Genomic DNA, 72,089 nt, shown 5'->3' on the forward strand with positions numbered 1-72,089 from the left:
TGCCTAAGTATTTATTGGATTATTGAGTAAATCTAAATAAAAAATTTAAGTATTAATTGTGTAGTATTTATTTGGTTTTAAAGCTCACATTCATAAATATATATCCATATATCGCATGCATTACGTAATCATTATTATATTCCATCTTCATAGATATTTTTTCAAAATTCGAAAAATATCTACTTCTCAATTATATATATATTAATCATGCATTTTTTTCTTGTTTTGAATGAATTAAAAATAATAAGAAATTAACAAAAAAAAAAAATATATCACCTCGATGAATTATTGCTCCCAAAGTCATTATGAGTGGCTCCATGATGTGCTCTTACTCTTTGCGTGCTTGGATTAATTTCCGGCAAATTGTCATCGCATATTTCTCCATTGAACCCGTTCTCAAATCCATCAGATTGCCCTACAATTAATTTATACAATAAAAAATAAAATCAAATAAAAGAATTAATTAAAGCAAAACACAAAGAAGACAATGTGGATATCTAATTAACACTTGGAGAGAGAAAAGAACAGAAACTCTCTCTCTAGATATATATATTTTTTTACATTAATCTTAAAGTACCTGAAGAAACTATTGTCGTGTCAGTGTTCTTCACAGTTCGATACATCTACAAATTTACAGAAATGCATGATTAATTAATTTCTATAAACAATACGATAAACAACTATTAATGTTTAATTACCTGCAAGTGAGATTTGACATGAGCCAAGGTGAGATCCTTCACATCCATGAGCTCCAACACTGATTTGGGCGTCGCTCCTATGATTATCATTATTATTCATGCAAAAAGAAATTTATTAATATTTTTTTATCTCATAAAATAAAATGACTTTTAAATATAATTATTTCATAATAATCGAATACAGTATATTGGTAGACATACTAGTATTATATACAAGTATAAAAACAAAAGACGAGTATATGAATGATAATCGTACGTACTCTCGTGGCCTCCGAGCAACTCGACCGCGTGCGCGAACCGTGCGTGGAGGTTCGTCGTCCACCGCATCCTCGGTGCCCTAGCGCCGCCTCGCCTGGTAATCATGAGGGGCATTCTCATCGCCGATGATCTCTGGGCGAACCCTAATTGCGAGGCGGCGAAGGGGAAGGCGAAGTTGCTGGAGGACGAGGAGGCCTTGCACAATGGTCGGCGTTGGAGAGCCAGGAGAGAAAAGGAAGATGGAGGGTTGTGGTAGATAGGGATCCCCTTTATGGGCTTAGTATCTTCATAACCTCCTCCTTCACCACCGCCGCCGCAGCCGCCTCCGCCACCGTCCACTCCTCCTCTTCGGTGGGGAAATAGGTGAGAATAGGGGTGAAGGCGGAGATTGTGGTGCTTACAATTACTACTAGCAGTACTATTCGAGCTTGGCGAGGAGAGATCTAAATCAATAGTTGCATCTCGGCGGTCGGAGGCGGCGGTGGGCAGTGGCCTTCTCCAAAACTCTAGCTCAAAGCTCTGATCGATGAGATTAGGGTTCTTCCGAGTTGAAGGTCGAGAGGTGGAGCTTGGAGGGCTGATTTGGAGAGATAAGTCAGGGAAAAGCTCCATTTTGTAGTCGTCGTCGCCGATGACGGATCTCAAACCTCTGTTCTGACCTCTGTCTTTTAGGTCTTGAATTTGGGGCTCTAGGGTTTGCGATGTGGTGGTGGAGAATTAATCGGAGTAAGAGGAGAAGGAGGAAATGATGTGGTTGGTTGAGGAGGAAGAAGGTAAAGAAAAGGAGAGGGGGGAAGAAGAGGATAAAATATATAAGAGGAGGAGGAGGAGAATGTGGAGTGAGAAATAATTAATGTGGAATTTAATATTTTTTGAGGAAGAAAACGACACTTCAGTGAGAGGTGTAATAATTGACTATTAATGGTATTAATTTGAAAAACAAGTAAAAAAAAAAATAATTGATTATTTTTTTTCAAAAAGGAAGAAAATCAAGGACAGTAAATAGGGGAATATTATTGTTGGTTTGGTTTTGCAGTTGACTCTGGTGCAGTTTGGCAAACTGCAGCAGTACTGATGGCAATGTGAGGTCTAGATCACAATAGTCCATCTCAATAGATTTAAAAAAAAAAAAAACTCAGCCACAACAAGGGTTTGATTACATTTGAGGGTCATCTTCAGAATTAATTAATTTTAAAAAATTAAACATCTAAATTATTAAAAAAATATATAAATCTTATTATTATTATTATTTTTTGAGTGTGTGTATTTATTAGGTTTAGGAACTATTTTGGTCCGTGTCGGTTGGCACGGGCAGAATTTATTATTTTGTCTGTTGATGAGTGTGTAGTGTGTTAAATGAGGTTTTGAGCCAAGTATACAAGACGAAACTTCCACGGATGGGCAATTAATTGTGATTGAGCTGCTGAAAGAGCAATATTCAAAGATTGATACGTGGACAGTTGATTGTACTAACTATCTGTTGAACTTACCGTGTTGTATTTGTGGACGTCGACCAACTGTATCACTCAACTATTAACTTATTATCTGGTGTATCAGTCCAACAGTCGGCTGACCCTAACGAGTTACGATTTCGCTATTACATTGGTTCGGAGAGAAGAGTTTTCATTGTTTAGCAATGAGAGTTCTACTAGAGTAAAGGCTATTCATTTCTCTTTTCAATCAAATGTTTATGTTTATTTTTCTACGTCTCGTTGGAACCTCCTTTGCACGGTCCCAAGAATTAAAATTTCTAAACATTAATAAATAGTTTTAAAGAATTAATTAAGTTTTGAAAAGTGAATTATTGTTTTAAAGGCATGTCGGCAATTGACAGGAGCTCACTGATTATGATAGACGAATAAACAGAATGGAATTCCCCACTCTCCCAAATAATAATAATAATAATAATAATAATAATAATAATAATAATAATAATAATAATAATCCTGTCCGAGCGTTGAGTGGATGAACGCTGGGGACGTGGCACTCTCCCCTATCTCCGACCAGCTGCATGAATCTTCGGCGAACCTGCAAGGAAGTCGAGCCGGGAAGGGGTTCCCGGCGACGACCCTCCGACGCTCAAGTCAAGCAAGAGGAAAACGATGAAGTGGCTCCAAAGCTCATGGATTACATACCTCCGGCGAAGTCTGAGGGCTCTTATATAGAGCTGTGGGGAGGCTTATGCATACCTACCGAGGCATACACGTGTCCTTTACCATATCTTAGTATGGGCTTACCAGAGGAGCATGCCTAACACCATACTGCTACAGTCCGAGCACCTCCCTGATGGGACAGCAGAACCTTCCGTCGTAGGATTTTGCGTATGGCTTGGTCGTCGAACATGCCTGTTGTCAGAAGATGTTCCCCAATGTCGCTTTGTCCTTGTCTCTTTTTTCCCCGAGCCGAGCATCCATCCGCTCGGCAGGCATCGGTCCGACCGGGCGCAGGTATCGGTCCGACCGGGAAGATTTCACTCCATCGCGTGCTCGGCTGAGACTGTTCCTTCAAAGCATTGATGTTTTACGCCTCGGCCGAGCGGGCTACCTGCTCGGCCCGACGACCCTGTTCACCATGAGCGTCGGAAACCCGACTTCCCGTCGGGTTGTCTTTGATTCTGCTCGGACCCGTTCAGCCGGTCGACCCAATCCTTCTCCGATCGACCGGACCTCATGCTGATCCTTTTGCCTTTTGACCTCCACATGACGTTGACTCCCCTCAAAGGGGGTCACCCGTCCTTACTGCCGGATCAAATAATAATAATAATAATAATAATAATTTAACTTATTAATTCATTAACAAAATGCTTTCTGTGAAAACAAATTATGACATCAGAATACACTCTCAATAATCGGAAAATATGGATTTCCAGACTATGTAGAAATTAATATTTCAATCCCTCCATATAAGATATATTAAAATAGACATAGTAATGTGTCTATCCTAGTAAATAAACGTTTATCATGAAAATAATACTCAAATACTTGTAACATTTTTCTGTAAGTCAACATTTTCTGTTTCATATGTAGTTAATTTTTGATCCTTCTATATAGGGCCGCAGCTGGGGAACATATAAAATAAAAAAAAAAAAAAAAAAAAAAAAAAAATGTTCTGATGTTTCTATTGTCTGTCTAAAAAAGAACGGTTCTTGTCCTCTAAATAGTCATGCTTATCCTTGGTGGAAAGACATTTCTATGTCAACATTCAGAATGTAACTATATATATATCTAAATCTTATGAGTTCCTCTAAATTAATTTATCAATTCAATTAGGATTAGATGAATTAGATACAAGGACCATCCGATATAAAATTTTCATCAAAATGAGATTATGAGAAAGGAACTATTATATACAGTCTTATCCTATATTACAAAAAATTATTTTTACAACATGAATTCATAACAATCAGATTAACAATTTTACTATCATATTAGGACGAATTGAATAAAATTTCATGCACAAGCAAAATGCACATACATTTACATTTAAGAGGGTGTTGCCTAGGGAATTTGGAAAAGGAAAAGTATATATGAACATTTAATTGTTTTCTAAGCGACTAATTGGCCTTATTCCTACGTGCACTTAATTATAGGGCTGTGAGATCATGTGAGGTAGGCCCCTTCGAATAATTATTAGCCAAAAGTTAAGGGTTTAAAATTAGTATTAGACTAGTCAAAGAATTAATTTTAATAATTTTTAAGGATAATATAATATTATTTTGTAATGTGCATTGATGCATGGAAAAGATAGGTAGAGACTTTTCAACCAATGGCCCATGTCAATTAATGTCAAGTCAACATGAAATTAATTAAGTTGACGGATTAATTTCTCTTTCGCCCTTGCAAGTATGATATTTCTTGTAATGTAAATCATAGGGGGAAAAGTAAAATTTTAAACCTAATTTTATTACACAATGATGACCTTGGTTGGGGCCATAAAATTATTAATTTATATATTGCAAGTGACATTTGACTAACCTTGATAAAATTCGATATCATTTAATGAGTTACATTTTTTTTTTTAGTTTCAGTAGGACTCGAGTTTGGTTTTGACTAATCTAACCATGTATTTTGATTTTTGACGATAAGGATGACAAGCACAAACCGAGAAGCAAATAAAAATACCATCCCAAGTAGACAAGAAGAAATTTTCCCATACCATGAGAGAATCGATTAGTACAAGACTTGATTCCTGCCTGATTTAGCGCTAAGCGTTGGGTTAGGTCCATCGAGATCGGCACATCAAGGAGTCCTTGATGACAAGAGACATACGACCAAATGCCCGATTCGCTATCTAAGTGGTTTTCATGTCACTTAAAGCTTGTCGTCGACCTCTCCAATTTGTTTTTGTTTGTGTGGATGAGGAGCATTTCATTCACTCAAATCATTCAAACAGTGCTTGTGTAATCTGTCCACGTCAGCAAATTAAGGAATATTAGAATAGTTTATAATATTAAAAAGAGGAATAACTATTTAATTATAGACTAATTGTCTAATTGGAATGTATGTATGTATTCTTATTGTAATTTCTGATTATTTCATAAGCATTATAAATTTAAAATTGTAATAATTTTTATTATTATTTTATATTTGGTTCAAACAGTAAAAAATTATTTCGATAATATTTCAATTTAGTTTAATTTTTTTTCTTAATAAACTAACGAATGCTTGAAATTTTATCAAATTTGCAACTTATTCACATGCTATATTTTCGTGTAAAAATGGTACTAAAGTACGATAAGGTATAATCATACTTGGGTCGAATGATAACATCAGTTTTCAAATGATTCATAATTATATTTTTTTTTCCATTTTTTTCTTAAAAGGTAATTTAGAAACAAAATTTAAGATTATATATATAAACACACGTTGCACACCCATATGTGAGCAGCCCGTATTTTTTCTAAAAAAAAAATTAGCTTAGAGTTTATAGTTTAAGATATAGTATTTAAGTTAAAAGGAATGATTTTTTTAAAAAAAAATTAATACTAAGTGCTCACGGATGAATGTATAACATATCACCTTGCATATTGACACCCCTCCGTGGATACCCTACTTTTCTTATGGTGCTTATCTTGTGAGCATCATATATATTTTTTATTTTTTTATTTCTTTAACTTTAATAGTATAACATAAATTTTAAATCATAAAGTCTAAACTCTATGTTTTAAAAAAATAAAGAAAATTATATATAGAGAGAGAGGTGTTTGGTATATTGCACACCTCACTTGCGCGATTGAGTGAGGCGGGGCTCCAAAAGCCATTCGAGCGCCCCGAGTGTGACTCACTCAGGGCACCTAAATGACTTTTAGGTGCCCCACATCACTTAGTCATGCACAGTCGTCCATAGCATAAGAAAATTCAATATATATACTAGAATCTAACCTATATTTTGATTTTATCAAAGGTTCAAAGTTAAGTCATGTTGTAATCTAATATGTTTACTAAGTGTACAGAGTAAAAGACTTGACGAGTCTAGAGGAACAAACACTAGGCTGAAGTTTAGTTAGGTCAAGAGAACCAAATTACTGTTGGACCCTGTGGGTGTTTTGATGTGATCAACCAAGTTGGTTAGGTCATGCTTTGTGTTTAATCCCTGTGTCTGAGTGTGCAGGAGCTTAGGAGCGCAGGAAGGTGAGCGGAAGACGCAGCTAGCGAGAAGGACGGCACGAGAAGGGAGCCGACGGGCTCGATGCATTCGAAGGACGAAAGAGCTGCGGAAGAGTACACCGGTGGACGAGAAGAACGTGTGCGGCGTTCGAGGGATGTTAAGCCAGGGAGAAAGGCTGTTCGAGGAGAAGACCGAAAATTGGGTTCGGGTGAGCCCTATTTCGATTGGTCGTAATCACCCAAACAAACGGAGCCTCGGAAGTCAAAGCAAAGAAGAAACAGAGCTGAGAAGACTGCTCGAGGCGCCTCGAGCCTCAATCTGAGGCGCCTCAAGAACTTAGGCGCCTCAGACTTGCTTTGAGGTGCCTTCAGCCTGGTCAAATTTGACCGTTCGCAGAGGATAGAGTTTTATCCGCTACACTGAGTTTGAGGCGCCTTGGATCTCGGGATAAACTTTACAGGAGCTATATAAAGGCCCCTGGAGCTAGGAAATAACCAACAACTCAAGCAATCAACCGTGTAGTCTTTCCTAGCAATAGTTCTAAGCTTCCAAAGTGTAAAAGGCTTCTCCGCCTTCAGAGAAGGAGATTCTTCAGTGCGTTTTTTCTTACTGCCTTGGATTAACAACCTTCTTGGTTGTAACCAAGTAAATAGTTGAGTCCCTGTTTCGTTTCTGTTAATTTATCTATTATTATTTTACTATTGCATTTTTTAGTTGAAAGCACGAGGGTATACTTTATTGTTTCAAGCAATTCACCCCCCCCTCTTGCCGGCCTCCGCTGCACCAACAATTGGTATCAGAGTCAGACCGCCTCAGAAGGAGTAACCGCCGACTAAAGCACAATGATCAAGACGATGGTCGGAGCAAATATTCATCCCCCGAAGTTCGACGGAGACTTCGCGACGTGGAAACGTCGGATGGAGGTATTTTTCAAGACAGAATTTGACATTTGCTTAATTATGAAATATGACTATGCACCAACAATTGGTATCAGAGTCAGACCGTCTCAGAAGGAGTAACCGCCGACTAAAGCACAACGATCAAGACGATGGTCGGAGCAAATATTCATCCCCCGAAGTTCGACGGAGACTTCGCGACGTGGAAACGTCAGATGGAGGTATTTTTCAAGACAGAATTTGACATTTGCTTAATTATGAAATATGACTATGCAGTTCCAAAAGATAAAGAAGAAAACACGTGGAGTAAGAAGGAGCAAGCCGATTTTGTCGCCAACGGAAAGGCAGAGTTCCACCTGCTTAGCGTGCTGCCACCACAAGAGGTAAGTCGAATAGGAAGATACGACTCCGCGAAAGACCTTTGGGAAAAATTCCTAGAGCTTCACGAAGGTATCTCGGAAGCTAAGCTAGCAAGGTGCGACATCCTCCGGACCCAGTTAACGAACCTTCGGATGAACAACGGCGAGAAGGTAGCGCAACTCCAAGCAAGGATTAAGGAGTTAATAACTCAACTAAGCAACCTTGGAGAAGAAGTAACAAACCGGGGCTCGATCCGATACGCGCTCAATGCCTTCCCCAGAATTCTAGAGTGGGCCTCCTTAGTAGATGTGTACTACATCTCTAAGGACTTCGAGGTAAATACTTTAGAAAATTTGTTTTCTACATTTAAAATTCACGAATCTCAGATTGCAGAGCCCAATAAAGTGGAGAAATCAAGTCAGAACATTACCTTAAAGGCAAGAACAAACGATTCTGACTCCGAAGCCTCGATCGACCAATCGGAAGCGGCACTACTAGTAAAGCGTTTCAATAAGTTTTTTAATTCTAATAAGTTTAGATCGCAAACAAAGAGACATCAGCAAAGAAAAAGAACGGTTCGTTGTTACAACTGCAATGAAGAAGGGCACATCAAAGATGACTGCCCAAAATTAAAGAAAAAGGAGAAAGAGAAGGTAAAGACAATATACAAAGTAAAGACAATATACAAGAAACCAAAATCTTCCAAGCATAAGAATCTGAAGGCGACTTGGTCAGATTCATCTTCTTCCAAATCAGACATCGAAGCCTTCTCTGGATTAGCGCTAATGGCCAACCATCTTCACGTAGATGACTCAAGCTAAGAGATGAGCATAGATGAAGGGGGAGGATCATCAGAAGAAGAAAGCGACGATGAAAGGGAAGAATCACCGAGTCAGGTAAGTAAGGTACGTAATCTAACCCCGATTCAATCCTTTCAATTTATTAAGTCTCTTTCTAAAGACTTATTCAAATTAGAAAAAGAAAATGCTGAATTGAAATTAAACCTAGCAAAAGCATGTCCACTAGAAATGTATGATAATCTAAAACTAGAAAATGAAAAATTAAAAGTTGAAATTGAGAAATTGAAAAACAATGATGCATGCTTAAATAAATTTCCAAAATCAAAATTAAGAATTTATGGAAAATTAAATTGGTATATTAGAAAACATCAGGGACAACTTAGAAAAGTCTCCAGAAATTATGTACCCCTTAAATTTTTGAATAACCCAGGAGAAAGGAATCTATACTGGATTCCAAAATCCTTGCTAAATTAAAAAATTTTTAAGCTTTCAGAAGAAAAATTAAACGTTAAAATTTCTTTATGAAGCTTTATCTAAGGAAGTGGTTGTTGCTCCAATAATCAAGAAGGCCTAGTGCCTCGCCACGATGAAATATTGAAATAAAATATTTAATTAACTTTCTGAGAAAATATTAAACTAGAATTAAATAATGCTTTGAAAGTTTTTCAAACATTTATGGAAAATTATAAAAATTTTAACTTAGAAATTATTTTGAAAAATTCTAAAAATTCGGTTTACTTAGATTTTTTTAAAAAAATTCTAAAAATTAATTATTTTGAAAAATTCTAAAAATTCAGTTTACATAGAAATTTTTTTTGGAAAATTTTAAAAATTAATTTTGACTTGAAAATTATTTTGAAAGATTCTAAAAATTCAGTTTACTTAGAATTTTTTTTTAGAAAATTCTAAAAATTAATTTTGACTTAGAAATTATTTTGAAAAATTCTAAAAATTTGGTTTACTTAGAAATTTTTTTTGGAAAATTCTAAAAATTAATTTTTGCTTAGATATTTTTTGAAAAATTCATCTTGCTCAGAAATTTTTCTAACTTAAAATTTGTTAAATAAATTTTTTACCCCGTTTTTGCTGTGATCAAAGGGGGAGAGAAAAGTACAAGTTTAGGGGGAGAGAATTTTTTTAAAAAAAATATTTTTGAAAAATTCTGTTTTAACTCTTAATTAAATAGTTGCAATTTTACTTATTGCAAATTTATGCTTAACATGCTAGTTTAGTAATTTTCTTTTAAAATTACTTTTCTGTCTGTTTTTACCCTAACTTGAACTTGGGTTGATGCACATCATAAAGGGGGAGATTGTTGGACCCCGTGGGTGTTTTGATGTGATCAACCAAGTTGGTTAGGTCCTTCTTTGTGTTTAATCCCTGTGTCTGAGTGTGCAGGAGCTTAGGAGCGCATGAAGTCGAGCGGAAGACGCAGCTAGTGAGAAGGATGGCACGCGAAGGGAGCCGACGGGCTCGGTGCGTTCGAAGGACAAGAGAGCTGCGGAAGAGTACACCGGTGGGCGAGAAGAATGTGCGCGGCGTTCGAGGGGCGTTAAGCCGGGGAGGAAGGCTGCTCGAGGAGAAGGTCGAAAATTAGGTTCGGGTGAGCCCTATTTCAGTTGGCCGCAATCACCCAAACAAACGGATCCTCAAAAGTCAAAGCAAAGAAGAAACGGAGCTGAGAAGACTGCTCGAGGCGCCATCAACCAATGTTGAAGGCGCCTCAAGCTGAGGCGCCTCAAGAACTGAGGCGCCTCAGACTTGCTTTGAGGCGCCTTCAACCTGGTCAAATTTGACCGTTCGCAGCGGATAGAGTTCTATCCGCTACACCGAGTTGGAGGCGCCTTGAATCTTGTTGGAGGCGCCTTGGACCCTCGGGATAGACTTTCCAGGAGCTATATAAAGGCCCCTGGAGCTAGGAAATAACCAACAACTCAAGCAATCAACTGTGTAATCTTTCCTAGCAATAGTTCTAAGATTCCAAAGTGTAAAAGGCTTCTCCGCCTTCAGAGAAGGAGATTCTTCAGTGTGCTTTTTCTTACTGCCTTGGATTAACAACCTTCTTGGTTGTAACCAAGTAAATAGCTGAGTCCCTTTTTCGTTTCTGTTAATTTATCTGTTATTATTTTACTATTGTATTTTTGAGTTGAAAGCACGAGGAGGGTATACTTTATTATTTCAGGCAATTCACTCCCCCTCTTGCCGGCCTTCGCTGCACCAACAATTACTGGTAGAAAGCCTAAATAGGTTAGAGAGGACTAGATATCTTGTAGGAAGTCCAGTTGGATCAATAAGACCAGACGACTGCCTGAAGTCCATATAAGTATCTGACAACAAGTATTAATGGGTCAAAAGATCATACGTCAAGGAGACAAGTCCGTAAATGGTAAGGGGAGGTAAGACACTAGAGAGAGGATTTCAGTGAGGACTAGTCCTAGTGAAACTGTAGACGTTGGTCCTATTAAGACACTCCTAGAGCTAGAGGGGGATGATTAGCTCTAATCGCTTTGTTGATGATGATTTGTAGTGGAAACTTGAAACAATACTAACACCCTTGATTTTACTTAGTATCCACCTCTTTAAGATGACAAAGCTAAGGGTCCACTCTCCTCACTCACAAATATATTATGAAAACCTCCTTCTAGGAGGCGGAGAAGCCTCCTACAAATGTTCTCACATGAACACAACAAATATAAGAAATACAACAAGAATAAGGAAATAAATACAACAATAAAGGAATTTTGCTCTTGATCTCTTGTTGCTATTAGGGCTATAAATGAGTTGAGTGGAACTTTGGGGTGTTCAAACTTGTTTGATAAGATAACCGAGCCGAGACGATCTTAAAATAAACTAAGCTTTTGAAATGATTATTCAAGCTTAGTTTGGTTTATTTTTTATGGGCTTGAGCTTGTTTGAAGCTTGACTTGAGCTTGGTTCATTTAGATGTTATCGAGCTCTCAATTCAAGCTTGTTTGATTGTTTGAAACTTTTAGTTGTTTGATTGGTTATTGAGCTTAATAATTCAAACTTATTTGTTTACTTTATTTTATTTTATTATTTATTTAGCATATTAATAAGAGTTTTATTAATGAATATGATTCGTGAACATTGTTCAAGAACGTTGTTCACGAGTATTAACGAGCAAAACATATATGTGTTCAAGCTTGTTTGTTTAGTTTAACGAGTTGTTTAAGTTTGTTTGTTTAATTAATCTTATGTATATTGAATGAACATAAAAAATCTCTTACCAAGCTGAACACCAAGCTTGTTTACGAACGTTTGGTTCATTTACAGTCCTAGTTGTTATGGATTGCCTCTTGATGCTTGGAAAGTATAGCAACACTTGTTTCCAAATGCTTCAAGAACTAGTAGAGAGGGGTGGAGAAGAAGATCTATGATTTCAATCTTTAAAAGCCTCTATATCTCACGGATTAGGGTTCCCAATTGATTGACATTACCCTCAATCGATTGCCATGTTAGATCAAAACAAATCTAGTTGTTCAAACTTCATAACAGCTCTTTCTACTTCCCCCAATCAATTACCTAATCGATTAACTGGCTTCAATCGATCACCTGATCGATTAAGAAGTGTTTGCTCATGAATTCCTCCTAATCGATTACCTAATCGATTAAATTCCTTGTAACAAAAACAACTCCCCAATCAATTATCTAATTAATTGGAGGGCTGAATCGATTGGCCAATCAATTCAGCACCTTTACGTGCACGTAATTTAGGCCCCCATCGATTAGCTAATAGTTGGATCATGCATCCACAAAGTTAGCACATCCTACTATTATCCTGCCTAAATTATGTATGACATGTGCATAATTAAACTAATACCAAATACACAGAGGCAAAACCCTAGCTCTGATACCAATTGTTGGTTGCTACTCGGAAAACCTAGAGGTTCCACTGTACAAAAATTTTGTACAAAGGTCTGAACCTTTTCCTAGCTACCATGTGTTCTTTTAAATTAAATTTTGGATCGCCTGCGGAACTTAACACGTTTGATCCAAAACTTAATCTATTCGTTCTTTTAGGTTTTGACTTGGGTCTCCTGCGGAACTTAACACGTTCGACCCAAATCACCTTAAGTTATTAATTCCATTAAATATTAATTTTCATAATTGGTTCTCAGTACTAACGTGGCGAGGCACACGGCCTTCTTGGATATGGGAGCAACCACCACCGACTAGACAAAACCTTTTATGGAAAGCTAATATTTAATTTCCTAAAATAACTTTATGTTAACCAAAAAGAACAATCAAATCACAAGGAAAAATAAAACAAAAGAACAAAACATCGAAAAACATATTCGAAATACTAGAATCGTAAGCCTCTTGTATTTGGTATTATTTCCAAAAATAACTAGTATGATGCGGAAAGAAAAATTACTAGTTATACCTTTTAGAAAGACCTCTTGATCTTCTACCGTATTCCTCTTCTAACCTCGGACGTTGTGTGTGCAACGATCTTCCGAGATGAGAAACCACCAACCACCTTCTTCTCCTCCTAGCTAGGTTCGGCCACAACAAGGAAGCTTTACCAAGGATGAAGAACAAATCACCAACCAAGCTCCAAGGGATGTAAGCCTTCTCTCCTTCTTCTTCTTCTTCTTCAAGTAGTATCCGGCCACCACAAGAGCTCCAAGGGAGATGAAGAATTCGGCCACCACAAAGAGGAAGAAAGGGAGAGGATGGTCGGCCACAACACCAAGGAAAAAGGGAGAGAACAATAGAGTTGTGTCCCATGAAGGCACTCCTACCCCTTCTTTTATATTCCTTGGCTTTGGCAAATAAGGAAATTTATTTATAATAAAATTTCCTTAACTTTCTTTGACAATAATTAATTAAGAAAAATTTAATAAAATTTCTTAATCAACTAATCATGGCCGGCCACCTCAAATAGAAAAATTAGGAGAGTTTCAATCAACAATTAAAACTTCCTTATTTGTCTTTGGAAATTTTAAAAAATAAAATTTCCCTTTATAATCCCTTCATGGTTGATAAAAAGAAATTTCTATAATTTTAATTTTTCAACATGTGAATAATTTTTAAAGAGAAAAAATAAAATATCTTTCCAATCTACAAATAAGGAAAGAGATCTAATCTCTTTCTTTAATCTTTTGTAGATCCTTTTAAGAGAGATATTTTAATTTTAATTCTCTTTAATAAATTATATCTTCCACATAATAAAAATTAAAATTAAAAATCTTTTTTAATTTAATTATGGTCGGCCCTTTCTAGCTTGGGTTCAAGCTAGGGCCGGCCACCCTAAATCATGCTTAGGCCGACCCTAGCTTGATTCCAAGCTAGCTTGGCCGACCCCCTTTAGGTGGGTATAAAATGTGGGTATAGGTGGGTATAATACTCTATAAATAAGAGGCTACGATAGGGACCGAGAGGAGGAATTGGTTTTGGTCTCCCGATAAAATTAAGCATCCCGTGTTCGCCCCGAACACACAACTTAATTTTATCAATAATAATTCATTCCACTAGAGAACTATTATTGAACTACCGATCCCAAATTACATTTTGGGCTCCTTCTTATTATGAGTGTGTTAGTCTCCCTGTGTTTAAGATATCGAATGTCCACTAATTAAGTGAGTTCTTGACAACTCATTTAATTAATATTTTAGTCCAAGAGTAGTACCACTTCCTTATCATGTCGGACTAAGTCCACCTGCAGGGTTTAACATGACAATCCTTATGAGCTCCTCTTGGGGACATTATCAACCTAGTATCTCTAGGACACAGTTTCCTTCTATAATTAACAACACACACTATAAGTGATATCATTTCCCAACTTATCGGGTTTATTGATTCATCGAACTAAATCTCACCCATTGATAAATTAAAGAAATAAATATCAAATATATGTGCTTGTTATTATATTAGGATTAAGAGCACACACTTTCATAATAACTGAGGTATTTGTTCCTTTATAAAGTCAGTATAAAAGAAACAACCTCAAATGGTCCTACTCAATACACTCTAAGTGTACTAGTGTAATTATATAGTCAAGATCAACTAATTCCTAATTACACTATGACCTTCCAATGGTTTGTTCCTTTCCATTTTGATCGTGAGCTTCTGTTTATAATTTATAAGGTACTGATAACATCATCTTCTATATGTGACACCACATACTATGTTATCTATAATATAAATTAATTGAACAACTACAAACAAATGTAGATAAATTGACCAAATGTGACTCTTTATTTAACATAAATATTTACAAAAGCTTAGACTTTCAGTATACACTCCAACAATCTCCCACTTATACTAATGACTAAGCTGCCATATCTTCTACCATACATCTGATTCTCATTCCCTCCACATGCCGATCGAAAGCTTTCGCCAGAAGGGCCTTAGTGAAAGGATCTGCCAGGTTATCGGCTGATGCAATCTTGGCGATGACAACTTCTCCTCGCTTCACGATATCTCGTATCAGGTGGTGCTTGCGCTCTATATGTTTACTTGCCTTATGAGCTCATGGTTCCTTCGAGTTTGCAACTGCACCGCTATTATCATAATAAATTGTGATGATTTTGGGCAAACCAAGAATCACATCTAAGTCCATTAGAAAGTTCCTGAGCCATACTGCTTCTTTAGGTGCCTCAGAGGCTGCTACATACTCAGCTTCCATGGTTGAGTCCGAAACGCATTTCTGCTTAACACTCCTTCATGAAATGGCTCCACCTCCTAAAGTAAACACATAGCCTGATGTAGACTTACTGTTATCCCTATCTGATTGGAAATCTGAATCCGTGTAACCCACAGGGAGCAAATCGTCTGCTTGGTAAACTAGCATATAATCTCTAGTCCTTCTCAGGTACTTTAATATATGCTTTACCGCAGTCCAATGTCCTTGTCCAGGGTTACTCTGATATCTGCTGACCATGCCCACGGTAAAACAAATATCAGGTCTCGTACATAGCATTGCATACATAAGGCTTCCTACAGCCGAGGCATAAGGAACTGCTTTCATGTCTTCTATCTCCTTTGATGTCTTAGGAGACATCTCTTTAGATAGAGTTATTTCATGCCTAAAAGGTAAGAAACCTTTCTTGGAATCCTGTATGCTAAAACGAGCAAGGATTGTATCTATATATGAAGCTTGGGACAGACACAACATTCTTTTCTTGCGATCCCTTATTACTTTGATCCCAAGAATGTGTGTACACTCTTCTAAGTCCTTCATATCAAATTGTTTGGACAACCATACCCTTACGTCTGATAATACCTTGACATTGTTGCCAATTAACAAAATATCATCTACGTATAGTACAAGAAATACCACCACGTTTCCGTTATACTTCTTATATACACAAGACTCATCCGGACTTTGAATAAATTCATATGACTGGATTACTTCATTAAACCGGATGTTCTAAGATCTTGAAACTTGCTTCAGTCCATAAATGGACCGATTGAGCTTGCACACTAGATGCTCTTTGCCTTTTTCAATGAACCCTTCTGGTTGCTTCATATGGATGTTCTCTTCAAGACTTCCATTAAGGAAAGCTGTCTTGACATCCATTTGCCAAATCTCATAATCCATATGAGCAGCAATGGATAAGAGTATCCGGATAGACTTAAGCATGGCTACCGGTGAAAAGGTTTCCTCATAATCGATTCCCTCTTTCTGAGTGTACCCTTTCGCAACAAGCCTAGCTTTGAAGGTTTCTACCTTCCCGTCTGTCCCTCTTTTCCTTTTGTAGATCCACTTGCATCCAACGGCTTTTACACCATCAGGTGGTTCTACAAGCTCCCAGACCTTATTAGAGTACATAGACTCTATTTCAGAATTCATTGCCTTTTGCCAAGATACTGCATCTATATCTTGGAGTGCTTCGTCATATGTTCGGGGATCAGGTTCATGTTTACCCGGGATCAAGTCCGAAGACTCTCCCAAAAACATGAATCTCTCAGGCTGCCTTACAACCCTCCCACTATGACGAGGCACTGTCTGTGGTTGTGTATCATGTGTGACACGTGTTGCAGTTTCTTGTGGTACTTCATCTTGTCCCGTTGGTACTAAAATAGACGTGTCCTCTCTTAGTTCTTCTAAAACAACTTTACTACTGGGCTTGTGATCCATTATATAGTCTTCTTCTAAAAACTGGGCATTGGTGCTAACAATGACCTTCTGGTCTTTAGGACTATAAAATAAACCTCCTTTCGTTCCTTTGGGACATCCCACAAACACTCGAATTTCTGTACGAGATTCTAACTTATCAGCATCTGGTTTCAGCACATGTGCTGGACTACCCCAAATCCGAATATGTCTTAGACTGGGTTTTCGCTCATTCCACAATTCTGTGGGAGTAGAAGAAACTGATTTAGAAGGTACTAAGTTCAGAACGTATACTGCTATTTCCAGAGCATATCCCCAAAACAAATTTGGTAATTCTGAATAACTCATCATTGATCTAGCCATCTCCATAAGAGTCTTATTCCTTCGTTCTGCTACACCATTTTGTTGGGGTGTTCCAAGTGCAGACTGTTGGAGTGTATACTGAAAGCCTAAGCTTTTGTAAACATTTGTCTTGAATAAAGAATCACATTTGGTCAAATTATCTACATTTGTTTGTAGTTGTTCAATTAATTTATATTGTAGATAACATAGCATGTGGTGTCATATGCAGAAGATAATGTTATCAGTACCTTATAAATTATAAACAGTAGCTCACGACCAAAATGGAAAGGAACAAACCATTAGAAGGTCGTAGTGTAATTAGGTATCAGTTTATCTTGACTGTATAATTACACTAGTACACTTAGAGTGTATTGAGTAGGACTATTTGAGGTCGTTTCTTTTATACTGATTTTATAAAGAAACAAAGATCTCGGTTATTATGGAAGTGTGTGCTCTTAATCCTAATATAATAACAAGCACATATATTTGATATTTATTTTTTTAATTTATCAATGGGTGAGATTTAGTTCAATGAATCAATAAGCCCGATAAGTTGGGAAATGATATCACTTATAGTGTGTGTTGTTGATTATAGAAGGAAACTGTGTCCTAGAGATACTAGGTTGATAATGTCCCCAAGAGGAGCTCATAAGGATTGTCATGTTAAACCCTGCAGGTGGACTTAGTCCGACATGACGATAAGGTTGAGTGGTACTACTCTTGGACTAAGATATTAATTAAATGAGTTGTCAGTAACTCACTTATTTAGTGGACATTCGATATCTTAAACACAGGGAGACTAACACACTTATAATAAGAAGGAGCCCAAAAAATATAATTTGGGATTGGTGCGGTAGTTCAATGATAGTTCTCTAGTGGAATGAATTATCATTGATAAAAATAAGTTGTGTGTTCGGGGCGAACACGGGATGCTTAATTTTATCGGGAGACCAAAACCAATTCCTCCTCTCGGTCCCTATCGTAGCCTCTTATTTATAGAGTTCTATACCCACCTATACCCACCTTCTATACCCACCCAATAGGGGTCGGCCAAGCTAGCTTGGGAACAAGCTAGGGCCGACCTAGGTATAAGATTGGGTGGCCGGCCCTAGCTTGAACCCAAGCTAGTAGGGCAGGCCAAAATAAATTAAAAAAGAATTTTAATTTTAATTTTTATTATGTGGAAGAAATAATTTATTAAAGAGAATTTAAATTAAATTATCTCTCTTGTAAAATTTACAAAAGATTAAAGAAAGAGATTAGATCTCTTTCCTTATTTGTAGATTGGTGAGATATTTTATTTTCTCTTTAAAAATTATTCACATGTTGTAAAATTAAATTTATAGAAATTTCTTTTATTAACCATGTAGAGATTTTTAAAGAGAAATTTTAATTTTAAAATTTCCGGAAACAAATTAGGAAGTTTTAATTGTTGATTGAAACTTGTCCAATTTGTTCTCCAATGATGTGGCCGGCCAATGTAGATTTAATTGGGAAATTTTATTTTATTTTTCTCAATTAAATCATGTCAAGGAAATTGAGAAAATTTTATTGTAATTAAATTTCCTAATTTGCCTAGGCCAAGGAATATAAAAGAAGGGGAGAGGGTGCCTTCATGAGATAACATCTATTATTTCTCTCCCTCTTTTGTTCCTTGGTGTGGCCGGCCATCCTCTCCCTCTCTTCCTCTTGTGGTGGCCGAACCTCTCTCTCTCCCTTGGAGCTCTTGTGGTGGCCGGATACTACTTGGAGAAGAAGAAGAAGAAGAAGGAGAGAAAGCTAGCATCTCTTGGAGCTTGGTTAGTATTTTGGTTTTTCTCCTTGGTGAAGTTTTCCTTTGTGGCCGAACCTTGCTTGGAGGAGAAGAAGGTGGTTGGTGGTTTCTCATCTCGGTAGATCGTTGCCCACACAACGTCCGAGGTTAGAAGAGGAATACGGTAGAAGATCAAGAGGTTTTTCTACAAGGTATAACTAGTAATTTTTATTTCCGCATCATGCTAGTTATTTATGGAAATAATACCAAATACAAGAGGCTTACGTTCTAGAATTTCGAATATGTTTTTCGATGTTGTGTTCTTTTGTTTTTTCTTTTCCTTGTGATTTGATTGTTCTCTTTGGTTAACCTAAAGTTATTTTAGGAAATTAAATATTAGCTTTCTATAAAAGGTTTTGTCTAGTCGGTGGTGGTTGCTCCCATATCCAAGAAGGCCATATACCTCGCCACGTCAGTACTGGGAACCAATTATGGAAATTAATATTTAATGGAATTAATAACTTAAGGAGACTTGGGTCGAACGTGTAAAGTTCTGCAGGAGATCCAAGTCAAAACCTAAAAGAACAAATAGATTAAGTTTTGGATCAAACGTGTTAAGTTCCGCAGGCGATCCAAAATTTAATTTAAAAGAACACATGATAGCTAGGAAAAGGTTCAGACCTTTGTACAAAATTTTTGTACAGTGGAACCTATAGGTTTTCGAGTAGCAACCAACAATTGGGATTGAATCCCGGCCTCTGATAAGTAATTCCTAAACTCTCCTAAGAGGTATTCGCCACCATGATCAGATCGTAGTGTCTTGATACTTTTACCTAGTCGTTTCTCCACATCAGCCTTGTATTCTTTGAACTTATCAAAACACTCGGACTTGCGGCGCATTAGGTAAATCCGTATCTTGAATAATCATCTATAAAAGAGACAAAATATTCAAAACCACCTCTTGCCTGGACAGACATAGGACCACATAAATCAGAATGAACCAATTCTAACACTTCTTTGGCTCTATACCCCTTGGCATTAAACGACCTCTTGGTCATTTTACCTTCCAAGCAAGATTCACAAGTTGGAAAATTTTCCAACTCTAATGAACCCAAAAGTCCATCGGCTATTAGCCTCTGAATCCTACTTAAGTTAATATGACCAAGCCTTAGATGCCAAAGATATGCTTGATTCATTTCCGAAGGTTCTTTTCTCTTATTTGAGTTAGAAGGTGAGTTATAAATTTTCATGTTTTGCTTTGTGGGAGAAATTGGATTTAAAATATATAAATTGCCAACTAATGTACCAGAACAGATAATCACTTTATTTCTCTTAATAACTACATCGTTACTAAAGGAAACTGAATATCCATCTAAAAACAGTTTAGAAACTGAAATTAAATTCTTTCTAAAACTGGGTACATAAAGACAATTTCTTAAAACCAAATTTTTATTTCTACTAAAAGATAAGTAGACGTCTCCCACTGTAACAGCTGCCACCTTAGTAGCATTGCCCATGTAGACGGTAATCTCTCCTTCAGATAGTCGTCGGGTTTCCTGGAACCCCTGCAAGGAATTGCAGACATGATCAGTGGCTCCCGTATCTACACACCATGTGCTGGTAGATAACACCGCTAAACATGTTTCAACAACTAGAGCATGAGATATACCTTTGTTTTGGTTTCTACGAGGACAGTCCGCCTTCCAATTGTAACGACACAATTTTCCCTATTTTGAGTTCTAAATATCCTTAAAAATATTTGGAAATGCTTTTAAAATATTCTAGAGATTTTTAGAAATTTTTAGAGTATTTTTATGTAATTTTTGGAGTTCGTTTGGTATTTTTACCGAGAGGAGAAAGTTTTAAAAAAAAAGTTGTAAAAGCTAGGTTTCGAACCCAGCTCCTCGGACCCAAGCACAATCGGCCCGACCAATCGAGCTAAGCTCATTTTGTTAACTAAATATGGGAATAAATTTATTTAAGGTATAGTTTCGATTAAACCCTAGTATAAGAAAAGGGATTTAGGTTTTTCTTATCGGAAAATCAAAAACTTCTCTCAAAAATCTCCTTCTCTTCTCATGCGGCAACGCCGTTCTTCTCTCGGGCGGAAACACGAAGGAGCTAGGGTTTTCACCCTCCGGCGGCCGGCGAAGGCTCTTTCTGGCCGATCTTCACCCGTAGGTGACCACCTCGACCCGGGGAGCTCGGAAACAAAAAGGAGCCGCGGGATTTGAAGTCTCTCCGAATCTTTGAAGCGATTTCTTCGGTTGTAAGTCCAAGCAAATCACGGTGAGTTGCTTCTCACCTGCAGTAGGAGTAGTTCTGATTCGTTTGGTGTTCTCTTGTTTGTTCGAGTTTTACTGTGAAGCATGATCAGGGGTTTTTTTTTGTTTTCTGCCATGAGGGGTTAAGGAAGATGAAGAGGTTTTTGTTTGGATTTGGATTTTGACAAGCTCTATAGCATAATTTTGTGCAGCCATAACTAGATGCAGTGTAGGCACCCCCTTCACTAGATAAGTTTTCTGAAGAAACTTTGTTAAGACAATGGTATTTGAAACATTGTTATGTAAGTGTTGATCAGATTATATATAGCCTTGAAAATTTTAGTTTTGTTGTTTAGGCAGTGAGCATGAAAGGAGATAGATTTGTTTATCTCAGTTTTAGATTTTATTCTTTCTTTCTCCTTGCTACAATGAAAGAGAACAGCCAAGTGTCAAGCAAATCCAGATTTTTGTATCAAACATCTAGTTTTCTTTGTGTAGCAGTAGGCATGAACAGTCTTACTTTCTGTGGTATTTGCAGTAGATATGGTCAACTCCAATTGGAGTATAGAATAGCCTTTCTTTGGTGTATTTCTGTAGATACGACAGTTTCATTTGGAGCTTAGAACAGCCCTCCTCCTTGTGTAGTTTTCCATGTTTCATTTAGTTCCTTAACAATAGCCTATGTTAGTTATCATGTGTACGTGTACAGAAGTTTTCATTTCTATCAGTTGAGAATGTGCAGTATCTTAGTTTTGATTCCTCCTTGCTAATTACCATACATGAACAACTCCTTATTTTGAGTAGATAGTTTAAGAAGTTTGTTAGTATTATCAAGCATGAATAGATTCTTATTATGTTAGTATGAATAGCATTTTAGTTAGATGTTCCTTTGCAATTAACTAGCACGAACAGCGATATTGTACATTACAAGTTTGATTTTCTTGCTGGTTTACTAATCATGAACTAGACAACTTGTATGAAAGTAAGCAGTTTAGGCTTCTTTAAGTTCCAGCAAGTTAAATCTTTTGTTATCATGCTAGTATTCAGTTTTAAGATCTTATTTTTGGCCATTTATTGTTAAGCAGGCAGAATTAGATTTTTCTTGCTACTACACAAGCATGTTAAACTTTTCTAGAAGATTATGAGAAGTAATAAGTAAGAAAAGACCAAGGTCTTAAACCTGATTCTAAATTTCAGCATTTGAGGATTAGCAGCACGCAAGGTGCTTGAAGAAGTGCCAAGGCATTTTATATTAGAAGAGCTAAAAGAATAACAAGTTTAAGGAAATAAGTATTTTACTTTTTAATGGCATGTACCGGACACAAGGTCCAGGACACAAGGTCCAAAGGGTGGGCTCCTAGAACGCCCCTAGGCACAAGATCGCCTAGAAGAACCTTAGTAGTTTCAGGATTAGCTACCTCGACTCTTATTAAGGATGCGCGCAAATTGGTACAATGTTGGGCCCAAAAGAAGTTTATTATTATTTTGAAGTATTAAAGTATAAGTTTTGAAACAAATGAAACAAGCTTCAAATATGTTTAGAATTAGAAAGTTTAGTTTCTTGTTGTTTGAAGCATTCAGTAGTAGTTTTATTTGTTTCTTGCTATTAGATTATTCAGCATGTTTAGTTTTATTTGCTTTCAGCATGCTGTTATAGTTTTATTCTTATGAGCATGATTAGCTATACATGTTTAGTATTTCAGTTAGCATGATTCCTTTGCTATATATGAGCATGAGTAGTTTTATATGTTAGCATTCAGTTTTAGCATGTTTTTATTTATATACATGCATATCGAGTTTTTGTGAGTAGATAGCGCTCACTAAGCTTTATGCTTATAGACTGCATTTCCTCCTACTGCAGATAAAGGGAAAGAAAAGATACAGTGAAGGAAGGCGACAAGGAGATGCAAGAGGAGTGTGTGATGTGTGGACTATGGAGGTCCTTGGGACTTAGCTAAGGAATTCATTTAGTTTAAGAATGTGATTAGTTTGATTTCTTATTAAGTTGATAAGGAAAGGATGTAGTAAGAAGTTATGTTTTCGGTTTTTCATTATCTGCATGATTTGAATTATTAAACTGCGTGGTTGTGGTTAGTTTTCATTTCTTATTAAACTGTGTGGTTGATTGAAATATATTTCCAGCCGCCTGTGGTTGAGTATATTATGCTTGTATTATGGAAAATGGTCACCGGTACAGGGGAGACTCTGCCGAAATTTTTCGGTAGGGTTTTCCTAGAGATTTTTAATAAACCGGTTAAGTAGAGTTAGTAGATAAGTAACGGTCACTCTTAGAGAGTAGTAGTAGTAGAAAGAAGGGTGGTCGTTACACCAATGTCCTGACTGCTTGCAGATGAAGCACTTGCCCTTCGACTTCTTCACTCCAGCTTTAAATCCTGTACTTTGAGTTTTATTCACTTTCTTTGCTGAACCAACTTGTTTCTTCTTCTTCTTTCCTTTCGGCTTAGAAGTAGAACCATTTTCAACATAGTGAATATGAGAGTTGTGACGAAACAATCCTTCTGCTGCCTGAAGTTCTGTCAGTAGTTCCGCCAATGAATATACCCTTTTGTTCATATTGTAATTCAGGCGGAATTGCTTAAAACTTCTAGGTAGTGTTTGGAGGATCATATCGATCTGGATTTCCCCATCAATTTCTCCTCCAAGGATCTGTATCTCGTTCAGATAAGCCATCATCTTTAGGATATGATCCCTCACAGGAGTACCCTCTTGCATGGTGGCTGTCATTATCTTTCTCATGGCTTCTTGTCTAGAAGCCCTATCCTGATGACCAAAAAGTTCCTTGAGATTGTTCATAATATCATAGGCTGTTGGTAAATCTTGATGTTGATGTTGCAATACATTTGACATTGAAGCCAAAATGTAACACCGCGCCATCTCATCTGCTTTTACCCATTTCCTATGATATTCAATCTCCTCTTGGGTAGATTCACCAGTAGGTGCTTCAGGACAAGGCTCAGTCAATACAAATTTATAGCTTTCAGCAGTAAGGGCAATGTCCAGGTTCCTTTTCCAATCTATATAATTAGGTCCAGTAAGCCTATTCTGTTGAAGTATGATGGACAGTGGGTTGAAAGTCATCCTAAGAATCACAAATAACTTTTGGTCAGAACTCTAAATTTAGAATAATATTGATTCCTCAAACAATACTATTTTAAATTATCCAACACCTCAAACCACCGTGAATTTTGTATGTCACGATAGTGTGGACGTATACAAATTCAACATTTGTAAAAGGAGGGTTTTAACCCATTAATTTTATTATCTTGTCAACCTAAACTTTTGACAAATAAAATTAATAGTTGGTATCCTTTGGTCACACAAATAATAGCAGTGACTCCGATGGGGAGGATACTATTAGTTGTGCCTAAGTGTATACCATTACTTGACACTAAGTCCATTAATAAGATTGTGCCCCTTCTGATGGAGAAGATCACATGCTCTTAATTAACTTCCTATAGTCATCCCAAATGGAAGTTTGTTCTAGTGATCCACAAACAAGCTCATCCGATATGGAGGAAGGCACTCAGAGCCAACGCGCAAGCTTGTTTGCATCACTTACAAACCAGTAATGGAGACCATGGGTTTTACTTAAAAATCCCTCTCCCACTTAGTTATTTATAAATGAGGAATTTTAACTATGCTAGCCTACTAAACATGTATACTAACATACACACACAGCACAATATAAAAGCAATAAATAGAAAATCTAATTTTCAACTATTATGGCTTTTATATATGGTTGTCTTCCGTGTGTTGTCATCCCAACCTGCTGCCATATTTGGCCACCGCCACCGGGTCTAGCTGTCGCATCCATCTTGCTCCTTGTTCCGCTGCGCCTCTGGTCCTCAGAAGGTTCCACGCTTTGCAAGCTTCGATCCACGACATTAATAGAATTTTACAATTTTGATCCTATATTCCATAAAAGGAATGTACATGTATCTAGATCAAAAATAAAATCCTAATAAAACTAAATATAGCTCCTGCTGTATTTTATAATACAATCATGCATACACATATAAATGCCCTTGACATGTCCAAGGGTCCAATCACACACATAAAACTATAAGCCATAATAGTTGGATCATGCATCCACAAAGTTAGCACATCCTACTATTATCCTGCCTAAATTATGTATGACATGTGCATAATTAAACTAATACCAAATACACAGAGGCAAAACCCTAGCTCTGATACCAATTGTTGGTTGCTACTCGGAAAACCTAGAGGTTCCACTGTACAAAGGTCTGAACCTTTTCCTAGCTACCATGTGTTCTTTTAAATTAAATTTTGGATCGCCTGCGGAACTTAACACGTTTGATCCAAAACTTAATCTATTTATTCTTTTAGGTTTTGACTTGGGTCTCCTGCGGAACTTAACACGTTCGACCCAAATCACCTTAAGTTATTAATTCCATTAAATATTAATTTCCATAATTGGTTCCCAGTACTGACGTGGCGAGGCACACGACCTTCTTGGATATGGGAGCAACCACCACCGACTAGACAAAACCTTTTATGGAAAGCTAATATTTAATTTCCTAAAATAACTTTAGGTTAACCAAAAAGAACAATCAAATCACAAGGAAAAATAAAACAAAAGAACACAACATCGAAAAACATATTCGAAATACTAGAATCGTAAGCCTCTTGTATTTGGTATTATTTCCAAAAATAACTAGTATGATGCGGAAAGAAAAATTACTAGTTATACCTTTTAGAAAGACCTCTTGATCTTCTACCGTATTCCTCTTCTAACCTCGGACGTTGTGTGTGCAACGATCTTCCGAGATGAGAAACCACCAACCACCTTCTTCTCCTCCTAGCTAGGTTCGGCCACAACAAGGAAGCTTTACCAAGGATGAAGAACAAATCACCAACCAAGCTCCAAGGGATGTAAGCCTTCTCTCCTTCTTCTTCTTCTTCTTCAAGTAGTATCCGGCCACCACAAGAGCTCCAAGGGAGATGAAGAATTCGGCCACCACAAAGAGGAAGAAAGGAAGAGAGGATGGCCGGCCACAACACCAAGGAAAAAAGGGAGAGAACAATAGGAGTTGTGTCCCATGAAGGCACCCCTACCCCTTCTTTTATATTCCTTGGCTTTGGCAAATAAGGAAATTTATTTATAATAAAATTTCCTTAACTTTCTTTGACAATAATTAATTAAGAAAAATTTAATAAAATTTCTTAATCAACTAATCATGGCCGGCCACCTCAAATAGAAAAATTAGGAGAGTTTCAATCAACAATTAAAACTTCCTTATTTGTCTTCGGAAATTTAAAAAAAAAATAAAATTTCCCTTTATAATCCCTTCATGGTTGATAAAAAGAAATTTCTATAATTTTAATTTTTCAACATGTGAATAATTTTTAAAGAGAAAAAATAAAATATCTTTCCAATCTACAAATAAGGAAAGAGATCTAATCTCTTTCTTTAATCTTTTGTAGATCCTTTTAAGAGAGATATTTTAATTTTAATTCTCTTTAATAAATTATATCTTCCACATAATAAAAATTAAAATTAAAAATCCTTTTTAATTTAATTATGGCCGGCCCTTTCTAGCTTGGGTTCAAGCTAGGGTCGGCCACCCTAAACCATGCTTAGGCCGGCCCTAGCTTGATTCCAAGCTAGCTTGGCCGGCCCCCTTTAGGTGGATATAGAAGGTGGGTATAGGTGGGTATAATTCTCTATAAATAAGAGGCTACGATAGGGACCGAGAGGAGGAATTGGTTTTGGTCTCCCGATAAAATTAAGCATCCCGTGTTCGCCCCGAACACACAACTTAATTTTATCAATAATAATTCATTCCACTAGAGAACTATTATTGAACTACCGCACCAATCCCAAATTACATTTTTGGGCTCCTTCATATTATGAGTGTGTTAGTCTCCCTGTGTTTAAGATATCGAATGTCCACTAATTAAGTGAGTTACTAACAACTCATTTAATTAATATTTTAGTCCAAGAGTAGTATCACTCAACCTTATCGTCATGTCGGACTAAGTCCACCTGCAGGGTTTAACATGACAATTCTTATGAGCTCCTCTTGGGGACATTATCAACCTAGTATCTCTAGGACACAGTTTCCTTCTATAATCAACAACACACACTATAAGTGATATCATTTCTCAACTTATCGGGTTTATTGATTCATCGAACTAAATCTCACCCATTGATAAATTAAAGAAATAAATATCAAATATATGTGCTTGTTATTATATTAGGATTAAGAGCACACACTTCCATAATAACTGAGGTATTTGTTCCTTTATAAAGTCAGTATAAAAGAAACAACCTCAAATGGTCCTATTCAATACACTCTAAGTGTACTAGTGTAATTATATAGTCAAGATAAACTAATTCCTAATTACACTACGACCTTCCAATGGTTTGTTCCTTTCCATTTTGGTTGTGAACTTCTGTTTATAATTTATAAGGTACTGATAACATCATCTTCTATATGTGACACCACATACTATGTTATCTACAATATAAATTAATTGAACAACTACAAACAAATGTAGATAAATTGACCAAATGTGACTCTTTATTTAACATAAATGTTTACAAAAGCTTAGGCTTTCAGTATACACTCCAACAAACCATTCCTTTATTGTTTTTATCAAGAAAATTATCCTTAAATACTTATCAATGCATTTTTGAGAATTAGGAATGGTTAACATTACTAAACATGGTTTAATAGACTAAAATTAAATCATTTTAGCCAAAATAAAGCCTTTTCAATCGATTGAAATTGGGATTTAATCAATTCATTCATCTCAATCGATTAGCTCCGCGAGCCTCTATGCTCACGGAAATGCATCTTAATTGATTGATCAATCAATTTCAACTTTTAATCAATCACTTATTCAATTCCGCGAGCCTCTATGCTCACAGAAAACCCCTTTAATCGATCACTTGATTGATTCACTCAAGTCTCAACTAATCATTTGATCGATTGAAGTTTCTAATTTTTCTGAATTCAATTTTAGACTGAATTTTAGAAACTCCTAAATAATTCTATAATTTTTCAAAAATCATAAAATTTTACGTAGATATTATTTATATTATATACTTTTAGGGGGAAATAGCTTTATATGAAAATAACTTCCATCTTCAAAGATTGATACAAAATTAGAAATAATTGAAAACTTCATTATTTTACTCTACTTTATATCCAACTAATCAATGATGACTTCTATCAAAAGATAGACTTCACCAAGATTTTTCAAAATAATTTTAAAATGATTGTCAAAACAAATTTCCAACCACGTTCTTTGGGCTAAATGCATATGACTTGTACACTTATTTTCCCAATGATTGGACTTCACATAATCTATTGTTTTGACGATGCTAAAACTCTAAAAAGATGCACTAAATCAACATCTTGAGTTTTGTTATCTTCCTAACATCTCACTTGTATCAATTGGGTCCCAAAAACACATACAAGTCAAACGTATGGTCTTTGAGGTATAAAATGGATTTTCCCTAAACTAAGAGATCATGTATATCTAATTAGGTATTTAAACTTTAATCATCCAACCTAGGATGTCAATTTGTGGCATTGTCCTTAACTATAAGAAATTTAAAATAATACATGAGAATGATTATGACATACATCACATAAGTATTTTTCAAAAGAAAAATTATCATAACTAAATGATGCATGTATAGCATGACATATGTTCAATTTCATATGGATATGAATGCAAAATATGATGTCATGACATGTGATAGAACACACAATCATGACAATTTTAGTATAAAGGAAATACTTAGATTATCAATTTATGTATCACTAACTAATCGCTAAATTAAAAAAAAATACCTAAGTTGCCATTATCTTCTTAAAAAAAGGTCAAAACTTAACTTGATATTTCTTTAACTTTTAATACTAATTATGCCAATTTGATCAAGCTCCATTCTTAATATTTTATTGACACATTTCACTCTTCAAGAGTAAAGATTAAACCTTTCACTTTTAAGGTGTCACAATATCTTGAAAATATCTTAAAGTGTCAACTTGACCAAGGTTGGGTTAATTACCCTTCCAATTTGAGTTGACACACTCTAAACCCATCTAGAGTGTAGAGAACACGCTCTTAGAAACCTAAAACCTATTGGTGTTCCTTGGGTATTCTAGGTATTTATTAGGGATAACTTCCCTCGATACTTTCTCAATGACCTTTCTAGGCTTCTTAGAAGCTTTGGTCACACTAGATTTCTCAAGGTCAACTCTAGGGATAACTTTCTTGTTGGTGTAGGTTGTATTGATAATCAAATTTTGATCTATGACAAATAGGTTAAAGTTAGATATGTTGTTTGTCTAAACTCTTTACCAAGTGTACAGGACATGATGGATCTAGAAGACTAGAACATCAGGCAGAAGTCCAACTAGGTTGATAGCTGGTATAAAGTCTAAATTAGTTGAGATCTGGCAGGAGAAAGTCCAACCAAGTCGGTAGCTGGCACGAAATCTAGATCGGTTGACATCTGGCAAGAGAAAATCCAGATTGATTGAAATATAACAGGAAGTCGTGGTGGGTCAAGGGACTTGAAGTCTGTAGTTGGTAAGTAGAGGTAAGTAATTGGAGGAGAAATCGGTGAGGGTGTGTTCCCGATTGATGGAACTGTAAGCGTCAGTCCAGCTTAGGTCCATTTGAGAAAATCTAAGCTGAGACCTTGACTAGATCCTGATCTCAGGAAGATGAAATCTAATTACTACTACTATCCTATTGTTTTGTGTTAACTTTATTTTATAGGATAAATATATTTTTTTGTTGTTGTCTAGACTAATCCTTTTTTTGCAGGAAAGAAAGTACTAAAAAAGAGTCTCTAGGCACCTAGAAGAGATTCGAGTGCTCGAACCAGCTTCGCTCAGGTGGTTGCCAGGCACTCGGGTTGTCCGGGCGATCGGAGTTGGTCCAACGCCCAAACTAGAAAAAATATCTAGAAGCTGAGTTGGAGCGCGACGACTTGCCGAACCCATGTCAACAGTCCAGGTGCCCGAAGAGGGTCCAAGCATATATCCTATCTGAATTTACAAAAATCAAAGCTTCTAATTTAGAATGGTGGAGGTGCTCGAATATTGTATCTGAATCCATCTTGACACTCCATTTTTGACTTGAGCTTCTTGAATGATAATTTCTTAACTTCAAAATTAGGGATTCAAGCTTCAATGTCTTCTTCTTCCTCTAGCTCGTTACTCTCTCGGTGATTAGTCCTATGAAGAGTGATCTTGCTCTAATATCACTTCTTAGGACACTCCGAGAGCTAGAGGGGGTGAGTAACTTCAATTGCTTCGTTGATGATGATTTACAATGGAAACTTTAAACAATGTTAATACTCTTGATTTTACTTGGTATCCACCTCCTTGAGGTGACTAATTCAAGGGTCCACTCTCCTCATTTACAGATATATTATGAAAACCTTCTTCTAGGAGATGGAGAAACCTTATATAAACATTCTCACATGAATACAAAAAATATGAGAAATACAATAAGAATAAGAAAATAAATACAATAATAAAAGACTTTTGCTCTTGATCTCTTGTTATTGTGGATTGCCCACCTCTTAATGCTGTGGATTGCCTCTTGATATTTGGAAAGTGCATCAATACTTATCTCCAAATGCTTTGAGAACTGGTGGAGAGAGGTAGAGAAAGAAGATTCGTGATTTGAATTTTTGAATGCCTCTATATCCCGCGGATTAGGGTTCTCAATCGATTGACCTTACCCCTATCGATTGCCTAATCGATTGGAGAGCTGAATCAATTGGCCAATCGATTAAGCACCTCTCTATGCACATGATTTAGGGCCCCAATCAATTAGCCAATTGATTGGTGAAAGCTTAATCAATTGGCTAATCGATTCAGCCTTCTCCTCTCTCGTGACATAACTCTCAATTGATCAGTTGATCAATTGACTTTGGCCCAATCAATTATCCAATCGATTATTCAACCTAACTTGCTTAACCCAAGTCTAGGGTTCTCTTGCCCAACCTTTGGTCAACCGTAATCCACTAGGACTTCCCCACCAAGTATCCGGTCAACATTTAACCCACTTGGACTTTGTCAACTTCCTGTTGGACTTCCAATGACCAAGTGCAATCCTTCTTGATTACCTACTTAGATTTTCCTCTTGCTTAACCATAATCAGGACTTTTCTCTTGTCAACGTGTGATCCTCCTTGATCCACTTAGACTTTTCTTTGACTAACCACAGTTAGGACTTCCCTTTGCCAACGTGTGGTTTTCCTTGACCCACTTGAACTTTCCCTTTCCCTTTCCAACGTGCAGTCCTCCTTGACCCACTTGGGCTTTCCCTTGACTAACCCTCGAGTTATGACTTTACTTTGCCTAACCTCTGAGTTAGGACTTTGTCTTTATCTAACTTTCAGTTAGGACTTTACCCAATCAACTATCAGGTCCTCCATGACCTACTTGACTTTCCTCTCTTATATCGTCAAATATCCAGTCAACCTTGACCTATTTGACCTCTTTCAGATATTTTCCAAACATATTATCCAAACATCGAAACTCAAGCTTAGTCAAACTGATCAACCTTGATCTGAAAACGATTACACCAATAATCTTCCAACAAGTCCAACTTAGATCCAATCTGAAATCTAAGTTTAGATCAAGATTAAATCCCGATCTTAGTTAGACAAATCTAATTCACAAATATATAAATTGTTCATGCATTTGTGCTAACTCTATTTTGCAGATACTTTTGCTATTAGACTAACATGTTTTACAGGAGTTTGAAGTGAAAAGTCAAGCTGTAATGAATAGTACTCCATGCACCTCAGTTGGTTGGAGGCACCTCTAGTGAATAGAAGTCCCTCGGGTAATTGGAGGCACCCCAAAGAGGAAGCAGTAGAGGCACCTCAGATGACTAGAGGCACCTCGAAACTAATAAGCATGAAGGATGAGCTTTGACGCATGGGAGGCGCCTCAGATCCATTGGATGCGTCGTCACTACCTTATAAAAGAAGTCTTCGATCATAGCCCAAGACATCAATTTTTGATAAAGTTTCTACTCAATTCCACTACGCCATCATCTTGCTACTGTTGTGTTGCGACCGTACTGCGTTGAACTCATACTCGAGCCAACTTCAATAACAAGAACCATGTCAGCGTCGAGTTTCATTGTTGGCAAAATAATTTATTGTTGATTATTATTTTATTTACATAAGAAAGTGTAGTGTGTTACACTTTCTTCAATATCTTTGTATCCAATCTCTCTGACCGAAGGTTTTTAAGAGAGAATTTAGTGAATTATCCATTGGAAACATCCCAAGGAAGCGTGGGTCTTGGACTAGTAGTTGTTAGGCTACGAACCAAGTAATTGATCATGTGTTGTTCTTTATCTTATCTCACTAGACTTTTATTCCATTAAGCACTCGTTTTTGATAAGTTTTTAAACAAAAAAAAGTTTTTAAAATTACACGTGATTCACCCTTCTCACGTGCAAACGATCTTACATATATAAGAATGTTATTCAACTTACCTTATGATGTTCACCTTGTGAGCACCAAGTGTTTTTTTTTTAGGATTTAGTTTTTAGGATTTAGAGTTTGGATTATAGTATTAAAGCTAAATAAATAATAAAAAAAATCATACAACAAATTTCACATGGTGTTGACAAGGTGAGCATCATAAGATAAATAAGCTATTAAAACTATATACGACTGACTTTTGGGCGCCCTGAGTTCATTCAGTCATTCACAGAGTCACGTACGGGCAGGTATGCAGGCCAAAACTCCTATATATATATATACATACCAAATTGTTAGCCAACACACCCCATTTGTGCATGGCGATGGACGACTGAGTAGGATTTCAAACGCCCCGAGTGCTCAAAATAGACTCAGGGCACCGAAAGCTCACTTAGTCGTCCACGTGTGACACACAAAGGGGATGTGCATGCTAAGTTTTAGTTTGCACATCCGTCCTTACGCGAACTCTATGAACAACAAAGTAAACTTTGGACGCTTGAAGTCACTCGAGGAGTTTGGATCATTTTCAAGCGCCTTGAATTCACTCAATCACACACAGAATCATACCCGAGTGTGTAATCTAACAAACTCCTATATATATATATATATATATATATATATATATTTGGATGTCCAATATGAACGTCTCTCACAGCCGGTAATTTACCGTTGAACCTTTTTATTTTTTTAATTATGTCAACAAAATTTTAAATGTAGAGCTTAAGAGTTGGATTATAATATTAAGTGTAAATAATTTTTTTTCTTCGATGTCCACTGCAGGATAGCACTTTTCTTATCTTAAAAATCTAGGGAATTCATAATAGATTTTTTTTCCTTGCAAATCAGCAAATGTGCTTAAAAATATGATTATAAAATAATAACAAAAAAAGAATGGCATGGCAGATAGTATCACACTTGGTTCTAAGAGGATGAGGCTCTGAATCTCCTCCATTCATAAACCACATCCACACCCACTCTGCAAATCCACAGCCCAATTCCTTCTCCTTCCTCTCTTCTTTTAAGAAGAAGAAGAGGAGGAGGGAATTAACTGTTTTTTTTTTTAAGGATAAGAAGATGGCCTTGAAGCTGTGGGCCTCTTCAGCTGCCAATGCCCTCAAGCTCTCCTCCAGGGCTTCTGCCCCTTTCCCTGCCTCATCAATCTCCAGGTGCTTCTCATCTGGTAAGCTTCGTGAGCTGTTACTCTCTTTTTCACTGACTTAAACTGCATTGGAGAAGGTCATTCGGGAAGCTGCTTGCTATGTGTTTGAAAGAATTCCCATGAGAGTTTATTGCTATTTCTGCCCGTCCTAAAAGAAGAGTTTCTGTTTTGATAGACTTGTCATTATGTTTGAGACAGAACTCTTAGGGTTTGGGGGGAAAGTGATACGAAAGATGCACATGAATGATGGTAAACACAGCCCTAATCTCAATAAGAAAGCTTATTGAGGTGCTGTCTAGTTTGTATGAGTTTCTTCTCTCTCTCTCTTTTCTTTTCCTTTTTTATCTTTGTGTTATTTTGTTTGTTTTATTGAGAAGAATGTTATTGTTTTTTTATATAAACTTGTCGTTATGCTTTCGGTAGCTTCCTTGTGAGAATTTGAGACCTTTTGTGTAATTTTGAGATCTTTCTCAAGCTCCTTTCTTTGGTCTTGTTTCTTTTTCCTTGTTTTGAGTAGCTTAATGTGTTTGATAATTTTCTTGGGAAAGTTCATTTAGAGAAGTAACTTATCATACATCCGAAAGAATTCAGAAAGGGTTTTTTATGACTTTAATTATGAGATTTTGAGAATTTTATGTTTGTTTTCAGAAATATGTAGAAACTTTTCTCAAAATTTATATCAAAAGAAGTGAATCACTTCATTCTGATTTTACCCCTAGTAAACTCGGGGGAAAAAATGCCAATGATCTAGAACATTGTTTACATGAATGGCCTTACTTTGTCTCCTTTTATTGTGTTTAGTGTTGGGATTATAAGTATCTTTGATACTGCTAGATGTGATTGAAGACTGTTCTAACACCGGTTGATAGAATCTACCACAAGCTTGTGTCTTCGCATCCCTTGGTAGAATGGCACAAATACATGAAGAAAAACACATGCAATTTAGCTTTAGACTCTACTCTTAGTATTGATGAAGGAAAGTGGAAAAAGAAAGCTCTCTTATTTACATACGTCTTGATCTGTCGTAGTCGCTAAACACACTTCATGGATATACTTCATAACACACCACTTACTAATTGTCGCCATGTAAAACTATGTCAAAAACCAACTAAGAAGATTCTAAAAATAGGATTTTTTTTTGTGCCACTATTATGTCGAACCCCATATTTAGTCTAAATATCCTTTAAAAAATCATCGAATATAACTTAACTCATTTTTACTAAACAAAACATTTAATTTCCTAAAATGTAATAACTCAAGAAGAAAATTATATACCAAAAATGTACTTATACTATTTTGATCTTCAATTTCTGTCTTTGCTCTTGCAGTGATTGATGGTTTCAGGTACAGTGATTCTCATGAATGGGTGAAGCATCAGGGGGATGTGGCCACAATTGGCATCACTGACCATGCTCAGGTTCTAATTCCTTCTTATCTCAACTAACTAACAATTATAATTAAAAAGAAAAGAAATATTGCCATTAATGAATTCTGAAATGGCAAATTATAATTTAATTGATTTAGTTTTGTGTAGAACTTGATGAACAAACAAGGTTCATATAATCATCTGAAATAGTTAGGACAAACACTACATCCATATCTTTACAGGGTCATCTCGGAGAGGTGGTCTTCGTGGAGCTGCCGGAATCCGGCACATCAGTCACGAAAGGAAGCGGCTTTGGAGCTGTGGAAAGTGTCAAGGCCACAAGCGATGTCAACTCTCCGATCTCCGGTGAAGTCATTGAAGTCAACTCCAAGCTCACCGGGGCGCCTGGCCTGGTAAAACGAGATCTTGCCTCACAACCAATTCAACACCAGAATCAAAACACTGATGTTTTTTTTGTTATCATTATTATCATGTAGATCAACACGAGCACATATGAAGATGGTTGGATGATCAAGGTGAAGCCTAGCGATCCATCTGAGCTTCAATCCTTGATGGATTCGAAGGAATACTCCAAGTTTTGCGAGGAAGAAGATGCGCACTAGAGTATACAGATCGACCAATCTTGTTGCTTGTTACAGACAAGTTCAGTTCCTATGTGATCTTCTTCTTCCTGTTAATGCTTTCCCTTTTTCCTTTATTTTTTAAACAAAAGATTAAAAGGTGGAAACTTTGTTGTCTCGCAGTTATGTTTCTGATTGGAAATTGCATATTATCAATCTTGTTGCTCGATGCAGACAACCGAGTTTTTTCGGTTGCAACAACTTGATCACTTGCATACTTCGGTTTTTCTATGATTAGTTTGGGATAGAAGTCATGGCCACAAAATAAAAACTTTGCTATGTTTCTGATTGGAAATTACTGTGATGGACAATAGACAGTCACTCTTCGATAGAGGTGCTCAGAGGTTGCTTGGAATCAATAGCGATATATAGTTTTGGTTGATTTTGGCCTATGGCTTTATTTTACGGTTTAGATGGCTTGAGTTAAGGCGAGACGAATACTTCTACGTGATAATTCCGTTCGGTCTATTTCATTGTGTAAGAGCTAGATAGGATAAATGGATCGAGGAAGTTAATTAGATGAATTGCACGATGGATCAAGTGACCCGTACAAGTGGTTCGATCGAGTTGAATGTGCGTCGGTCGTGCGAACTTCATGTGGGACCAACCTTAGTGGATGGAATGAGTCGATCATATTCAATATTTGGACTAACAAAACGAGCTAAACATGCTTAACAAGATAGACTAATCGAAGTGGTCAAACAAGCTAAATAGATTGAATTATATATATCCTTATTGAGTGAGCCAAGTGACTCATCAAAGAAGACTTTAACAAATAAACCGATGCAATTAGATAGGCAAGGAGTCACAAAGTGAGCTAGATGAGCTAGGCGATGAATCGAATAAGACGATAATAAATTGAATTGTTCTACTTATGGGGGGGAAAACATCAATTTATTTTATATAGAAAAGAAAATAAATATAAATTATGGAGATATAATAATAATAATAATAATAATAATAATAATAATAATAATAATAATAATAATAATAATAAAGAATATTTAGAATATGATCTAGTTAATTGTTGACGTGGAAAAGAGAATGTTGATGGGTTTGAAAAAAAAAAGTTTAAATCAAAATTGTCAACCATTTGACATGTTTGACGTTGATTGTTGTGTATTACAGTCAAGATATAAGAGCTGTAAAGTAAGGGAGGTGAGTTCATCTCAAGGATTATCTATATATTTGATATTAGTGTTCATTTGAAAAATGAATTTAATGATTTGTTAGACGCCAATTGCAATTTATCGATGTTTTGAGAGAATATATGTATATATACCATTTATATGCTACGGATTTCATCAGAGTTTTTTTTTTTAAAATTTTCTTAGCTTGCTATAATTTCATTATCCTGCACATCCCGTGAATATCTTAAAAAAAATTATTTTGAATTTTTTTTTATTTAATACTATAACTCAACCTCTAAACTAAAGATAAAATTTTATTGACACAATTGAGAATTTAAAAACAAATAAACAAAATAAAATCATAGTGGATGATATATATATATATATATATTCCATTATTTTTTTCGAGTTGTTTAATATAACTAAATAATTTGCTATGTTAATTTTCTTAAATTTAGAGGGAATTTTAATGGGTAAAAATCAAAAGATGCCCTAAATTATGGAACTCCTAAAAAATATGTCTCTTTTTAAAAAATTAAAAAAAAAATCAAAAGGATATCCTATCAAATTTTTTATCTTAATATTTTCAGAGCTATTGTAACATCTATGATTAGTTGTTATAATATTGATAAAGTAGAGAAAAATTTTCAATCTCATTCTTAATTTTATATACAGTCCCTTTATTCAAAAAATTTTGTTTCCACTCTCTACATGTAAAGTTTTCTTTACTTCAATTCTCCTCATGTAAATATACTAGAAATAAAAGATATTTTAAATATAAAACACAGGAACTATTTAACTTTTTTTTTTTTTGAAAAAAAAACTAAGCTTTCATGATTTGAGACCGTCCATTTGATTTTTGTCAATTTTAATTTAGAAATGGCGCATCCCTTTCATGGTCTGCGGACCACGTTGAATGTCATTATCGATTCAACATCGCGGCATTAACAAAATGAAGTCACTTATCCACTATTTTGTGGAATTCCAACAAAAAGCTTCTTGTAAGAGGACATTTACACAAAGCAAAAGTTTTTTGTTTCCATTTAAAAAACTTTTTAAAATTTTGAAGTAGGATTTAATTAATACTACGAGCTGTTTTTCTTCGGCTGAGGTTCGAATTGGATGAAGAAATAATTATGCTAATAATCTTTTATTTCAAATGTTTAACACGATGAAATGTTAGTCAACAACCATCCCTTCACCTCTTTGTCTGTCCACTTTAACAATTGATGATCGCTTTATATTCCTATTCTAATAGTCCCTTTCATTTAATGTCATTGTCCAACCCTTCTATTCCTCGTTTAGCTATCCGGTATCTCTTAGCCACCACTCGAGACGAAATTTGCTCCACATTCAATCTAGTGACCCTCCCTCAAGGAGGAGCTCCAATGCTTGACTCGTCTCAAGGAGGAACTTCAGGATCGAGATGCTCTTTCGCTTACATTTGCAAATTAGGGAAGAATCACGATGAATTCAATTTGATAAAGTGTAGGTCGAGAATACCGAACTTGATCCATCCGCATCAATTTGATAGACTAGGCAAGGATCAAGACAAAGATCAAACACTAACCGGGGAAAGATCCCCCATCAAAGGGTCGCAATTCAGCACATAAAACCTAACTTTTTTTTCTCATACAAAGTTGATCACAGTTGGGCAACCCTTCTTTACAAATATAAAATACAAATAAATATATAAAAAAAGGTTAGTAATGGAAACAAAGACCTAATTGCACATCTTTATCACTTTAAAGAACAAGAGGTCCATAACAAAGAAAATGAAAGCCTTATCACTTGTTGGATCAAAAAGGCGGGAAAATGTTACTATTGTTACAATAAGATGATGAGGGGAAAAAGATGAATAAAAAAGCTAATTTAATTTAATTTTTTATGATTTTTTTTTGCAAAAAATATTTTACACAGATTTTATTATTAGTCTCATCTAACGGCTGAGTCATATTTATTGTTTTTGTTTTTTTTATCATCATTTTAATTTCCCCAACAAATTTCCCTCTGGCACACACTCCCGACTCCTCCACGAATGTGGAATCTAGCTGTCGCTGTATCCCCACTCAACGCTCAACAGCGACGCGCCTCCATTAGCCGACAAATTGTTCGACGAAATGGCTCAACCATCTCTTTCACATTTCCTAACATCATGCAGCGTCAGGAGTGGCGGCTGCTTGATAAGCCACGGCAAAAACCCAACTTTAATACGAGCTCTTACGTCTCACATACATGCACTTCATTATTATTTCTAGTATTTTAATGCCTAGATTTTTGACTTAGGAATAAGTGGATAGATCAGTGTTGAACTTTTGGGGCTGCGGACTGTGGTGGCCGTCAGAAAGGTAGACAATTTGCGTCGGGGATGATGTGAAAGGAAGGAAAGGAAAGGTGTAAAATTTCTGGAGATATTAAAGAATTAAACTTACAAATCCTCTTATTGTTTAGTAATTTCATTTTGGACAGATAATCATAATTCAAATTGAACTTCTTTACTGGGAACGAACTGTACCTTGACCTGTAAGATCGGTGTTCAAGTTTTGGGGCTGAGGACTGTGATGGCTGCAGAAAGGTAGACAATTTGCAAAGGAATGATGTAAACGGTCAGGAAAGTTGAGGTGTAAAGTTTCTGGAGGTATTAAACGAACTAAACTTACAAATTCTCATCTTGTTTAGTAATTTCATTTTGGACAGATAATCATAATTCAAATTGAACTTCTTTACTGGGAACGAACTGTACCTTGACCTGTAGAAAATGTTCTGGGCTGCAAGGAATCTGTGCTTCACCTTTCCATGTCCTTCTAAATCATCTTCTACAAGCAAATTGGAATTTGGAAGAAGGATTCAATTGTATGGAAAGCCTCAAAAAATAATCATAATGATATAACACATGTCTGTTTCAGTCTTCATCAATAGTATTAGACCAACACTACGAAGAAACTATATCTGTCAGAATAAAGAATTTTAGTTTGAGATATTTGGATAATCCAAGACAGATTTGAGCACTAAACCTGCATGCTGCATACGAGTTTCTGTGACTTAAGATACTGCAGAAAAGTATGACAAATTGCAGAAAAAGCTACAACTCTACACAACTCCACGATAAAAAGTAAGATAGCGTAGGGGAGTTATCACGACGCTACAAGAATTGCTGTTCTTCATATAAAGTCCAAAAGGCCAGAATTTTACTGCTTGATCAAAAGGACTAAAATCTTGCTCCAAGATATGGACTGTAGCAGTTCGAGAGTGGAGATTTTTCATAAAACTAGCGTAGCTTTGATCTAAGTCTCATCCATTTTCCTGTAAAGTGAAGCAAGAACGTAAGGCGTGTCAAATTCAGACCTGTATGCCCACTATGTATCTAGGTCCATATCGCAAGTCATGTCATGGCTTATCTGTGATGTGGGCTTTCCATCCTACTATCTTAGCTTTTGGAAATAGTGTCTCCATTACATATCAATCCAAAACAACCTTGGCAAATCTCATCCAACCGTGAAGGTAAGGGTCAACTCTTGAGTGGATCACGATTGAATCATGTGTGTTCACAGATCAGAATGAATTGCTATTCGCATGCTTCAGACCCGTTTAAGTTTGAGGCACTATGCTTGACTTTCTAAATTAGTTAGGCCACATATGGAGAAGAAAGAAACATGGATTTTTCTCATACATTATGCATGCATAATTTGAAATAAGACTCCAAGATCAAAGAGAATTTTAACTCAATTATCTCTCCCCTTGCAGCTAAAAACTTACTCAAGAAATAATTTCAGTATTTATGCAAGAGTTTGAGATCTTAATTCTCTGCAAAATAAGTAACTCAGCTCCAAAACTAATTCCCTATATAACTTGGATACCTTTTTGGCTAAATTAGCGTTGCAGCAAATGTTGCGAAAGTTTTCAAGGAACTTGGTATTCTATTTTCGCACCCTGCTAAGAAGTGTTCAACGAAATATACTTGATGCAAATAAAAAATATATAAAGTATTGTGAAATATTTGAACTTTCAACTTCGAGTTATTGTAATAAGAAGTCCATAATGAGCAAATCATCAGGGTATGATAGATAATTTGAAGGAAAAAAGGATAATCGATGGTCCTAAAGCTCCTGATTTTTTCTCTAATAATAAAATATTCCTTTCTATTTAAACCTATTATTTAAGTTGTCCAACAAGGCATGTCTTGTACATGCAATATGCATGAATCCAAATCCAACTGGAAAACCTTGTGTCCCCTTTAAATTCCTTTGGTTGTCATTTTCAATTTGTTCATGGTTTTGATTCCTCCATGAGGCCAAACCATATCACATATCATTTGGGCACCCTCTAATCTAAGCCATTGATGCATTTCCCTCACTTCTATAAATTCAAACCTCGCCAGCCTCCCTTGGCACCAATTGCCCATTCTCTTTCTCCCTTTCTTCTCTCCTGAACTCTACTCCTGTGCTTCTCTTTGCATTTTGACATCCCAGTCGGAGCAATGGCTAAAACTGACAAATCTAACATGGTCAGTAGCTTATCGAGGATATTATCGACTAATAGGCCATGAAATTTAGATCTGAATGGCTGGTTAGACTGACAAAATTGAGTTGAATACTGCAGGAGACAAGAGGAAGCAAAGATGAGGAGTACGAGTACACACTCGATGGATCAGTGGATTTCAGAGGAAGGCCTGCAGTCAAGGACAAGACTGGAGGCTGGGTGGCTGGATCTCTTCTTCTAGGTAATATTTGATTCAGTAACTAAATCATCAGGGAAAAAGTATTAGTATTTTTCATTCATGTTTAAAATAGAAAACGATTATTAACAGGAAACTGTGTATTAAGACACCGAAAGAACCCAACTCTTTACTCTAAAACGATATCAACAGACCTTTCACAGTTTCTGGTTCTTTAGAAGCAATAACATGAAAAAAAAAACATTGATGAAGTTGGAAAAAATAGATATCTGCTGATGTTCAGAACTGTCTTATGATACTAAATTTCAAGCACTGATTTGGATTTCACCGACTATTAAGTCAAATCAACTATCAAAAACAATCTACACAATAGGCCCATAAGGCAAGTGAAATTTCATAAAAGTGGCATTTCTAAATGCTATAGTTGTTCCTTAGTATAGATTATCTAAGTAATGGTGTTATTCTGTCAGACAAGGAGTAGAGAGGAAAAATAGATTAAAACATATCAACCTAGATATTCAAGGGCCATCAATAAATTGAGTCACATGTTGGTTAAAAAGGTGGCAACAGCACAAGCAGCATGAGTACAGATCATTACAGATAAACCAATATATAAGTGGGTCTATTTGGTTGTGGATGCTCTAAGTGTGTTTTTTGGTTAGCTATGATATCTACGGTTTACACGAAAGCACAAGTAATACTTTTCCTGTAGAATAGCGTATGGTTGATTCTTTCTTGGTTTTGACAATGAAATATATACTAACCTGGCAATCATAGAAGCATCATATCTGATGGTGCCTGTCACTGTCTGCAACTACAGTTGGCATCGACCACATAAGTCTTTTGCATGAGAAAAATGGAGCAATTTAAAAAAGGAAAATGAAGCAATATAAACAAAAGAAAAAGATAGGTGGTGTATTTTATTACAAAATATTATCCTAGGCATGTTTTTTTCAACTTTAGCCTAATTAGATAAAGGTCAAAAGGTATGAATTGCTCACAAGGTTAGTTCAGGCTGGAGATTAGCAATAACCCACTCAAACTTAAACTTGACTCATCTTAAGACAGTAAGTACTTATCTAAAAGTTTACCCTTGGTTCTATGTTCATATGAAAACATCTTCTGTGATTAAAAGTCACTGAAATTTGGTGGGAGCATCTCACATATAGTTAAACTATGGTACCACCTCATTACACAATTAAATATGGGTATAAATCTGAACAAAATTACATATGAATAAGATTCATTCAAAGTGTGCATGTATGCAACCTAATTCAGACAATCTATGAACGTATGTTTTTTTTTCACAAATTGCATGTGTATGATGCTGAAATAAAAACTACATATTTGGGTTCCTTCCAATATAAGGTGGCTATTAAGTGGTTTCAACGTCATAATTATAGGTCACTTCAAGGTATTTACCAGGCAAGTAGATTTGTAAATTAGTTTGCATAGTAAAACAATGATGTATAATGGCCCACAATCTATTTTGCGAAATGAGGTCAAGATTTATAGACAAAAAACTAGATTTCTTAAGCACCTTTAGAACTACACAAGATAATTTGGGGTCTCACACACTTTAACTTGACATAAACTTAGATGAAAACTACACAAGATAATTTGTAAATTATTCAGCATGGTGAACGCTAACAACTTATAGCATGATTCTCTTTCAAAAATCTTATTTATTGAGTTTTTTTAATTCTAAAAAAAATTACCTAGCCTAAATATGAATCACTTGATAATTAACATCTAAAGATACATGTCCATCTAAATATACTTCGTCTCCAAAAATCAAAGCAACTACTGTTTTGGATTCTAGAGGAAAGCTGGATATAGTAAAAAATGAAGATAAGGGACGAGATTTATATTCGTGGTCTCTCCTTTAAAGCAAGCTGCATTAATGAATGGTGACAATTTGAACATTATCACATAGCAATGGCCCCAAACATTATAAATATAGCTAGCAGTTCCCACGAAACTGAGGTTGATAGTTTTATGAACTTTTTTTTAAAGTAGAATAACTCATATTCAAATTGAATCCCAATGATACAAGTGAGACCCAACAATACAAGTGCAAGTGGCTGACACGCCTTAAATAGTAGTTCAATCATCAAGTTTAATAATCAGAACATGCATGCCAAACTTATGTGTGATAACTTAGACAAGCAAAAAAGGCCATCAAATAAAAACTGTTTCTCTCCGATGACACAGTGAATTCAAGTCAGACTAGCCACAATAATTCATGGAGAAATTATCATGTTTCCATATCAAGAAAAGCATACCAACATCAGCATAATTGAGGATCTACTATGGAAGCGACTATCTGCATTATGTATCTCTTAAATCTTTCTGCAGTTTACACTTGGAACTAACCATGTGCCTTCAATTTTTATTCAGTGAATCAGGGATTAGCCACGCTTGCATTCTTTGGGGTTGGAGTCAACCTGGTATTGTTTTTGACAAGAGTTCTGCAGCAGAACAATGCAGAAGCAGCCAACAATGTCAGCAAATGGACAGGCACAGTCTATATCTTCTCGCTCGTAGGGGCCTTCCTCAGTGACTCTTATTGGGGAAGATACAAGACTTGTGCCATTTTCCAAGTCATCTTTGTAATAGTAAGTCATTCAATTCATGCATTCAATACTTTAATCTGCGATACACCTTATCCTGTAGACACTCTTCAATTTCCAAAATCTGGGTTCTACTAGTTAAATAAGGGAGAAGTAATCTTTTACAATTTACCATGCAAATAGTTATTAGATTCTAAGATTCTTAGCTAATAAAATGAAATATAATTCATTGTATTGGCAAATCTAATTCAGTTGTGTTGACATGACAATTATTTACATGTATCATATTGCACTTTTTTCAAGAAAAGCATATCATTGTGCAATGTAGCAAAAACTTACCAAATACTATTTTTAATTGCAGGGATTGGCGCTGCTCTCTCTTTCCACTCACCTATTTCTTCTCAAACCCTCAGGGTGTGGTGATGAGGATCTTAACTGTGGACCACACTCAAGCCTACAACTTGCGATCTTCTACCTCTCAGTCTACCTGGTTGCTCTAGGAAATGGAGGGTACCAACCAAACATAGCCACCTTTGGGGCAGACCAGTTTGATGAGGAAGATTATGTAGAGTCCCACTCCAAGATTTCATTCTTCAGCTACTTCTACTTAGCCCTCAACTTAGGCTCTCTTTTCTCCAACACATTCTTGGACTACTTCGAGGACAAGGGTATGTGGGCGCTAGGCTTTTGGGCATCAACTGGGTCTGCGATGCTGGCCCTGGTCCTCTTCCTCTGTGGCACCACCAGTTACAGACACTTAAAGCCTAATGGCAACCCTCTCACTAGGGTATGCCAGGTCATCATCGCTGCATCAAGGAAGTGGAGGATCAGAATGCCACTAAGTGGCAAAGATCTGTATGAGGTGAAGGGCAAAGAGGCTGCAGACTCGCATGCTAATGGAAGCAGAAAGTTACTCCATACTAAAGGCTTCAAGTAAGTTTCTGAATCTTTTTTCATCTGAAGTATAACTTAAATTTTGTCTCTCATAGTGAAACCCTTGCTAGCTGGTACCACCATAAATTGGTTCAACATGCCCTAGGAAATCTTTCATTGAGAATAAGGACCATCATGTGAACCTCAAAATCCATTTTCATAGCTTACACGTATTTGCTGCATCTTCATTAAGCTAAACTTGGCATGATCTGTTGTTGTAGATTCCTGGACAGAGCAGCAGTCGTTGATCCAGATGATTTCATAACAAAAAATAATCAATTGAGTTCTTGTAATCCCTGGCGTCTCTGCCCCATCACACAAGTCGAAGAGCTCAAATGTGTGCTCCGTCTCCTACCCATATGGATGACCACCATAATCTATTCAGTCGTTTTCACACAGATGGCCTCCCTCTTTGTCGAGCAGGGTGCAGTCATGAACAATAATGTTGGCGGTTTCCGTATTCCTCCTGCAAGCATGTCTGCCTTTGACATCGCCAGTGTAGCACTCTTCATATTGTTCTATCGCAGGCTACTCGCTCCCTTGATTTCGAGATGGAAGAAGGATAGAAAAGGGCTCACAGAACTGCAACGAATGGGAGTTGGGCTCGTCATAGCAATTATGGCAATGATTTCGGCAGGAGCAGTCGAAGCCTACAGGCTGAAGAATGTATGCAGTGATTGTACAGATGACAGCTCTCTAAGTATCTTATGGCAAATTCCTCAGTATATGCTGATAGGAGCTTCAGAGGTGTTTATGTACGTGGGTCAGTTGGAGTTCTTCAATGACCAGGCGCCGGATGGACTGAAAAGCTTCGGCAGCGCACTCTGCATGACCTCGATATCACTAGGGAACTATGTGAGCAGTCTTCTGGTGACCGTAGTGATGGAGATAACGTCTAAAGGCAATTGCCCAGGATGGATTCCAGTAAACCTCAACAGAGGGCACATGGACAGGTTCTACTTTCTCCTTGCAAGCCTAACTGCTGCAGACCTTTTGGTGTTTGTTGCCTGTGCAAGATGGTACAAGAGCATCAAGATAGAGGGAAGGTATGAGGACGATGAAGACACCTCCAATGTCTGAATGTGATTTAAGCATTGATTCTTTAATTGATGCAAAGAAAAAGGTCTAATATATTTTAGTTCGCTAGAAGTTATGTGAGAGCTTGACCAATGCTTTTGGGCATTGTGAGGAAGCAGATGCCTGCCATGACATGAAACACAAATCCTTTGGGCGACGCAATGCTTCAAATAAATAAGGGAAAGCTGTTCCTAGACAATGGAAATCACTACTATCTTTATTCCAAGAAGGGGAGAAAGCAGCTTTGTCAAATAAAAACATTGTAGAACTGAACTAATGTCTAGTTTAGTTGGCCAGATTGCTGCTAACAGAACCTTCATGCTGTATAATATTATGAATTTAGACAATAATACTTCCAATTAAACTCTTTTACTACCAAAAGGACAGTTGCATGAAAGATGGATACAAAGAACAACAACTCACACTGATACTTCATTCAATTACTGTGCAATAGATAGATTTCATGAGGTTTCCACCACCTCTTCTGCTAATGCAAATTCTGCCAAATGTTCCAACGTCCAAGGCTTTGGTGTTGATGCACCTCAAGGTGTGGCATTGCTTCCTAGACACTTCAAGATTTTAATGTGACTGAATTGGTAGCCTTATTCTTTCAGTCATAATTTCAAGCAAGAGAACAAACCTCACAGATGAATGATGCTGGGAATTTGGGCATACCATCACATTGATTCACCAGATCATGGTTGTTTCGAGTTCCAATTCCCCTTTTTCTTATATTTTTATTCATGACTTGAGATAGGTTCTATAAGGAGGTAGACTTCCCTCTGCACCGCTCAACCTTGAAGGGCCTTCTCCCATCCCTCAACAAGTGTGGAATATGTTCTTGAATCCGCTCCCAGTCCAACATCACTCCCCAAAACTCGACAGCTTTCCTCCATTTCCTGCAGCATCCTAGGCTCTTCTCCATCTTGTAATTGTTGTTGATTGAGCATTCATCTACAGAAATTATCACAATTGTCATCCCACCATCTATAGAAATTAGAAAACATCGTCAGTGTTACAAGAACTAGGTCCTGCAACAGCTTTAATCAGTAACGACAAGTATCCTACTGTAGATATGTGACAAAAAGTGAAATCGCTCGCTCCAACATCCCCGTCGCATCCAATCTCATGTTATCATGAGGGAGGTAAATCACGATAGCCAAAAGGGTAAGTGATGATGGGATGAGTTACACAGGGATTTATGCCCCGACAATCCTACGATTCAATCCCGTGACTTCATATGACAAGTATACCATCATTTAACGTCATTCGAGACCGTGGAGTCTAAGTTTACTACTGCAGATATAGTCTTCACTATTCAAAGAGAGAGAAGAGAGAGAGAGGATGAGATGCAAAGTAGCCACCGATACCTCTAGTCCAGTAAAACGGAACTCACTATTCGGAAGCTTCTGAGATGCGAAAGTTCTCTTCAACTCCGCCACGCTCTTAATACAAGATGCTTTCGACTTCCCTGGCACTGCTACAGCTACCTTCTCCCACCTCACGGCGACATCCTTGGAGAATGCCCTAAGTGCATCGAGAAGTGCAATATCCTCTCCCGAGCTCTAGGTTCCAGCCCCTCCACCATTCTCCTTCGTGGAATCACCATACTCCATTAAATTTCCGCCTCGAAGTTACGGCTCGATCTCGGAGGTAGCCACCCGGTTATCCACCGTCTTCCTCTGATTCAAAAACTGTCGATACGAATCCTCAGACGCAGGGCTTCTCTCCGATAATGCTATCCAACACGCGCCGCCCTCGGAAAACTTCTGCTATCTTCTCCTGATGCCGTGTCTCGCCGGCCGGGGGCTTCGCGATCTGCCTATTGAGAAGCTCAAATCCGCAGCATCGGCCCGTTCTTATACAACAGTCTTCAAAACGATTTTTTTTAAATGATTTTTTTTTTCAAAAGGGACATTATAATAAAAATAAAGGCTGCCTTTTTTATCTTTCAGGGAGCGAAATGAAATTATTTAAATTCAGGTGGATAAAAAAGATGAAACTTCGGCAATATTTGTTAATTAAATTACGCATTTCGCCTCCATTTGCGTCGCGGCCGCCTCTGCGATCCACCTCCATCGCGCGCCGCTCGTCTCGGCCGAAGGTTCGCGCACAGCCTCCCAATTCCAGATCTACACCGCCCTGCCTCCGTTGAAGCACCACCGAGCCTCCGCAATCGTTTGACCCCGTTTCTCTTTGATTCTCATCTATCCGGGTGCGCCTTATCACTTTTTCCTTTTCTCTTTTCTCTACTCTTGCTCCATTTCCTTTTTCCTGCCATTTCCTCCCAATTTTCGATATGGTAGGTATTTTGGGGGGTATCCCAACCTCTTTCGACCAGTGAGCGTCTGATTTCTGGTAAAATCTTTTATGATTACTGCAAACCACGATCTGGATCGGCGATTCTTCTAATCGAGTCGACGTTTAGACTGTGATTTTTTTAGCAATGATCTTTGATTGATTCAGAAAATGGATTGTGCATTTCTCAATGGTCACACGCACACGTAAATTCTATATTGCTATCATATACTTATTAGAGTACTGGTATTTATTTTGCGCAGTAAGGACGCAATCTAATATACACTCGATATTAGCTTCATTATTTGAAATTCCATGTTTGATTGCTAGCATTTTGTATTTTTGTGTCAACTGCCTTGCTCGTGATACAATCTAATATACTCGATAGTTTGCTAGTTTTTCTTTCTTGTATCGTGTAAGGTTGCTATTCTTTTCTCATATTTCTTAGTATCTAAACTAAAGTTTGCTATTGCTCAGGATTTTCAGTGTGAGACTCGTATTCTGATGCAATTGTTCCTCGTTCTACAGGAGGGAAAAAGGGGAGTCTTCATCAACTTAAAGGGCATGGGGAAAGTTAATGATGGAATTTTGTGCTTTATTTTCCCAATTTTTGTCACTATTATAGTGGTCCGTTTGATGTATGTGCTGTATTGGGTCAGAAAACCGAATAGATCTTTGAGAACGGATAATCTAAGAACGCTCATTGTCCTTGGCTCAGGTAAACGAATTTTTATAAAAAGCTATTGTCTTGTGTCTATTGGCTCATGACATGGGATTGGTTGTGTGGTCTCACAGATTTAGACAAAAGAATAACTGGACATTTTGTTAAATATAGACAGATCAATTTTGGGGTCATTGAGTTTGTAATATTTTTTATTGATTAATTTTGGTGTCTGAAATACCATCCTTTGTCACCAATGACAATATATAGCTCCCATGCATGAAATATTCAGTTTGACCAAGTGATTTGGTATGCAGGGGGGCATACAGCCGAAATGCTTAGAATTGTAAATGTCCTCCAGAAGGATAGATTTGCTCCGAGATTCTACATTGCAGCTGCAACAGATAGCATGAGTCTGCAAAAGGCTAAAGTTTTGGAGGATTCTTTGATCCAACAAGAGGTACAATTTGAATTACATTTAATTTAAAAATAATTGCTTATATTGTCTGCCCATTTTGGTTGACCGTGATTTTCTATTCCTTTGGTTGATATCTCTGTTTGTCAATTAAAGCTTGTTATTAAGCATCCCTTACCTCTCCAAAATAACAATAAATCAAGCAATAGAAATAAATGAAAGAAAAGGGAAGTCTGCCCTTAGTTTTCAAATTGGGTTGATTCTGGACCTGAATTGTCAAAGTGATTCCACATTTCTTGCTTTCTCCTTTTTGATGGAAATTAAGAGGCAATACTTGAAAATTCACCTATAACATTATCGACCATAATAAGCCAAAATCATATGGAATTGGATTGGGAATCCACACTATAGATATATTTTATCACAATAAAGCAATTTTGAATTTTGATTAACAAATTTGATGAACTTGTAGATTGCAACATGCAAAGTAATGCTATTAAGGGACACACATAGGCACTAAGGTGCTGCACCTTAGGCTCCTTTAGTAGATTAGGTGAGGCAAATTCACTAGGCACAAGAAAGGCACTATGACATTCACCTTGACAAATAGCCCAAGGCACGAAAGATAGTACTCAATACTAAGGGTCTGAATCTTTTCTTGATTAAGATGATGACTTCATCATTTGGATAACATAAATTTTTTGTATCACATAACTTATCACACTAACTGTTATTTGTTACTTTTAGTAATGATATTATATGTTACCATATGTACTATGATGGTAATGTGAGAATTTTATTTATGTGATTAGAATAACTTTTCTTGCTAATGGATTCCTTCAAGTGTTACATTAATGCCAGTTTGTGTTATATTGCATGTGCGTATATAACACATTCAAATTATATACTCAATAGTATGAAAAGGTATACCTCACTTCTAGGCGCATGCTTGCACCTAGGCTTAACATCTCTTGTAGTCTAGCGCCTTCAGAACATTGATGACATCAGTGATTCTTTCATTAATTGATTTTCCAAAAGACAAGATGGATAGCAAGGACTGAGAAGATATCCAAAATTAAGAGAAGACTTAGAGAAGCAATGGACTCAGAGGATTCCTATAAAAGCTCACTGCCTCCTTTTCCTTTCTCTAGGATTGGTTAAGGCCTAGGCCCCTTATACTCTCTCTTTTTGTTAAATGTCTAAGTATTATGTTGCTGATTCCAAACCAACTGATCAGATCTTGATATTTTTCAAGTTTTTACCTCTAGCTAATACCATTGTGATTTCAATTCTGCAACCCGAGCATTCCTCATACTGTTATTATATTGTGCTTTGTTCTAATGCCTGTGAATTTTATACCTGGCAACTTGTTGGTTATTTTTTACACTAGATTTTGAATAAATTGTTCACTAAAATGGATACTATGACACTCTTTAAGCAATTCAGAGATAGTTTTCATTTTCTATTTTTATTGCAACTGCTAAAGATTCTTTTGTTTGGATGACTTTCAATTGACATTTCTTGATGATATTGTTTTACAATTTATTTATGCCTAGGCTACATGTTTGCATCTTTTGATGCCCCCAAAGCTCACCATTGTTGTTCCATTGTCTGATTTTGGGATTGCAGAACAGTGGAAGAAAGATGGTTGAAGCTTCCCAGTTTATTCAGATCTATCGAAGTCGTGAAGTAGGACAATCATATGTAACCTCTATTGCAACAACTTTGATAGCATTGGCACATGCAGTGTGGCTAACTTTCAGAATCAGACCTCAAGTGGTATTTTCTTCTAAAGTTAAATTGTTCTCTGAGTTATTATGATTTTTATAAAACTTACTACTTTCATATTGCTTATTCTTTCTACACAGATTATTTGTAATGGTCCTGGTACCTGCATACCTCTTTGTACTTCTGCATTTCTATTCAAGGTTTGATGATACTCAGTTCACCTCTTAACAATTTGTGCCCAAAAGTTTATCATGGATTCCTGATTGTTTTTCTTTTTTACTTTAACAGTGTTATCGTACAGCTTGTGCCTTGTCATAATTCATGGACAGATGGATATCAAATCATAAAATTGTTAGGCTATATTGATAGCTGCTATAATATTTCATTGTAGTTATTTCTTGATAGTTATGCTCATTTCTTTAAGTCAGATATCACCCAATTTTTAGATTCATCTTATTCTTACAAAACTAAATTATATCTCAAGGAAATCTGATATTTCATCCTCAGTTGGTTGGCCTAGGATGGTCGAACATTTTTTACGTGGAGAGCATTGCACGCGTGAGGAAGGTTTCATTAAGTGGCTTGTTGCTTTATAAGCTACTCCTTGCTGATCAGTTCTATGTGCAATGGCCCCAGTTGCAAAAGAAATATCCTAGGGCACAACTTGTTGGTTGTCTCATGTAAAAAACAGAAAGCTCTGATGTTACTCATCCAGGTACTTCCTGTGTTCACATGTTTGGTTTATTGTTACCGTTCATATTGTATTGCACTCAGTAAATTCCAATATTCATTTACCCCCGTTTATTGTCTTCTTGACAGTACAAACAGATTCCTGTATACTAGTTGGACAACAGAAGACCTAAGTGCAAGCTTCAATACAACAACAAAAATTTAGAACTATGCAGTTCTCTTGAATCTTTGTCCACAAAAAGTTATCTCAAAGCTGCTAGCTTCTTGTGATTTATGACATTTGGTTTTCTTTTTCTCCTATTATGGATATCAATGGCTGAGCTAATTACAAGGATTTGGTTTATAGTTTAATGGCACTCATCAAAGATTGTTGGCATATCTATCTTTGTGTGCTTCCAGTTCATTATATGCTATTCTCACCAAGTTCTTGACTCGTCATAATAAATGTTTGTTGATTGCTGTGTTCTTCGGCATCAACCTATCTCTGCTACCAGGTTTGGGTATATGTTATGTGAATCAGTGGTATGATATTTATTCATATCTGAGCTAGGAATATTTCAACGAACTGTATTAGGGCTTTTGATCAACTAAGCTTGGAACACAATATTTTTGTTTGAGCACAATTGACTGAATGACTTTGGTCAGTTGGCTGAATGATGTACAATGGCCTGGGAGCACTATTCAATTCACTGTGAACAATACTGTAGGGTTCAGCATTCAATTTATGTGCAGTCAGTCAAATGAAATCCTGACTTAGTTGATTGAAAGTGTCTTCTTTAATCTTTTTGAGGTGAACGGTGGACCATGGTATTTAAGCTTCGTGGATCTTGTTTGGGGCAACATAAGATATAAAATTTATTCATTTTTCTACCCTCAACATCTCAAACAACTCTACGATCTTGGATTGATCACGGCTTCAAATCTTTCAAATTCTCAAGCTCTTTTGGTAATGCTACTTTCTCCCTTGTGCTCAATGGTATCAAGCCAGACGCCCCCCATGGGTTGGCGTAGCTGGTACCAGCATAAGTGGTTACTCCAATGGATCTTGGGGTACAAAATATCTCACTGGATATCTGACCTTCTCCATGCAAAGGGTTATTGCGCTAGGGCAAATGTCCCCGTAATTTATCCCCTTCTAGAGAGTATAAGACTATCCTAGAGGGGCCGCTAAGGTGATGCTCCGATGGTATCAAGCCAGACCATTCCAATCCTACACAGTAGGATAACAGACTCAGAGTTTGTTATTTCAGCCAACTCAATTGTCTCCCAGTTTAATCAAAGATTAAACGTGTGTGTGTGTTTGTTTGTAATCTATCCTTATATGTATATCTCATTGCAATCACAAGGTCCATGAAGGTGACCTGAAATTGGGAGTTATGATGTGCGGAGTTATTGGTGAATAGCTGTATTCCCATTAGATTGACCCAAGTTATGAGTTTATTCCTGATCTGACTTGCAACTGAGTGCCTATAAACATAAAAATTGGGTCTTGCTCTATTCGTTTAAGCTTTTGCAACTGGTCATAACTCATGTCATGTTTTTAACACGTTTGCAGAATTCCAATTAATTCTGAAACATGAAGACCAGAAGTATAGCACAGAACAAGATAATGCAACAATCTCAGAACATTTTAGGTAAAGTTGGTCGAAGTCTAACCATCACTCAGCTCTTTATCTTTTGAGTTGTTAACTTAAGACACTAGAAGCATCAAACTTTTGGCACTTTTTGAATCATCTTCTAGTTTGGTTTCCGTCATGCTTAGCTTTTACTGAGAATAGTACTAATCCTCCTCAACTTTATTCAAAAGTCCCACTTAGTTTCTTTTGTCTAGTATTTGACAGAAAGCCACTTATCTCTTCCAAGCATCCAATACACTTGTATGAATCTAGTTCCTAATGCTGAGGAATGCAGCCACTTGGTTATCACTTTGGCCACCTCTTGCCATTTTAGCTGGACATTTGATAAGTTGATTGTCATTCGATCATTGTGTGTGGTATTAGTACCTCTCTTTCCATGGTTCAGAATAAATTTTGTTACTGATGATCATGAAAGATCAACTATGTCATTGCTCTTATTCACTATAATTATCTGAAAAAGTAGGCATGCTTATTGCTTTTTCACTTTCTTTTGGCACTAGCCACGTTGTATCTTTTAACCTTAAAAAACTGAAATAATATTATCCTCAAACTATGCTTGCGTGATCTTAGTCATCAGTGGATAGTGTATTATTTTCTTATCATACAGCAGGTGGTCATCATCTGATTCCTTTGGTAAGAAATTTACCTTCTCACTAAATAGTTAAATTTTGCTACCATTATGGCTGGATTCATCGTTTCACTCATTTAGTTATGTGCTAGTTAATATTTGTTGCTTTTTAACTCATTCGCTATTTTGATTTGATGGACCTTGATGATGAGCAAGTTGAACAACAAATATCCACTCATATGTTAGTTTACTAACTTCTCTTTAATGGCTAGCGAATTTGAGAATGTTGGTTATTAGGATGGGTCTCCATGTATTATTCTGGCGATCGATGGGAAATTTCAGTGGGGCCGGACCGGTCACCCTAGATTCGATGTTACTTAACTAGTTAATGATTATTTTTTTTTATTAGCTATGTTACAGCATTTTTTATCTTTAGTAGTTGACCTTAGATAAATCTGTTGAAACAAGGCCCATGTGATGCCTATCATGATTCATCAATGGTTGTAGTCCTTCCTATCTTTTCATGTAGCAAGTTGATTTCTTAGATAGGTTTAGATTATTTTTCCTCCCACTTTTTTCATGTAATAATTCAATGTTATTTTCTAATGATCTTATACAATGCTATTAAGGTAACTAATGAAATTCTTAAACAGAACTTGTTCGAGTCTTTTTGTGTTTTTTAATTCATCAACCTTTATCCTAGAAAAGTTTGGAATATGGTTCCATTATAATCATTCCTCTAAGTGAGACCATTTTGTTTTATTTCTTTGGCTTCTTTGAGCACCTTCTCTTGTACATAGGCATTCCTGTTCAGCATTGAAATATATTCTCAGGGACAGGAATTATATAAACTATATATTTATGCCAAATCCACTAGTGGTACAAAAATGTCCTTAGCAATTAAATAGATTGCCCAGCCAGTAAATTAATGCTCTTACTCAGTTTTAAATGTTAGTAGTCATGTAAATGAGCTGAGCTAAATTGAGTTGAATTTATTTGTTCTCTTTACTTTTTTTTATAATGTGTAAGTTTATTTATTTGGCTTGTTCAAGTTTGTTTATAAATGTCTCAAACAATTTTGATGAGTCTCATACTCAGAGTTTATATCAGCCCTTTAATCTTTTTATTTAAAGTTTGATGATCATTTCAAACGATATAAAGTGGAAGCACTAGGCTACATCTTTCAGTTGCTTTTTGGATTGCTTGTAGCATCGAATCTGAAGGCCTTTTTACAACTTCAGTTCCTCTCCGTCAAATGTTACCTTTAAATCAGCATCGGAATTGGAATCCCGACAATGTGTTTAAGAAATTATGAGGAAAAAAAATCTTTACAAGCTATTAATTCATCAAATACTTCTTGATATTTCTCTAAATTATACTTGATTTTGTCCGAAAGTAAGAAGGTGGAAAATTTGAGATGTGACGGCTTCGTTAACCGACTATAGACCTCGCTTAGTTCGATTGTAGATTTCGATTCGTTCTGCAAAACAAGTAATGTCAGTACCAAGTCAAGGAAAGGGTCATTGGTGTTGGCTCTTCGATACTCAAGTCAGTCATCGGAACTATATAAGAAGCGGAGTAATAATAGAACTAGTACCAAATAGTAATAACGTATACCTCTGTTGGTGATGGATCTCCGTTTATATAAATCTATGGTGAGTGACATGTGCGCTTCTCGAGGTGTGGGTGCGTTCTCCGATACATCCTATAAAAGGACTTGTCAAGAAAGTTCCTCTGACACCATACCTTAACAGGACATGCATATCTCTGACAAGACAGTAGAATAGAAGCTTCCGTCATACAATCCGCCTGTCGACCATACCTCGTGTCAGCGGCATTATCTCCCAAAAGGATGTCAAGAGATATTGCAGTTGTCCCGTTGCTTGGCTGAGCGGGATAGTCGCTCAGTCGAGACTCCGCTCCATCCTTGACCAAGTCTCGTTGCTTGGCCGAGCGGGGTAGCCACTCGACTAGGATCCCTCCGCTCTGTCGACCTCAGTTGTTCTCCCGTGCAGTGACTGTGTAGTAACATGCCCTCCTTCGTTCGGCCAAGCTATCCGTGCTCCTTTGGCGTCATGTTGTTCGGTACTGGGCGTCGACTGTCTTATGTATTATCCTGAGCTAGACAGGTTGTCGCTTGGACATGCCTCTCGTCGATCGGGCCCCGACTGTCCCGACCTGTCGTCACAATTGTCCTCCGTTCGACCCTTTGACACCTAGGCATTGACCCCCTTGGCTTTGACCTCCACCTTGGCAATTGACCCCGTGCTAGGTGGCCTTCCCTCTATCACCGCATCACAAACCTTCCCCTCAAGTTTAGTCGAAGAAGGTTGCAAGTCCGACTGACTGGACCAATAGAGTCTTTGGCGGCTTCCACCATTTCACCATTCGGCTACGTATCGCCAGGTTGGGCCCGTAATTGCCGCTTGGGCCACGCCTTTCGAAGCAGATTGTGCCTCGGTCATTCGGCTGTATGATAATCCATTATTTGTGCCCAGTCGGGACAATAAGCGACTACATTTGGCGAATTTTCTTCTTTCCTTGCACCTCCTCGACTGCACGTCTTGACGTCATCCAAATTTCTTGAAGACTGTGCAAATCTTCGATCATTATGGCCAAAGACATGGTCATACCTTTTAATTAAGCCTCATTAATAACTCCCGGTGATTGAACGTCACGTGTCCTCCGTTCTGCCACTACACGTTTGACATGACAAACGGATATCCGTTGACGACGTGACAAGCGCCTTTTCGAATTCAATGGCTGGATCTTCTCCTAGTTTTTCACAACCTTGGATCGGACGGCTCAAGCCGATCGGCTGCGAGGCTTATAAACCCGCGTGCGTCGTCATCTTCTTCCTACCTCACGCTTTCATCTTTGAGCTTTCTCCGCGGCGTCTCGCTTCTTCTTCTTCTCCGACGATCTTTCTTGTAAGCTCCTTTACTTTTTCTCATTTGAATATGTTTGTTGTTCCTCCTCGCCTCTGTTTTCAATGGTCAGTTCCTCGCAACCTCCTGTCCATGTTCTTGGGCTCTGATATACTTCCACCGAGTCTAGATTCGACGGGGACGTATTGAAAGCTTAAAATCCATCTATGAGTTCCATCCGACCACGAAATTTTCATTCCTTCCACGTACGATCGGTCGCACGCCCCTCCACTGGGTTTTTTTTGTATTTCTTTAAGGATCAGTTTACCGTCAGTCTGTGATTCCCTATCCAACTTTTCTTCTCCGCAGTCTGTAAATATGTTCGTATTTCTCTTAATCAATTAGTGTCGAATTCCTTTTGGCTGTTGTGCAGGGTCGTAGTTTTATTCTGCATGCATGGTATTCCTCTGACTCCTCTGCTCTTCCATTACTTCTACTACCCAAAAATATCCGAACTAGGGACCTTTCTATTCAAAGCCCGAGTGGGCTTAGTTTTCTTTGATAAAATGTCGTTCTCCAATAAGTATTGGAGGGACCACTACTTCTTCGTTCGCTTTCCCGAGCGGTCAGATGTTCTAACCAGCTGATAGCTAGAAGTGACAAACCCACCACCGCTCAAGAAGTACAAAAGTCGATCAGACTATCTCCAAACAGTCTCAAGTTTCACTGGTCAGAAGTACCATATCCATAAGTTGCTGGAAGGCATCATCTATGTGTTCGGCTTGAGTCCAATCCGCATAAAGCTTCCGTCCAGCCTAGGTATGTTTTTTCTTTCCCCAATCTTTGAATCTAACTGATTTTTCCTCTTCTTTTGCAGCTCGAATCATGTTGTGAGTACGTCTGGCCAGCAAGTGCAAGCTCACGGACACAGAGATCAATGTTGTGGTTGTGGGCGAGTTGGAGGGTCACAACCTGCATCGTGGGCTCCCACGAAGATCTGCTCGGCAACGAGGGAACGCAAGTATTGGGGAGCGGAGGGGGAGCCAGCCAGACGGCTGCTAGTGGAGCGGCAACTACTGCGGACCTTCTGCCCAAACGACTGTCGATGATTTCGATCATGGTCGCTTCGGAGTCAGCTACTTTCGGCGAACCCCTACAACAACGCAAGAGACGCCGCGCGGAAGCGTCCTCCCGTTCTGCAACTTCTGCCTTGCAAACCCCAACACCGGTCATTTCTCGACCCTCCTTCGAGCGAGGCAAGACCTCCATTCCTCCTCTTGAGCAGGGAGTCGTAGAGCTTCCGGCTTCCATGTCATCCGATCAGACACCCATATTGTCTGTGTTGCTTCAGGGGACAATTTGTGCATCGTCAGTCGCCTTCATGCTACCATCTTTACCAGCGCCCCAAGTGTCCCAGATCTGACCAGTTCCGATGTCCCGATTTTCGGGCAGGGTGACTTCAACCCCTCTAGCTCGAGCAGTCAAAGACAAATAACAGTGATTATCCATTTGTCGACCGACGAGTATCACAGTGCGGACGATTCGGCGTCCCTCACCCCTGAGCACCAAATAAGGATTCAAGGGCCACTTACACAGATATAGTCGATACCCTAGCTCGTGTGGCGGTCATCTCTCCGAGGGAGCTCGCCAACAGTCACACCCAGAGGTCTATTGGGGTATATACGCTGCTTTTGTATTTACTTTTAATTTGTTCTGTACTTACAATTTTCTTGTTGCTGTAGTTCTGGGTGGAGACCCTAGCCATGTGCCACACGCTCCCCTATTTGGGCACGAAGTCCAACAGCTACGTGCTCCGAGCGGCCAATCGGCTGCTTCACAGGCACGCGTGGAGCAAATGATCATCGAAGTGGCCCAATTAAAAGTCAATTTGCAAAGGAGCTCCGAGCTATTGGAGGCAGAAAAGGGGAAGAGTGCCGAGCAAGCAACGCAGCTGGCGAAGCTCAACAAGCAGGCCACCTCCTTTGAAGCAAAGATCCACTTGACTAACACTAGGAAGGTTCAAGCTATCGAGGATTTGGAAATCAAGAACAAAGAGTTTCGAGTGTTGGCTCAAAGTCTGAAGGAAGCGGAGGCCTCCCTAACTACCGAGCAGGAGGGTCGATCGGTCGAGCGCTCCGCCGTGAAGACCCAGCTTGCTGCAAAGGATGAGGAGCTGGCCAAGTTGAAGGTAGACCTGGAAGCATCACGAGTAGCCCTCGAGGTTTATTAGGGTGTTGGGTCCATCCGGTTCGAGCTCATGAAGCGGGACTACCTCTACTCGGACGCCTTCAATGACCAGCTCACCGACCGGGCGCTCCATCTCTTCAACCTTGCCATTGATGGGATGCTCGACCAGCTGAAGGACGGCGGCTATATCCCGATTGCTCTGACAAACAAGGTCATCAACCGTGACAAGATGACTGAGTCGCTGCCCGACGATGTGCTAGATTACCTCGAGTGAACCCGCTCCTGCGAATCTTATCTCATTTTGTATTGCTCCTCAAAATTTATCTAAGTATTAATGGAAGATCACCCATTTGGCATGATTTTCCTGTTATGTATTGATCTACACTCTGCTTGAGTAGGACCACTTACCATTTTTGCAAAATATTTCTTAAGTGTGGCTCCATGGACTACCGAGCGGCAAATTTATATTCATTGATCATCTTTATATGTAGTAGGCTTAGCTTTAGAGCGGTTGATCAATCATTTTTCGTTGTAGCCTCGGATTTAGAGTCGTCACTCGACTATTGATGAAGACTGGGGTTTAACATCACCACTTGACGGTTGAAATGTGTAGCCACAAGTTTAAGGTCGTCGCTCGACCATCGATGAAGATGAGGGTTTAAGGTCGCCGCTCGACTATTGATGTAGACGAGGGTTTAAGGTCGCCGCTCGACCGCTGATGACGACAAAGGTTTAAGGTCGCCACTCAACTGTTGACGTAAATGAGGGTTAAAGGTCGTCGCTCGACCGCTGATGACAATAAGGGTTTAAGGTCGTCGCTCGACCGTTGACGTAGATGAGGGTTTAAGGTTATCGCTCGACCGCTGATGATAACAAAGGTTTAAGGTTGTCGTTCGACCGTTAAAATACATAGATAAGGGTTTAAAGTCGTCGCTTGACCGTTGATGACAACAAGGGTTTAAGGTTGCCGCTCGACCGTTGAAATACGTACGTCGTCACTCGACCGCTAATTATGACAAGAGTTTAAGGTTGTCGTTGGACCGTGGAAATACGTAGACAAGGGTTTAAGGTCGTCACTTGACCGCTGATGATGACAAGATTTTAAAGTCGCTGCTCGATTGCTGATGACGATAAGAGTTTAAGGTCGCCCTCGACCTTTAACTTGGCCAATTGGCTCAAGAGTCTGGAACACTTGTGATTTTATTCATATTTATCCTGCATCCAGAAGACATACATGTACTTATACAAGTACATTTATATTCATTCACGCACCTCTCACCCGCCCTTATAAGGTTGGAGATGGTTCGCATTCCATGGTCACTCAATATGTCTTCTGTCTTCATCCTCCAGGTAATAGGCTCCTGAGCGGAGCTTTTGCACGACCTTGTAGGGTCCCACCCATTGTGCTTTAAGTTTGGTGATGTCGCCAACCGGCTTTATTCTCTTTCACACCAGATCGTCGACTTGAAAGGATCTCGGGATCACACTCCGATTGTAGTTCTGCTTCATTCACTGTCAGTACACCATCAGTCGAACGGCTATCTTATCTTGTGCCTCGTCCACCAAATCAAGCTCTATAAGTCTTCGCTCAGTGTTCCCCTCATCGTAGAGTTGCACCCGTTTGGATTCTACTCCGACTTCCACTGGGACTAACGCTTCACCGTCGTACACTAGATGAAATGGTGTTACGTCGATCACCTCCTTTAGAGTTGTGGGAAGGGCCCACAGGATGCTGGGGAGCTCGTCAACCCAGCTGCCTCCTACGTGGTTGAGTTGAGCTCGTAGACCTCTGAGGATTTCTCGATTGGTGGCTTCTGCTTGGCCATTCCTCTGATGGTAAGCAACTGAGGTGAAGGCTTGTTGAATGTCATAGCCTTCACACCACTCCCTGAGCCTCCGATCGACGAACTGCCTCCCGTTATCTGAGACGAATTGGTGGGAGATACCGAACGACAGAAGATGTTCTGCCCGACGAATTTGATGATCATATGCTTAATTATTTTTGCTAACGGCTCAGCTTCCATCTATTTTGAAAAATAATCTACGGCGACGAGCAGGAATCTTCCCTGAGCGGTCGTCATTGGAAATGACTCAATAATGTTCATACTCCATTGGTCGAACGGGCAAAAAACTGTGGATGCCTTCATTTCCTCGATCAATCGGTGTAGGATACTATGATTTTTTTTAGCAAGACAAGCAGGTAGCTACTTTCCGAGCGGCGTCCTCTTGAAGTGTGGGCCAAAAATATCTGGCTAGAAGGATCTTCCGAGCTAGTGAGTGGCCACCTGAGTGACTTCCGTAGGAGCCTTGATATACCTTTTGGAGGATGTACTCTGTGTCTTCTGATCCAACACATTTTAACAGTGGCCTTGAGAAAACCTGCTTATAAAGCTGATCCTTGATCAACGTAAATCGTCCAGCCCTCTTTTTCAATAGACGAGCTGCTTCCTGATCGGACGGTGTGCTTCCTGATCGGAGGAATTCAGTCAACGACATCCTCCAATTGTTTAAAAAGGAAATTCCCTCCATCCGATCGATATGTGCCACCAGTGAGACCTGCTCGATCGGTTGGCTTATCACAATTGAGGATAATGAACTAGCTAACTTAGCCAGTTCGTCTACTGCCTGATTGTCTGATTGGGAGATCTTCTGTATAATAACTTCTTGAAAATTTGCCTTCAGCTTCTTTAAGGCTTCCGCGTACAGCTTGAGTCGGGAGCTGCTTATTTTGAACGTTCCCGATAGCTACTGAGCGACTAACTAGGAGTCCGAATGGATCAGGATTTTTATAGCTCTGACATGTCGAGCTGCCTGTAGGCCGACTATCAAGGTTTCGCATTCGGCTTCATTATTCATCGCCCGATAATCCAGCCGAACGGACAGCTGCATCCGATCCTCCCGGGGTGAAATCAACAGAATGCTGATCCTGATACCTTACCGGCTGGATGAGCTGTCGACGTATATCTTCCAAGTTGCATTTGGCTCGGTGTTCTAGACCTTTATGACGAAATCAGCCAAGGCTTGGGCTTTAATCGTCGTTCGAGGCTGATACTGAATGTCGAACTCACTGAGCTCGGTCGTCCACTTGATCAGCCGTCCGGACGCCTCAAGGCTTAGAAGGACTCTTCTCAGGACGTTGTTGGTCATCACGATGATCGGGTGCACCGGGAAGTATGGGTAGAGTCTCTGAGGGGCTAGTACCAATGCGTATCCTAATTTTTCAAGACAGGTGTAGCGGGACTCTGCGTCTTTCAATATATAACTCAAAAAATACATAGGTTGTTATTCATGGTCGTTCTACTTTACCAATGTCGAGCTTACCATATACTTGGTGGATGACAGGTAGATCCAGAGCGGCTCGCCAGCGCTCGGCTTGGCCAATATAGGCAAGGAGTTGAGATATTCCTTAAGCTCTTCCAGCGCCTTGTCACATTCTGCATCTCATTGGAATTTCATCACTCGGCGCAACACCTTGAAGAACGAATGACTCTGGTCAGATGACTTGGAGATGAACTTTGATAATGTGGTGATTCATCCGATCAATCGTTAGGCCTCCTTTAAGCTGCGGGGCGAGGGTATGTCTTGTAGCGCCTTCAATTTGCTCAGATTCACCTTGATGCCTCGTTCGGTGATGATGTATCTGAGAAAGCGGCCACTCTTCACATCGAACAGACATTTGCTTGGGTTCAGCTTTATCCCATATGCCCTTAAGGTTCGGCATGTTTCTTCGATATCTGTACAAAGATCAACAGCTCGGAGAGATTTTGTTAATACATCATCAGCATATACCTCCATATTATGGCCGATCTGCCGACGAAACACTTTATTCATCAACCTCTGGTAGGTGGTGCCATCGTTCTTCAATTCGAACTGCATCACGTTGTAGCAATACGTTTCATCGGCTGTGATAAAGCTAACCTTCTCCTAATCCTCCCGAGCGAGCGACACTTGATGGTACCCTTGATATACGTCGAGCATGCAGATCAGCTCGTAACCTGCCGTAGAGTCCACTATCTGATCGATCCTTGGCAGCGAGTAAAAATCCTTCGGGCAGTCCTTATTCAAGCCATGGAAGTCAATGCAGATCCTCCATTTGTTACCCGGCTTGGAGACCAGCACAACCTTAGTGAGTCAGCATGAGAATTGGACTTCCCGGATGTGTCCGGCCTCCGACAATCCTTTGATCTCCGCGCGGATGATCAGGTTCTGCTCCGCGTTGAAGTCCCACTTTTTCTGCTTCACGGGCCTAACATCTAGTCAGACGTGAAGCTCAAACTGAGCCACACTTGGTGAAACCCCAGGGAGCTCATATGTCGACCAGACGAAGTCGTGATTTTGTCTGAGGCAGGCGACCGGCTCTGCCTTCTTCTCGTTTTCCAAGTTGATGGAGACAAAGGTAGTTGCCTCTGACTGGCTTGGGTAAATTTGCACCTCCTCCTTCTCGCCATAGTCCAACGTAGGAGGTTTCTTTGTGATAGCGTTCACCTCTAAGCGTGGGAGCAACCCTTGCTTTGGATTTGAACATCTCAACATAGCATCGCCAAGCGGCCAACTAGTCGCCTTTGATTTCACCCACCTTATCGTACACCGAGAATTTGATCTTCTAGCATAAGATGGATACCACCGCTCGGAACTCATTGAGCGATGGTCGATTGTGCGTCCCCACAATGAAAAAAGTGGTCCTTATCCTCTTTAGTGGCTCCACCCCAAGTGAGACGGTCAAGCAAACTTGGTCGATCAGCAACACTTCGTTGCCTGTGAATCCGTAGAGTGGAGTTATCATGGGCAGCAAATCGTTTCAGTCGATTTGTAGTTAATCAAATGCTTTCTTGAATATGATATTTACTAAGCTCTCTGTGTCAACAAAAGTTCGGTAAATAACGTAGTTAGTGATTATCACTTGGGTGATCAGCGTGTCTTCATAAGGGATCTCCACTCCCTCTAAGTCCCTCGGGTCGAAATTGATCTTGAGTCCTTCGATCTTCTCCTTGCTGCAGCCCACAGCATGGATCTCGAGTCACCGAGCATGTGACTTCCTCGCTCAGTTGGAATCACCGTTGATCGGCCCACCAGTGATCATTTCTATCTTTCCCCAAGCGGCGTTACTCCTGTTCTCCTCCTCTCAAGCTGAAGGTCTGCTCTATTCGGTAGAGGCTAGGGTTGGACTCCAGTTGTCCCTCCTCTGAGATTGATGAGGGCATGACTCAGTCATCATCCTTTCTTCCTCCCTTCACCCGATTGATCGGTGCTTGTGTCATCAATCAAGAGATGGGGATCGGCGGTGATATCCCAGCGGAGCCGGCCTACTAGCTATTGGCGTTAGGTCGTAGCAGTCTCGTGTGTTGTACGTCACTGACTGGTGGAAGGAACAGAACATCGGCATCCACACTTTGTCTTTTGTAGCCTTTGGGCGACCAGTTGTCGCATGTTGTACTACATTCGTCTTGGGCTCGTTGTGTGGTTGTGCTCCTCCTGATTGAGTCCCCTTGGGAAGCTGATGGCTACTCGATGAACGCCGCTCAAGCACTGCTGCGGATTCGTTCAGCATCTCCCTTTTTCTAGTTGCTTGAGCTTCTTTCACGTTTATGTACTTCGTGGTTTTCCTCTGTAAATGGTCGAAGTCCCTTGGTGGCTTCCAAATGAGCGATCGAAAGAACTCCCCTTCAGTGAGCTCATAGTGAAGGCGTTCACCAATACATCTGAGGAGACCGTTGGGATATCCATTGCCACTTGATTTAAGCGCTGAATGTAGGCTCTCAATGCTTCCTTGGGCCCTTACTTCAGTGAGAACAAGTTCACACTCATCTTTTGGTGGCAACAACTGCTAGTGAAATGATATAGGAATGTCGTCCGGAAGTCCTTGAAGTTGTGGATGGAACCGATCGGCAGTCTCTTGAACCAATGTTGTGTTGATCCAGAGAGGGTGATGAGGAAGACCCAACATTTCACCCCGTCAGTGTACTGGTGAAGTGTGGTCGCGTTGTGAAATTTGGTCAGATGGTCATCTGGATCGGTAGATCTATTGTATTTTCTAATCACCAACGGAGTATAATGCTAGGGTAGGGGATCGTCCAGAATCCCTTGTGAAAATTATTGATTGATTCGCTCAGGCGAATCATCATCCTTCGACGCCTTCCCTTTCCCTGCGTCCTAAACAGGCGCATCATCCGATGAAGATCCCCACTCCTTGTCCGCTCGGCCCCGTTCCTCCAAAGGGGTCCTAAACAACACTCAATGGAAGAGAATAGGGACGTTGGGTGCTTCCCCATACGTGTCGGTCGGCTTTTTGTTATTCCCTCGAGCAGATATTTGGTCCACTCGATCACTGCGTTCAGTTGGTCGACCAGTAGTTGATGCTGCGGGTTCTTGTACTTGGCGTTCGACCAACGCCTATTGTTGTTGCTGCTCCACTATCTTAGCCGCTCGGGCTTGTACCAGCATGTCGAGCTCCTCTTGTGTCAACATTACCGTGGTGAATCATCAAGCGTCTTCCATCTTCTCGTTCGGATGCGGGCTATGTTTCCAGAGACTGTGCCAAAATGATCTTGTCCGAAAGCGAGAAGGTGGAAAAATAGGGATGTGGTGGCTTCGCTGACCAGCTGTAGACCTCGTTCCGCTCGACTATAGACCTCGATTCGCTCTGCAAAACAAGTAATGTCAGTGCTGAGCCAGGAAAGGGGTCTCAGGCATTATCCCTCCGACGCTCAAGTCAGTCTCCGGAATTGTATAAGAAGTGGAGCAATAGTGGAACTAGCACTAAACAGTAATAACGTGTACCTCCACCGGTGATGGACCCCCCTTTATATAGCCCTGATGGGCGACAAGCATGCTTCTCGAGGTGTGGGTGCGTTCTCCGATACATCCTATGAAAGGATCAGTCAAGAAAGTTCCTCTGACACCATATCTTAACAAGACATGCATATCCCTGACAAGATAATAGAAACTTCCGTCATACGATTCACATGTCGACCATGTCTCGTGTCAGCGACACTATCTTCCAAAAGGATGTCAAGAGATACTATAGTGGTCTCGTTGCTTGGTCGAGCGGGATAGCCGCTCGGCCAAGACTTCGCTCTGTCCTTGACCAGGTTCCATTGCTTGGCCGAGCGGGGTAGCTACTCGGTTCCAAGACTTCGCTCTATCGACTTCAGTTGCTCTCCTGTGCGATGATTGTGTAGTAACATGTCCTCCTCCGTTCGACCAAGCTTTCGGACTCCTTTGGCGTCTAGCTATTTCGTACTAAGCGTCGGTTGTCTTACGTATTATCCCGAGCTAGACAGGTCGTCGCTCAGATATGCCTCCCGTTGATCAGGCTCTGACTATCCCGACTTGCCATCACAATTATTCTCCGTTTGATCCTTTGACACCTAGACGTTGACCCCCTTAATTTTAACCTCTATCTTAACAATTGACCCTATATCATATGGGTCTCCCTCTATCGCTGCATCAGTACTTATAATCTGCATATTAAATATTAGTTTAGTTAAATATAATTGGTTCGAAAAGAATATTGCTATTAAATTATTAATCTTTTGTTCCTCTCCTACGAGGAGGGTATAAATATGAGAGCTATTTTTTGTTGGATGCTACTCGGAAAACCTAATGGTTCCGCTGTACAAAAATTTTGTACAAAGGTCTGAACCTTTTCCTAGCTACCATGTGTTCTTTTAAATTAAACTTGGATCGCTTGCGGAACTTAACACGTTTGATCCAAAGTTTAATCTATTTGTTTCTTTTAGGTTTAGACACGGATCTCCTGCGGAACTTAACACGTTCAATCCAAATCACCTAAGTTATTAATTTCATTAAATATTAGTTTCCAAAATTGGCTTCCAGGACTGCATGGCGAGGCACATGACCTTCTTGGATATGGGAACAACCACCACTGCCTAGGCAAAGCCTTTTAAGGAAAGTTAATATTTAATTTCCTTAAATAACTTTAGGTCAACCGAAAAGAACAATCAAATCACAAGGAAAAGAAAAACAAAAGAACACAACATCGAAAACAAATTTGAAATACTAGAATCGCATGCCTCTTGTATTTGGTATTATTTCCAAAAATAACTAGTATGATGCGGAAAAGAAATAATACTAGTTATACCTTTTAGAAAGACCTCTTGATCTTCTATCGTATTCCTCTTCTAAGCTCGGACGTTGTGTGAGCAACGATCTTCCAAGATGAGGACCACCTAGCACCTTCTTCTTCTTCCTTTAAGTTTCGGCCAAGCACCAAAATCCAAGGATGAAGAACTTTTTCCACCAACTAAGCTCCAAGGGATGTAAGATTTCTCTCCTTCTTCTTCTTCTTCTCCAAGTAGTATCCGGCCACCACAAAAGCTCCAAGCAAGGAAGAGTTTCGGCCACCACAAAGAGGAAGAGAGGGAGAGAGGATGGCCGGCCACAACACCAAGGAAAAAGAGGGAGAGAATAATAGAGGTTATATCACATGAAGGTACCCCAACCCCCTCTTTTATATTCCTTAGCTTTGGAAAATAAGGAAATTTAATTACAATAAAATTTCCTTAACTTTCCTTGACAACAATTAATTAAGAAAAATTAAATAAAATTTCCTAATCAATTATATCATGGCCGCCACCTTAATAAGAGCAAACAAGACAATTTCAATCAACAATTAAAATTCCTTATTTGTCTTCGAAAATTTTAAAAAATAAAATTTCCCTTTAAAATCCCTTCATGGTTGATAAAAGAAATTTCTATAATTTTAATTTTTCTACATGTGAATAATTTATAAAGAAGAAAAATAAAATATCTTTCCAATCTACAAATAAGGAAAGAGATCTAATCTCTTTCTTTAATCTTTTGTAGATTCTTTTAAAAGAGATATTTTAATTTTTAATCTCTCCAATAAATTATATCTTTCACATAAGAAAATTTTAAAATTAAAATTCTTTTAAATTTAATGGGGGCCGGCCACCTAAGCTTGGGTTCAAGCTAGGGCCGGCCACCCATGAACCAAGGCTTGGCCGGCCCTAGCTTGAACCACAAGCTAGCTTGGCCGGCCCCTACATCATGGGTACGAAGGTGGGTATAGGTGGGTATAGTACTCTATAAATAAGAGGCTACGATAGGGACCGAGAGGAGGAATTGGTTTTGGTCTCCCGATAAAATTAAGCATCCCGTGTTCGCCCCGAACACACAACTTAATTTTATCAATAATAATTCATTCCACTAGAGAACTATTATTGAACTACCGCACCAATCCCAAATTATATTTTTTGGGCTCCTTATTATGAGTGTGTTAGTCTCCCTGTGTTTAAGATGTCGAATGTCCACTAATTAAGTGAGTTACTGACAACTCATTTAATTAATATCTTAATCCAAGAATAGTACCACTCAACCTTATCATCATGTCGGACTGAGTCCACCTGCAGGGTTTAACATGACAATCCTTATGAGCTCATCTTGGGGACATTATCAACCTAGATTTCTAGGACACAGTTTCCTTCTATAATCAACAACACATACTATAAGTGATATCATTTCTCAACTTATCGGGCTTATTGATTTATCGAACTAAATCTCACCCATTGATAAATTAAAGAAATAAATATCAAATATATGTGTTTGTTATTATATTAGGATTAAGAGCACACACTTCCATAATAACTGAGGTCTTTGTTCCTCTATAAAGTCAGTATAAAAGAAACGACCTCTAATGGTCCTACTCAATACACTCTAAGTGTACTAGTGTAATTATATAGTCAAGATAAATTAATTCCTAATTACACTACGACCTTCCAATGGTTTGTTCCTTTCCATTTTGGTCGTGAGCTACTGTTTATAATTTATAAGGTACTGATAACATCATTTTCTGTATGTGGCACCACATACTATGTTATCTACAATATAAATTAATTGAACAATTACAACTAAATATAGACAATTTGATCAAATGTGATTCTTTATTTAAAATAAATGTTTACAAAAGCTTAGGCTTTCAGTATACACTCTAACACTCCCCCCCCCCCCCCCCCACCTCCCCTCTCTCTCCCTGCCAAAAGACGCATGTAGCATCTTCTTTATTTTTTTTTATTTTTTTTTATTTCATTTAATTCTCATTTAGTTTTAATTTTTTAATTAATTTTATTTAAAAATAACTCTCATACAATTATATTTTTAATTTTATTTAATTTTATTTTTAAATTAATTTAATTTATTATTTTTTATCAATACTTTATTTTTCAATTTTATATAAATTTTATTTAGTTTTTATTTTTAATTAATTTAATTTATTATTTTTTCATAATACTTATATTTTTCAATTGATTTTTTTAAATTTTATTTTTTTATTAATTTTTTTAATAATTTTTTTAATCAATTTTTTTAATCAATTTCTTTATCAATTTTTTATGAGTTTTATTTTTTTCAATAATTTTTTTATATGTTTATAATCTTTTATTTATTTTTAGTTTATATTTAAAACTAAAAAAAATACTACCAATTAATAATGAACACATTCATAAGTTAGGAACAAACATATTTTTTCCAAATGAAGAGTACATGTAATAATACAAAAAAAACATAAAAACATATAAAAATAGAAATCTTAATCAATATTGCCTCCAAATTCTGCTCCCGATGCATTTGGTGGTGGTGCACCTATTACTTCGTACCACAAATGAGCACATGTCCTGTAACGAGTGACTCATCCTTTAGCTTCATACGATGAATGTTGCCACCACCAAGTTGGAATGGGTGGTACAGGATAATGAGGATATAAGAAAACTTGTACGAAGTGATTGCCAATATGAGCAATAGCTATTTCTCGACGCTCTTGGTTTGGAACTGGAGGAGTTCTTAATGGCAAGTGAGTAAAACAACTCCCAATATTCTCACCAAATGTATGAAGTACAAGATTGTACCTTGATGCGATGACAATTCCCAAAGGCATAGCGTCCATCCAATATATTTCTGGTGCCCACTGCTCGAAATAATTCAATGAGAATAATAGATTGATTACCAAATTTGGATCTGGATAAAGTTGATCATATAGATCCTTATTTTGTTGAATCTCTTCTATAAGCTCAAATCGTACTTGAACCTAACCTTCTTCACCATACCCAATTAGTGCAGCTATTGCCCTAAATCCACAATGATCATCAGGTTGAACATCAACAGTGTGAGAAATATAACGCTGCAGAGGCACAGGTAATTTCTCAATATAAGTATCACGGATGGGTGGAACTGGAGAGTGATCATGGGTCGTTTGAGTATTGCGAACCTTCGACCCTCTTCCACGTCTTCCTCTCCCTTGAGATGTTGCAATCGGTTGAGAGACCCTAGATCCTAAAGTAGATGCTTCTCCGAAAAAAGATATGTGGCGTCCACTTTGCTCATCTCTACCCGTAGGTCGACCTCTATGTTCTGTGTTGTATGAAGGAGCTCGCAATGTACTATGAGATGGATCAATCATATCAAGAAACTTGTTTATCATATGCTCTCGCATTTATGGATCCATCACATCTAATATCTCAACAACGTGGGATGTCCTGTTAGGTTATGCTCCCCCGTCATTAAACTGATGTGCGTGCATCGACAATCTCCTCCAATGAGCGTTGATACTCTGAAGTGGAATTAGAATGGAAAAGTACTGATAATGTGCAAGATCATGCTCGCATGACAATCCGTATACAATTTTGATAGAACAGTTGCATCTGCCGGATAGCTGGTGTGATGTTTCCTCAATATATTTTAGCTGACCAGAAATCAACTCCATTGCCTCTAATGAAATCCGACACCTTATTTGACTGAAAATGTCATCATGTAAATGTTGATGGCGTGGAATGTTCAAAGATTTTTCGAACGACTTCTTAATATCCCCGAACTGAATTCTCAACATCTTATGTATTTTTTCAAAAGATGTCTGTAGTGATGACATGGTATCTCCCAAATATAACTTCAATCTCGCATGTGCAGATTCTGCCCTGTAATAAAAAAAATGCATTGTGTTTAAATACTGAAAAGAATTGAAATACTACAATAATGAACAAAATTTAAATAATAAAACTATAAAATAACTATACCTTTGATTTGAATTGCTCTCGAGGTGCATACATGTATCAACCCATGCTGAAACAAACTGCTCTTTGTAAGGGTGTAACCATGTATCCCAAAGATAATTTAGAGCACCCTCGAATCGTTGATACTCTTTGCGCATGACATCCCACTTATGCTGATAAGTGTTAGAGTGTATACTAAAAGCCTAGCTTTTGGTATAAACATTTATCTAGAAATAAGAATCACATTGGTCAAATGTCTACATTTATGATAAATGTAGTTGTTCAATTAATTTATATTGTAGATAATATGGTGTGTGGTGTCACACACAGAAGATCATGTTATCAGTACCTTATAAATTATAAACAGTAGCTCACGACCATAATGGAAAGGAACAAACCATTGGAAGGTCGTAGTGTAATTAGGTATTAGTTTATCTTAACTATATAATTACACTAGTACACTTAGAGTGTATTGAGTAGGACCATTAGAGGTCGTTTCTTTTATACTGACTTTATAAAGAAACAAAGACCTCAGTTATTATGGAAGTGTGTGCTCTTAATCCTAATATAATAACAAGCACATATATTTGATATTTATTTCTTTAATTTATCAATGGGTGAGATTTAGTTCGATGAATCAATAAGCCCGATAAGTTGGGAAATGATATCACTTATAGTGTGTGTTGTTGATTATAGAAGGAAACTGTGTCCTAGTGATCTAGGTTGAGAATGTCCCCAAGAGGAGCTCATAAGGATTGTCATGTTAAACCCTGCAGGTGGACTTAGTCCGACATGACGATGAAGTTGAGTGGTACTACTCTTGGAGCTAGATATTAATTGAGTTGTCAGTAACTTACTTAATTAGTGGATATTTGTTATCTTAAAC

At 38.1% G+C, this 72,089-nt stretch overlaps 4 protein-coding genes across 8 annotated transcripts in view; 3 read left to right on the forward strand and 1 right to left on the reverse strand.

Annotated features, from left to right (window-relative positions):
• Window positions 1-1,754, reverse strand: part of LOC122042732 (probable transcription factor KAN2) — a 2,856-nt gene extending 1,102 nt beyond the window's left edge. The window contains exons 1-4 of one of the 2 annotated variants that reach the window (XM_042603027.1): window positions 959-1,754; window positions 699-775; window positions 578-623; window positions 277-415 (exon numbers count right to left, since the gene is read on the reverse strand). In XM_042603027.1, coding sequence (XP_042458961.1) covers window positions 277-415; window positions 578-623; window positions 699-775; window positions 959-1,568 — 872 coding nt within the window. In that variant the 5' untranslated portion in view covers window positions 1,569-1,754. The remainder of the gene's footprint in view (window positions 1-276; window positions 416-577; window positions 624-698; window positions 776-958) is intronic. The other variant, XM_042603026.1, reaches the window with a different exon arrangement.
• Window positions 1,755-33,502: 31,748 nt separating this feature from the next.
• LOC122042733 (glycine cleavage system H protein, mitochondrial-like) lies at window positions 33,503-35,900 on the forward strand. Its single transcript, XM_042603029.1, has 4 exons — window positions 33,503-33,758; window positions 35,066-35,154; window positions 35,346-35,516; window positions 35,601-35,900. The coding sequence occupies exons 1-4, from the start codon at window positions 33,653-33,655 to the stop codon at window positions 35,724-35,726; spliced, it is 492 nt and encodes a 163-aa protein (XP_042458963.1). The 5' UTR covers window positions 33,503-33,652; the 3' UTR covers window positions 35,727-35,900.
• Window positions 35,901-41,259: 5,359 nt separating this feature from the next.
• On the forward strand, window positions 41,260-46,530 carry LOC122042734 (protein NRT1/ PTR FAMILY 7.3-like). The gene is made up of 5 exons (XM_042603030.1): window positions 41,260-41,378; window positions 41,474-41,594; window positions 43,950-44,167; window positions 44,484-45,055; window positions 45,277-46,530. The coding sequence occupies exons 1-5, from the start codon at window positions 41,352-41,354 to the stop codon at window positions 46,133-46,135; spliced, it is 1,797 nt and encodes a 598-aa protein (XP_042458964.1). The 5' UTR covers window positions 41,260-41,351; the 3' UTR covers window positions 46,136-46,530.
• Window positions 46,531-48,159: 1,629 nt separating this feature from the next.
• On the forward strand, window positions 48,160-52,300 carry LOC122042735 (UDP-N-acetylglucosamine transferase subunit ALG14-like). Of its 4 annotated transcripts, none has more exons than XR_006129341.1 (7): window positions 48,160-48,347; window positions 48,908-49,148; window positions 49,409-49,551; window positions 51,136-51,285; window positions 51,375-51,434; window positions 51,755-51,949; window positions 52,054-52,300. XR_006129341.1 is itself a non-coding variant. In XM_042603031.1 (7 exons), exons 2-6 carry the CDS (start codon window positions 48,935-48,937, stop codon window positions 51,916-51,918), a joined length of 744 nt encoding a protein of 247 aa, XP_042458965.1. In that variant the 5' UTR covers window positions 48,162-48,347; window positions 48,908-48,934; the 3' UTR covers window positions 51,919-51,949; window positions 52,054-52,300. The 4 variants fall into 4 exon arrangements, 3 of the variants coding, with proteins under 3 accessions (XP_042458967.1, XP_042458965.1, XP_042458966.1); XM_042603031.1 differs by having other exon boundaries at window positions 48,162-48,347; window positions 51,742-51,949; XM_042603032.1 differs by having other exon boundaries at window positions 48,163-48,347; window positions 48,959-49,148; window positions 51,742-51,949.
• Window positions 52,301-72,089: the final 19,789 nt, after the last annotated feature.

The sequence above is a fragment of the Zingiber officinale genome, chromosome 2A (genome assembly GCF_018446385.1).
Source record: "Zingiber officinale cultivar Zhangliang chromosome 2A, Zo_v1.1, whole genome shotgun sequence".
In the NCBI taxonomy this organism is placed as follows: Eukaryota; Viridiplantae; Streptophyta; class Magnoliopsida; order Zingiberales; family Zingiberaceae; genus Zingiber; species Zingiber officinale.

Coding starts and splice junctions, on each gene's coding strand:
- LOC122042733 (XM_042603029.1), top strand. CDS start 33,653: ATGGCCTTGAAGCTGTGGGCCTCTTCAGCTGCCAATGCCCTCAAGCTC. Junction 35,155..35,345: donor GCATCACTGACCATGCTCAG/GTTCTAATTCCT, acceptor ATATCTTTACAG/GGTCATCTCGGAGAGGTGGT. Junction 35,517..35,600: donor TCACCGGGGCGCCTGGCCTG/GTAAAACGAGAT, acceptor ATTATCATGTAG/ATCAACACGAGCACATATGA.
- LOC122042734 (XM_042603030.1), top strand. CDS start 41,352: ATGGCTAAAACTGACAAATCTAACATG. Junction 41,595..43,949: donor GGCTGGATCTCTTCTTCTAG/GTAATATTTGAT, acceptor ATTTTTATTCAG/TGAATCAGGGATTAGCCACG. Junction 44,168..44,483: donor TCCAAGTCATCTTTGTAATA/GTAAGTCATTCA, acceptor TTTTAATTGCAG/GGATTGGCGCTGCTCTCTCT.
- LOC122042735 (XM_042603031.1), top strand. CDS start 48,935: ATGCAATTGTTCCTCGTTCTACAGGAGGGAAAAAGGGGAGTCTTCATC. Junction 49,149..49,408: donor GCTCATTGTCCTTGGCTCAG/GTAAACGAATTT, acceptor TTTGGTATGCAG/GGGGGCATACAGCCGAAATG. Junction 51,286..51,374: donor TCAGAATCAGACCTCAAGTG/GTATTTTCTTCT, acceptor CTTTCTACACAG/ATTATTTGTAATGGTCCTGG.